We start from the raw sequence: 71,563 nt of genomic DNA on the forward strand, positions 1-71,563 counted from the left end.
AACCGAAAATTTGGAGGTTCGAGCCCACCCGGTGGTGACGAGAAGCTTTTTTTTCTTTGCGCTGATAGCTTTCAAGATATGTTCTGATGGTGGTGAGAGTGCAGCACGACTGTCTCCGTGGCGCAATTGGCTAGCGCGATCGGCTGTTAACCGAAAGATTGGAGGTTCGAGCCCACCTGGTGGTGGTGCGGCACTTTTCTTTCTTTAGGCTGATAGCTTTGAAGATATGTTCTGATGGTGGTGAGAGTGGAGCAGGACTGTCTGCGTGGCGCAATTGGCTAGTGCGATCGGCTGTTAACCGAAAGGGTGGAGGTTCGAGCCCACCCGGTGTTGGTGCGGCACTTTTTTTCTTTGGGCTGATAGCTTTGAAGATATGTTCTGATGGTGGTGAGAGTGGAGCAGGACTGTCGCCGTGGTGCAATTGGCTAGCGCGTTCGGCCGTCAACCGAAAGGTTGGGGGTTCGAGCCCTCCCGGTGGTGGTGCCGCGCTTTTTTTCTTTGGGTTGATAGCTTTGAAGATATGTTATGATGAGGGTGAGAGTGGAGCATGACTGTCTCCGTGGCGCGATTGGCTAGCGCGATCGGCTGTTAACCGAAAGGTTGGAGGTTACAGCCGATCCGGTGGTGGTGCAGCGCTTTTTTTGGGCTGATAGCTTTGAAGATATGTTCTGTTGGTGGTGAGAGTGGAGCACGACTGTCTCTGTTGCGCAATTGGCTAGCGCGATCGACTGTTAACCGAAAGGTTGGAGTTTCGAGCCCACTTGGTGGTGGTGCGGCGCTTTTTTTTCTTTGGGCTGATAGCTTTGAAGATATGTTCTGATGGTGGTGAGAGTGGAGCACGACTGTCTCCGTGGCGCAATTGGCTAGCGCGTTCGGCTGTTAACCGAAAGATTGGAGGTTCGAGCCGACCCGGTGGTAGTGCGGCGCTTTTTATTTCTTTGGGCTGATAGCTTTGAAGATATATTCTGATGGTGGTGAGAGTGGAGCAGGACTGTCTGTGTGGAGCAATTGGCAAGCGAGATCGGCTGTTAACCGAAAGGTTGGAGTTTCGAGCCCACCCGGTGGTGGTGCGGCGCTTTTTTTTCTTTGGGCTGATAGCTTTGAAGACATGTTCTGATGGTGGTGAGAGTGGAGCACGACTGTCTCCGTGGCGCAATTGGCTAGCGCGATCGGCTGTTAACCGAAAGATTGGAGGTTCGAGCCGACCCAGTGGTAGTGCGGCGCTTTTTATTTCTTTGGGCTGATAGCTTTGAAGATATATTCTGATGGTGGTGAGAGTGGAGCAGGACTGTCTGTGTGGAGCGATTGGCAAGCGAGATCGGCTGTTAACCGAAAGGTTGGAGTTTCGAGCCCACCCAGTGGTGGTGCGGCGCTTTTTTTTCTTTGGGCTGATAGCTTTGAAGATATGTTCTGATGATGGTGAGAGTGGAGCAGGACTGTCTGTGTGGCGCAATTGGCTAGCGAGATCGGCTGTTAACCGAAAGGTTGGAGTTTCGAGCCCTCCCGGGAGTGGTGTGTTGCTTTTTTCTTTGCGCTGATAGCTTTGAAGATATGTTCTGAAGGTGGTGAAAGTGGAGCACGACTGTCTCCGTGGCGCAATTGGCTAGCGCGATCGGCTGTTAACCGAAAGGTTGGAGGCTCGAGCCCACCCGGTGGTGATGCGGCGCTTCTTTTTTTTGCGCTGATAGCTTTGAAGATATGTTCTGATGGTGGTGAGAGTAGAGCACGACTGTCTCTGTGGCGCAATTGGCTGGCGCGATCTGCTGTTAACCAAAAGATTGGAGGTTCGAGCCCGCCTAGTGGTGGTGCGGTGCTTTTTTTCTTTAGGCTGATAGCTTTGAAGATATGTTCTGATGGGGATGAGAATGAAGCAGGTCTCTCCGTGGCGCAATCGGCTAGCGCGATCGGCTGTTAACCAAAAGGTTGGAGTTTCGAGCCCTCGCGGGAGTGGTGTGTTGCTTTTTTCTTTGCGCTGATAGCTTTGAAGATGTGTTCTGATGGTGGTGAGAGTGGAGCACGACTGTCTCCGTGGCGCAATTGGCTAGCGCGATCGGCTGTTAACCGAAAGGTCGAGTTTTGAGCACTCCCGGGAGTGGTGTGTTGCTTTTTTCTTTGCGCTGATAGCTTTGAAGATATGTTCTGATGGTGGTGAGAGTGGAGCACGACTGTCTCCGTGGCGCAATTGGCTAGCGCGATCGGCTGTTAACCGAAAGATTGGAGGTTCGAGCCCACCCGGTGGTGGTGGGGCGCTTCTTTTTCTTTGCGCTCATAGCTTTGGTGAAATGTTCTGACGGTGGTGAGAGAGGAGCACGACTGTCTCCGTGGCGCAATTGGCTAGCACGTTCGGCTGTTAATCATAAAATTGGAGTTTCGAGATCTCCCGAGAGTAGTGTGTTGCTTTTTTCTTTGCGCTGATAGCTTTGAAGAAATGTTCTGATGGTTGTGAGAGTGGAGCACGACCGTCTCCGTGGCGCAATTGGCTAGCACGTTCGGCTGTTAACCGAAAAATTGGAGTTTCGAGCCCTCCCGGGAGTGGTGTGCCGCTTTTTTCTTTGCGCTGATAGCTTTGAAGAAATGTTCTGACGGAGGTGAGAGTGGAGCACGATTGTCTCCGCGCCGCAATTGTCTAGCGCGATCGGCTGTTAACCGAAAAGTTGGAGGTTCGAGCCCACCCGGTGGTGACGAGGCGCTTTTTTTTCTTTGCGCTGATAGCTTTGAAAATATGTTCTGATGGTGGTGAGAGTGGAGCACGACTGTCTCCGTGGCGCAATTGGCTAGCGCGATCGGCTGTTAACCGAAAGATTGGAGGTTCGAGCCCACCTGGTGGTGGTGCGGCGCTTTTCTTTCTTTAGGCTGATAGCTTTGAAGATATGTTCTGATGGTGGTGAGAGTGGAGCAGGACTGTCTGCGTGGCGCAATTGGCTAGTGCGATCGGCTGTTAACCGAAAGGTTGGAGGTTCGAGCCCACCCGGTGGTGGTGCGGCACTTTTATTCTTTGGGCTGATAGCTTTGAAGATAAGTTCTGATGGTGGTGAGAGTGGAGCAGTACTGTCTCCGTGGTGCAATTGGCTAGCGCGTTCGGCCGTCAACCGCAAGGTTGGGGGTTCGAGCCCTCCCGGTGGTGGTGCCGCGCTTTTTTTTCTTTGGGCTGATAGCTTTGAAGATATGTTCTGATGGTGGTGAGAGTGCAGCATGACTGTCTCCGTGGCGCGATTGGCTAGCGCGATCGGCTGTTAACCGAAAGGTTGGAGGTTAAAGCCCATCCGGTGGTGGTGCGGCGCTTTTTTTTGAGCTGATAGCTTTGAAGATATGTTCTGTTGGTGGTGAGAGTGGAGCATGACTGTCTCTGTTGCGCAATTGGCTAGCGCGATCGACTGTTAACCGAAAGGTTGGAGTTTCGAGCCCACCCGGTGGTGGTGCGGCGCTTTTTTTCTTTGGGCTGATAGCCATTAAGATATGTTCTGATGGTGGTGAGAGTGGAGCAGGACTATCTCCGTGGCGCAATTGGCTAGCGCGATCGGCTGTTAACCGAAAGTTGGAGTTTCGAGCCCTCCCGGGAGCGGTGTGTTGCTTTTTTCTTTGCGCTGATAGCTTTGAAGATATGTTCTGATGGTGGTGAGAGTGGAGCACGACTGTCTCCGTGGCGCAATTGGCTAGCGCGATCGGCTGTTAACTGAAAGGTTGGAGGTTCGAGCCCACCCGGTGGTGGCGCTGCGCTTCTTTTTCTTTGCGCTGATAGCTTTGGAGAAATGTTCTGACGGTGGTTAGATTGGAGCACGACTGTCTCCGTGGCGCAATGGGATAGCACATTTGGCTGTTAACCGAACAATTGGAGTTTCGAGCCCTACCGGGAGTGGTGTGTTGCTTTCTTTTGCGCTGATATCTTTGAAGATATGTTCTGATGGTGGTGAGAGTGGAGCAGGACTGTCTCCGTGGCGCAATTGGCTAGTGCGATCGGCTGTTAACCGAAGTTTTGGAGGTTTGAGCCCACCCGGTGGTGGTGCGGCGCTTTTTTTTCTTTGGGCTGATAGCTTTGAAGATATGTTCTGATGGTGGTGAGAGTGCAGCAAGACTGTCTCCGTGGCGCAATGGACAAGTTGAATCGGCTGTTAACCGAAAGGTTGGAGTTTCGAGCCCTCCCGGGAGTGGTGTGTTGCTTTTTTCTTTGCGCTGATAGCTTTGAAGATATGTTCTGATGGTGGTGAGATTGGAGCAGGACTGTCTCCGTGGCGCAATTGGCTCGCGTGATCGGCTGTTAACCGAAAGGCTGGAGTTTCGAGCGCACCCGGTGGTGGTGCGGCGCTTTTTTTTCTTTGGGCTAATAGCTTTGAAGATATGTTCTGATGGTGATGAGAGTGGAGCACGGCTGTCTCCGTGGCGCAATTCGCTAGCGCGATCGGCTGTTAACCGAAATGTTGGAGGTTCGAGCCCACCCGGTGGTAGTGCGGCGCTTTTTTTTTGGGCTGATAGCTTTGAAGATATGTACTGATGGTGGTGAGAGAGGAGCAGGACTGTCGCCGTGGCGCAATTGGATTGCGCGATCGGCTGTTAACCGAAAGGTTGGAGTTTCGAGCCCACCCGATGGTGGTGCGGCGCTTTTTCTTCTTTGGGCTGATAGCTTTGAAGATATGTTCTGATGGTGATGAGAGTGAAGCAGACTGTCTCCGTGGCGCAATTGGCTAGCGCGTTCGGCTGTTAACCGAAAGATTGGAGGTTCGAGCCGACCCGGTGGTAGTGCGGCGCTTTTTATTTCTTTGGGCTGATAGCTTTGAAGATATATTCTGATGGTGGTGAGAGTGGAGCAGGACTGTCTGTGTGGAGCAATTGGCAAGCGAGATCGGCTGTTAACCGAAAGGTTGGAGTTTCGAGCCCACCCGGTGGTGGTGCGGCGCTTTTTTTTCTTTGGGCTGATAGCTTTGAAGATATGTTCTGATGGTGGTGAGAGTGGAGCACGACTGTCTCCGTGGCGCAATTGGCTAGCGCGATCGGCTGTTAACCGAAAGATTGGAGGTTCGAGCCGACCCGGTGGTAGTGCGGCGCTTTTTATTTCTTGGGGCTGATAGCTTTGAAGATATATTCTGATGGTGGTGAGAGTGGAGCAGGACTGTCTGTGTGGAGCAATTGGCAAGCGAGATCGACTGTTAACCGAAAGGTTGGAGTTTCGAGCCCACCCAGTGGTGGTGCGGCGCTTTTTTTTCTTTGGGCTGATAGCTTTGAAGATATGTTCTGATGATGGTGAGAGTGGAGCACGACTGTCTCCGTGGCGCAATTGGCTAGCGCGATCGGCTGTTAACCGAAAGGTTGCAGGTTCGAGCCGACCCGGTGGTAGTGCGGCGCTTCTTTTTCTTTGCGCTGATAGCTTTGGTGAAATGTTCTGACGGTGGTGAGAGTGGAGCACGACTGTCTCCGTGGCGCAATTGGCTAGCGCGATCGGCTGTTAACCAAAAGTTCGAGTTTCGAGCCCTCCCGGGAGTGGTGTGTTGCTTTTTTCTTTGCGCTGATAGCTTTGAAGATATGTTCTGATGATGGTGAGAGTGGAGCACGACTGTCTCCGTGGCGCAATTGGCTAGCGCGATCGGCTGTTAACCGAAAGTTTGGAGGTTCGAGCCCACCCGGAAGTGGTGCGGCGCTTCTTTTTCTTTGCGCTGATAGCTTTGGTGAAATGTTCTGACGGTGGTGAGAGAGGAGCACGACTGTCTCCGTGGCGCAATTGGCTAGCACGTTCGGCTGTTAATCATAAAATTGGAGTTTCGAGATCTCCCGGGAGTAGTGTGTTGCTTTTTTCTTTGCGCTGATAGCTTTGAAGATATGTTCTGATGATGGTGAGAGTGGAGCACGACTGTCTCCGTGCCGCAATTGTCTAGCGCGATCGGCTGTTAACCGAAAATTTGGAGGTTCGAGCCCACCCGGTGGTGACGAGAATCTTTTTTTTCTTTGCGCTGATAGCTTTGAAGATATGTTCTGATGGTGGTGAGAGTGCAGCACGACTGTCTCCGTGGCGCGATCGGCTAGCGCGATCGGCTGTTAACCGAAAGGTTGGAGGTTACAGCCCGTCCGGTAGTGGTGCGGCGCTTTTTTTTGGGCTGATAGCTTTGAAGTTATGTTCTGTTGGTGGTGAGAGTGGAGCACGACTGTCTCCGTGGCGCAACTGGCTAGCGCGATCGACTGTTAACCGAAAGGTTGGAGTTTCGAGCCCACCCAGTGGTGGTGCGGCGCTTTTTTTTCTTTGGGCTGATAGCTTTGAAGATATGTTCTGATGATGGTGAGAGTGGAGCACGACTGTCTCCGTGGCGCAATTGGCTAGCGCGATCGGCTGTTAACCGAAAGGTTGCAGGTTCGAGCCGACCCGGTGGTAGTGCGGCGCTTCTTTTTCTTTGCGCTGATAGCTTTGGTGAATTGTTCTGACGGTGGTGAGAGTGGAGCACGACTGTCTCCGTGGCACAATTGGCTAGCGCGATCGGCTGTTAACCGAAAGTTCGAGTTTCGAGCCCTCCCGGGAGTGGTGTGTTGCTTTTTTCTTTGCGCTGATAGCTTTGAAGATATGTTCTGATGATGGTGAGAGTGGAGCACGACTGTCTCCGTGGCGCAATTGGCTAGCGTGATCGGCTGTTAACCGAAAGTTTGGAGGTTCGAGCCCACCCGGTGGTGGTGCGGCGCTTCTTTTTCTTTGCGCTGATAGCTTTGGTGAAATGTTCTGACGGTGGTGAGAGAGGAGCACGACTGTCTCCGTGGCGCAATTGGCTAGCACGTTCGGCTGTTAATCATAAAATTGGAGTTTCGAGATCTCCCGGGAGTAGTGTGTTGCTTTTTTCTTTGCGCTGATAGCTTTGAAGATATGTTCTGATGATGGTGAGAGTGGAGCACGACTGTCTCCGTGCCGCAATTGTCTAGCGCGATCGGCTGTTAACCGAAAATTCGGAGGTTCGAGCCCACCCGGTGGTGACGAGAAGCTTTTTTTTCTTTGCGCTGATAGCTTTCAAGATATGTTCTGATGGTGGTGAGAGTGCAGCACGACTGTCTCCGTGGCGCAATTGGCTAGCGCGATCGGCTGTTAACCGAAAGATTGGAGGTTCGAGCCCACCTGGTGGTGGTGCGGCACTTTTCTTTCTTTAGGCTGATAGCTTTGAAGATATGTTCTGATGGTGGTGAGAGTGGAGCAGGACTGTCTGCGTGGCGCAATTGGCTAGTGCGATCGGCTGTTAACCGAAAGGGTGGAGGTTCGAGCCCACCCGGTGGTGGTGCGGCACTTTTTTTCTTTGGGCTGATAGCTTTGAAGATATGTTCTGATGGTGGTGAGAGTGGAGCAGGACTGTCGCCGTGGTGCAATTGGCTAGCGCGTTCGGCCGTCAACCGAAAGGTTGGGGGTTCGAGCCCTCCCGGTGGTGGTGCCGCGCTTTTTTTCTTTGGGTTGATAGCTTTGAAGATATGTTATGATGAGGGTGAGAGTGGAGCATGACTGTCTCCGTGGCGCGATTGGCTAGCGTGATCGGCTGTTAACCGAAAGGTTGGAGGTTACAGCCCATCCGGTGGTGGTGCAGCGCTTTTTTTTGGGCTGATAGCTTTGAAGATATGTTCTGTTGGTGGTGAGAGTGGAGCACGACTGTCTCTGTTGCGCAATTGGCTAGCGCGATCGACTGTTAACCGAAAGGTTGGAGTTTCGAGCCCACTTGGTGGTGGTGCGGCGCTTTTTTTTCTTTGGGCTGATAGCTTTGAAGATATGTTCTGATGGTGGTGAGAGTGGAGCACGACTGTCTCCGTGGCGCAATTGGCTAGCGCGTTCGGCTGTTAACCGAAAGATTGGAGGTTCGAGCCGACACGGTGGTAGTGCGGCGCTTTTTATTTCTTTGGGCTGATAGCTTTGAAGATATATTCTGATGGTGGTGAGAGTGGAGCAGGACTGTCTGTGTGGAGCAATTGGCAAGCGAGATCGGCTGTTAACCGAAAGGTTGGAGTTTCGAGCCCACCCGGTGGTGGTGCGGCGCTTTTTTTTCTTTGGGCTGATAGCTTTGAAGATATGTTCTGATGGTGGTGAGAGTGGAGCACGACTGTCTCCGTGGCGCAATTGGCTAGCGCGATCGGCTGTTAACCGAAAGATTGGAGGCTCGAGCCGACCCAGTGGTAGTGCGGCGCTTTTTATTTCTTTGGGCTGATAGCTTTGAAGATATATTCTGATGGTGGTGAGAGTGGAGCAGGACTGTCTGTGTGGAGCAATTGGCAAGCGAGATCGGCTGTTAACCGAAAGGTTTGGAGTTTCGAGCCCACCCAGTGGTGGTGCGGCGCTTTTTTTTCTTTGGGCTGATAGCTTTGAAGATATGTTCTGATGATGGTGAGAGTGGAGCAGGACTGTCTGTGTGGCGCAATTGGCTAGCGAGATCGGCTGTTAACCGAAAGGTTGGAGTTTCGAGCCCTCCTGGGAGTGGTGTGTTGCTTTTTTCTTTGCGCTGATAGCTTTGAAGATATGTTCTGAAGGTGGTGAAAGTGGAGCACGACTGTCTCCGTGGCGCAATTGGCTAGCGCGATCGGCTGTTAACCGAAAGGTTGGAGGCTCGAGCCCACCCGGTGGTGATGCGGCGCTTCTTTTTTTTGCGCTGATAGCTTTGAAGATATGTTCTGATGGTGGTGAGAGTAGAGCACGACTGTCTCTGTGGCGCAATTGGCTGGCGCGATCTGCTGTTAACCAAAAGATTGGAGGTTCGAGCCCACCTAGTGGTGGTGCTGTGCTTTTTTTCTTTAGGCTGATAGCTTTGAAGATATGTTCTGATGGGGATGAGAATGAAGCAGGTCTCTCCGTGGCGCAATCGGCTAGTGCGATCGGCTGTTAACCAAAAGGTTGGAGTTTCGAGCCCTCGCGGGAGTGGTGTGTTGCTTTTTTCTTTGCGCTGATAGCTTTGAAGATATGTTCTGATGGTGGTGAGAGTGGAGCACGACTGTCTCCGTGGCGCAATTGGCTAGCGCGATCGGCTGTTAACCAAAAGGTCGAGTTTTGAGCCCTCCCGGGAGTGGTGTGTTGCTTTTTTCTTTGCGCTGATAGCTTTGAAGATATGTTCTGATGGTGGTGAGAGTGGAGCACGACTGTCTCCGTGGCGCAATTGGCTAGCGCGATCGGCTGTTAACCGAAAGTTTGGAGGTTCGAGCCCACCCGGTGGTGGTGGGGCGCTTCTTTTTCTTTGCGCTCATAGCTTTGGTGAAATGTTCTGACGGTGGTGAGAGAGGAGCACGACTGTCTCCGTGGCGCAATTGGCTAGCACGTTCGGCTGTTAATCATAAAATTGGAGTTTCGAGATCTCCCGAGAGTATTGTGTTGCTTTTTTCTTTGCGCTGATAGCTTTGAAGAAATGTTCTGATGGTTGTGAGAGTGGAGCACGACCGTCTCCGTGGCGCAATTGGCTAGCACGTTCGGCTGTTAACCGAAAAATTGGAGTTTCGAGCCCTCCCGGGAGTGGTGTGCCGCTTTTTTCTTTGCGCTGATAGCTTTGAAGAAATGTTCTGACGGAGGTGAGAGTGGAGCACGATTGTCTCCGCGCCGCAATTGTCTAGCGCGATCGGCTGTTAACCGAAAAGTTGGAGGTTCGAGCCCACCCGGTGGTGACGAGGCGCTTTTTTTTTCTTTGCGCTGATAGCTTTGAAAATATGTTCTGGTGGTGGTGAGAGTGGAGCATGACTGTCTCCGTGGCGCAATTGGCTAGCGCGATCGGCTGTTAACCGAAAGATTGGAGGTTCGAGCCCACCTGGTGGTGGTGCGGCGCTTTTCTTTCTTTAGGCTGATAGCTTTGAAGATATGTTCTGATGGTGGTGAGAGTGGAGCAGGACTGTCTGCGTGGCGCAATTGGCTAGTGCGATCGGCTGTTAACCGAAAGGTTGGAGGTTCGAGCCCACCCGGTGGTGGTGCGGCACTTTTTTTCTTTGGGCTGATAGCTTTGAAGATAAGTTCTGATGGTGGTGAGAGTGGAGCAGGACTGTCTCCGTGGTGCAATTGGCTAGCGCGTTCGGCCGTCAACCGCAAGGTTGGGGGTTCGAGCCCTCCCGGTGGTGGTGCCGCGCTTTTTTTTTCTTTGGGCTGATAGCTTTGAAGATATGTTCTGATGGTGGTGAGAGTGCAGCATGACTGTCTCCGTGGCGCGATTGGCTAGCGCGATCGGCTGTTAACCGAAAGGGTGGAGGTTACAGCCCATCCGGTGGTGGTGTGGCGCTTTTTTTTGAGCTGATAGCTTTGAAGATATGTTCTGTTGGTGGTGAGAGTGGAGCACGACTGTCTCTGTTGCGCAATTGGCTAGCGCGATCGACTGATAACCGAAAGGTTGGAGTTTCGAGCCCACCCGGTGGTGGTGCGGCGCTTTTTTTCTTTGGGCTGATAGCCATTAAGATATGTTCTGATGGTGGTGAGAGTGGAGCAGGACTATCTCCGTGGCGCAATTGGCTAGCGCGATCGGCTGTTAACCGAAAGTTGGAGTTTCGAGCCCTCCCGGGAGCGGTGTGTTGCTTTTTTCTTTGCGCTGATAGCTTTGAAGATATGCTCTGATGGTGGTGAGAGTGGAGCACGACTGTCTCCGTGGCGCAATTGGCTAGCGCGATCGGCTGTTAACTGAAAGGTTGGAGGTTCGAGCCCACCCGGTGGTGGCGCTGCGCTTCTTTTTCTTTGCGCTGATAGCTTTGGAGAAATGTTCTGACGGTGGTGAGATTGGAGCACGACTGTCTCCGTGGCGCAATGGGATAGCACATTTGGCTGTTAACCGAACAATTGGAGTTTCGAGCCCTACCGGGAGTGGTGTGTTGCTTTCTTTTGCGCTGATATCTTTGAAGATATGTTCTGATGGTGGTGAGAGTGCAGCAAGACTGTCTCCGTGGCGCAATGGACAAGTTGAATCGGCTGTTAACCGAAAGGTTGGAGTTTCGAGCCCTCCCGGGAGTGGTGTGTTGCTTTTTTCTTTGCGCTGATAGCTTTGAAGATATGTTCTGATGGTGGTGAGATTGGAGCAGGACTGTCTCCGTGGCGCAATTGGCTCGCGTGATCGGCTGTTAACCGAAAGGCTGGAGTTTCGAGCGCACCCGGTGGTGGTGCGGCGCTTTTTTTTCTTTGGGCTGATAGCTTTGAAGATATGTTCTGATGGTGATGAGAGTGGAGCACGGCTGTCTCCGTGGCGCAATTCGCTAGCGCGATCGGCTGTTAACCGAAATGTTGGAGGTTCGAGCCCACCCGGTGGTAGTGCGGCGCTTTTTTTTTTGGGCTGATAGCTTTGAAGATATGTTCTGATGGTGGTGAGAGAGGAGCAGGACTGTCGCCGTGGCGCAATTGGATTGCGCGATCGGCTGTTAACCGAAAGGTTGGAGTTTCGAGCCCACCCGATGGTGGTGCGGCGCTTTTTCTTCTTTGGGCTGATAGCTTTGAAGATATGTTCTGATGGTGATGAGAGTGAAGCAGGACTGTCTCCTTGGCGCAATTGGCTAGCGCGATCGGCTGTTAACCAAAAGGTTGGAGTTTCGAGCCCTCGCGGGAGTGGTGCTGAGAGCTTTGCGCTGATAGAACCTCCAACCCTACGGTTAACAGCCGACAGCGCTAGCCAATTGCGCCACGAAGACAGTCCTGCTCCACTATCACCACCAGCAGAACATATCTTCAAAGCTATTAGCCCAAAGAAAAAAAAAGCGCGGCACCACCAACGGGTGGGCTCGAACCTCCAACCTTTCGGTTAACAGCTGATCGCGCTAGCCAAAATCGCCACGGAGACAGTCGTGCTCCACTCTCACCACCGTCAGAACATTTCTTCAGAGCTATCAGCCCAAACAAAAAAGCGCCATACCACCACCGGGTGGGCTCGAACCTCCAACCTTTCGGTTAACAGCCGATCGCGCTAGCCAATCGCGCCACGGAGACAGTCCTGCTCCACTCTCACCACTATCAGAACATTTCTTCAAAGCTATCAGCCCAAAGAAAGAAAAGCGCCGCACCACCCCACGTGGGCTCAAACCTCCAACCTTTCGGTTAACAGCCGATCGCGCTAGCCAATTGCGCTACGGAGACAGGCGTGCTCCACTCTCACCCCCGTCGCAACATTTCTTCAGAGCTATCAGTCCAAAGAAAAAAAGCACCGCACCACCACCGGGTGGGCTCGAACCTCCAAACTTTCGTTTAACAGCCCATCGCGCTAGCCAAAATTGCCACGGAGACAGTCGTGCTCCACTCTCACCACTGTCACAGCATTCCTCCGAAGCTATCAGCGCAAAGAAAAAAAAGCGACACACCGTTCCCGGGAGTGCTCGAACCTCCAACCTTTCGGGTAACAGCCGATCGCACTAGCCAATTGCGCGCCGGAGACAGTCCTGCTCCACTCTCACCTCCATCAGAACATATCTTCAAAGCTATCAGCCCAAAGAAAAAAAAGCAACACACCACTCCCGGGAGGGCTCAAACCTCCAACCCTTCGGTTAACAGCCGACCGCGCTAGCCAATTGCGCTATGGAGACAGGCGTGCTCCACTCTCACCCCCGTCGCAACATTTCTTCAGAGCTATCAGTCCAAAGAAAAAAAAGCCCCGCACCACCACCGGGTGGGCTCGAACCTCCAACCTTTCGGTTAACAGCCGACCGCGCTATCCAATTGTGCCACGGAGACAGTTGTGCTCCACAATCACCACCATCAGAACATATCTTCAAAGCTGTCAGCGCAAAGAAAAAAGCAACACACCACTCCCGGGAGGCCTCGAAACTCCAATTTTTTGGTTAACAACCGAACTTGATAGCCAATTGTGCCACGGAGACAGTCGTGCTACACTCTCACCAGCGTCCGATAATTTCTTCAGAGCTATCAGCCCAAAGAAAAAAAAAGCGCCGCACCATCACAGGGTGGGCTCGAACCTGCAACCTTTCGGTTAACAGCCGATCGCGCTAGCCATTTGCGCCACGCAGACCGTCGTGCTCCACTCTCACCACCGTCAGAACATTTCTTCAAAGCTATCAGCCCAAAAAAAAGCGCCACACCACCACCGGGTGGGCTCGAACCTCCAACCTTTCGGTTAACAGCCGATCGCGCTAGCCAATTGCGCCACGGAGACAGTTTTTTTTTATTACCTGTCTTTGGTGCATTACATACAACACAAACAACAGTGATGGTAAAACCACACTATGAACCACGTACATACGATGACATTGCTGTCAACCAGCGTTATGCTGGTATCGTCGGATTAAAATTCTGGTAACGTGACCAGTGGCTCTAGTCTTGAGAGCCAGTCGGGTGGTTCCGGTACCGCTCTGTAAATCTCAACAAACCAGTGGACGCTCTCTCTGAAGTAGGCTCGAGCAGGCCACGCATCTTTATCAAAATGATAGACTGCAATTTTTGAACGCCACAATGAGTGGAGGCCCATGAGCATAATTGCGTCGAATGGCAGCCCATCTTCATCCTGTACACTCAAGAACCGAATCCCGTGTGGGTTCAACGGGAATTCTTTCTTAAGAGCCCTTTGCAGCACATTCCAAAAATAAACTGCTTACCAGCAATGTAAAAACACATGATCTATGGTTTCTGGGAGCTTACAAATTAGGCAATGCGTGCTGTAGGGCAAATAGCATCCTTTTCCTTCCAAAAAGTTTTTCACAGGCAAAGTGCCAGTATGCAACTTAAAGAAAAAAAGTTTTTGCTCCAGGCTGTACATACATTTTCTTCACTCTCTTTAAAACGTTTGTGCCTGGGCCTTTGCCGTACAATGACCTGTACAATGGCACAGGGAAGACAATGTCGCATAAAGCGAAATACAGTTCTTTTCGTTTAACAATCGCAAGGTATTCTCTTGAAAACCGTACACCTAAAAATCTCATACTAGACACTATTTCTTTGTAATTGCTCCCTATCCCTCCTACACTCTCTTCTGTGGTTACAACATATTCCGGAAGATGTCTACCTAGTCGCAATTGACATAGGGTGCGCAGGAAGGGATCGGTAATGTCTCGAAAAAACAAAAACCGATTAAATAGCTGCCGTAGAAATAGGTGACCTAACCCAAGTCCTTCATCTTTCACTCTTCGGAACAAGTTAGTACGGCTGCAGCGTTCCCATCCTGAGGCCCACACAAAGACTGCAAATATTCTGTGGAACTTTTACGCATTCGTCCTTGAACAGTGTAGTACCTGCATGACGTACCAGAGCTTGCTTATAAAAAATAGGTTGCAAACGGTGGCTCTGGCAAAAATCGACAACGCGCCTCCTTTCCACTTCTCCCCTTTTTCCTGTGTGTCCTTAATTTGGCCTTTCCAAAACTGGTCGCTGTCGCGATATGCGCCGAGCGGTACGCCTAAGTACTTACCTGGGATCGTTGCCCAGGGCACGTTAGCGAAGTGGTCTGGCTTCGTTGGCCACGATTCATGCCAGAGACCCAAACATTTTGACCAGTTAACACCGCTCCCAGTAGCTTGACTGAAAGCACGCACAGTACCAACAGCTCGTTTAATACTGTCTTGATCCCTTGAGAAAATAGCGACATCATCTGCATACGCCAGCAGCTTGACTTCAGCTGCCTGCAACTCAAAACCGTGAATTTTTTTGTCGTTCATTACTTTCAAGCACAGTGTTTCTATGTATATACAAAATAACAAAGGGCTGAGGGGGCAACCCTGACGAACCGAGCGCTGCACGTTAGTGGGGGCCCCCAGATTCTTATTCACAATCAATCTCGTCGTGCGGTCCCTGTACGCCAGTGCCACTCCCTCACAAATAACAGAATCGACGTTAACATGGTTTAACACAGAAAACAAAATTTGGTGATCAACACAATCAAAGGCTTTTTCTAGATCAATCTGTAACATGGCGACTTTTTCATCGGAATAATCACAGAAATCTAGAACGCTGCGAGCTTTGTGAATAATTAAGGCGATGGAGCGCCCTTTGATGCCGCACGTTTGGTGCGGCCCCATGATGTCTTTTATCACTGCCTGTAATCTACGAGCCAATACCTTCATGTAGATTTTATAGTCTACGTTTGTTAAGGCTATAGGACGATACGCTGAGACAGCTTTCAGTTTACGTGAATCCTCTGTTTTCGGTATCAGAACCGTGTGGGACGTCCTATATGAAGGCAGCAAGGAATTTAATTTGTAGGCTTCGTCAAATATTCCTGTCAAAATAGGGCTAATTTCGTGCTTGAACTCTTTATAAAAGGCAGCTGTGAAACCGTCTGGACCGGGTGACTTTCCTGGGTTTAACTTGTCTATGGCAGCTTCTACTTCGGTCACAGATATTGCATGCTCCAAGCTCTCTTTTCTTTCGTCATCCGGACGGGGTAACAACCGCAGAAACTCATTCTGAGAGCTCACTGAATTTGCGTCGTGCAATGCGAACAACTCGCGATAATGGTCCGTGAAAGCTCTTGTGATGCCTTCGGTATCAGTTAATACAGTGCCACCCCGCTCTATCTCGCGCACGCAGTTTCTTTCCGCGCGGGCTTTTTCCAAGCCTAGAGCGCGTTTCGACGGTATTTCGCCTGCTGCAGTGTCCTCCGCCCTTGCCCTCACCAGCGCGCCCCGATAACGCGCTTCATCCAGCTGCTCTAACTTTCTTTTTACTTTTTTGATATCTTCGCTCCACTTTCCCGGGGCTCGGCACTCATGCATGTGTAACTTGTCGAGTAATACCTTTAACTCAGTCTCCTTCTTTTTTGCCTCGTACCGAATGCTCGTGGCCCTATTTATTGCTTTAAGTTTAAGATTTGCAAAGTTCCCACTGTTGTCAAAGGTGCATCTTTTCGCTGGGATTGATTTTGCTATTTCTTCTTTCACTTCCGGATTATAAATTTCGTCATGCAGTAGATTATCGTTAAATTTCCACAGTTCCCATGAGAATGGCTTATTTCGCTTCATATTACCGACAGAGCAGAGGACTAAGCAGTGATCGGAAAAAGACACAAGGATGACACCATAACTAGCGCATTCTGGTAGGATGTCGACGGAAACGTAAATTCGGTCAAGTCTTGCATGGCTAGAGCCTTCAAAACGCGTGTACGTGACCGCACTTGTGCCTGTAATACACTCCGCTACATCCTCGACGTCCCATTTTGCGACAATACTAGTCAAGATGTCAGTACTCTTATCTCGGTAACCCCGAGTGCTTGTTTTGTCGTGTGCGCTCAGGACGCAATTAAAATCGCCCAGCATCAGTAATTTCTTTCCCACACAGAGGTGTTGCTCAAGGCCCAGAAAAAACTGTGCCCTTTCTTCAACCCTGTTGGGCGCGTAGACGCACACGACCCGCCACTCGGTGTTATTCAGCGCGAAGTCAATAACAGCACATCGACCCGCTTCACAGAAAAAATGGGCGTGCACTTCAAGCCCCGGCAACTTTTTAACAAAAAGTACACAACCAGCCGATGTGCCCAACGCGTGGCTAACTACAAAAAAAAACCTTGACGCAAACAGTTGCACCATGCTGCCCGTCTCTGCATTGCCATCAACTTTCGTTTCTTGTACCGCTAACACGTCAATGTCGCACTCCGTTACGAGACGGTAAAGCTGTCTTTGTTTTCGTTTGCCTGCCAGTCCTTTGACGTTAAGAGTGGCGACATTCAACGGAAAAGCAGGCGCCATTTTGAAGATAAGAAAAGAAACCGGCCGCATTGTGCTCACCCTTCGCGTCTAGCCTATGGCTAGACCTTACCATCGCCGGCGGTGCCGTCCGGCGAAGCTGTTGACTGCCCGACTGGCTCGACGTCACCCCTGCGCTTATCAGCCGGAAAGTTGGGACGCGGTCGAATAGACGGTCGCCGTCCTTGCACCAGCAAGGACGGTCGCCGTCCTTGCTGGTGGTTCCTCGAGCCCAGGCGTGGCCGTTTCAGCACTGTCATTGCTGGCTGGGGGGTGGGGGCGTTTGGGAGCTGTGGCGACGTTGGTCGGTGTTTGAACGCCACTCTTCTCCATGGTAGTTCGTTGGCATCCTTGCGCTCACCGACTTTGGGTGCTGGTGAGTTTTCGGGGGCTTTCGCCGTCACAACGGATGACATGAATGTGTCGCCCGCCACGTCTGGGAGGGTTGGTGTGTCAGCCTTGCCGGTGTCGACTCTCAAAGCCGCAGGCAGAGCCTGTGCCACTGGCTGGTTGACAGACCCTGCCGAGTCGCCTCGCGCTTCTTGGTCCGCTAGGGTGCTCCTTTTCAGGGCTTCACTGCAGAAAGGCGCCAACGAGTCTCGAGGTCCGGCCTGCTTTGTGGCCTCGTCGGTGCCCCAGCCGCCTCCTCTGCCTCGGCGACATCCATCCTTTCCTCCCGGTCGTCCGCCTTCGTCTGTCCTGTCGCCGACGCGTAGGTGCGTACGCAGTCCGCGTCCGCATGCCCATAACGGCGGCTCTTGGAGCACCGGGGCACCTTGCAGTCTCGGCGGACGTGTGCCGTGCCATGACATTGTACGCACTGCATTGTACGCACTGCATGGCTCGTCCGGGCACCACAACGAGGGCTAACTTCCCTGCAACTCGGACTTGGTGGGGAAGGTCGTCCACTTTGTATCCGGGCTTCAACTTCAGCAGGACGGTTCTTGTGGTTGAGCCCTTTTCCTTCATACCTTGGACCCGCCAACGCTCCCGAGTCACCTCGGTGACGTTGCCAAAGGCCGCAAAAGCCGTGCGAATATCTTCGTCCAGGTCGCCGTGAAGCATTCAGTGGAGGTGAAGCTTCACTTGCTGGTCTTCTGGATCCAAGATGATACACCGGCAGCCTTTCACTTTCAGTTACTTAAGCGCAGCCAGTTTCTTCGTGGCTTCACTGGTGTTCAAGGTCACCGCCCACACATGGTTAACTTGGTATGCGCCTAACGCCACGACGTCAGGAAGCACACCAACTGATGCGAGGGCGTCCCGGAAATCTTCGACCCTGTTGGGTCTTTCACGCACGTCGCCGTGCAAAAACAACGTGTTGAGTACAACACGGCCGGTGGGCAACGTAGGCAGCATGATCTCGTAGTCCTTATTGTCTTCGCCATCGATCATGTTTCCACAGCTGGCACGGGCCGTTATCGCCGCTCCGTCGAGGCACATGATTCTGCGACCGTTCGCTTACGCTGCCGGAAGAAGAATGTGCCACGGAGACAGTCGTGCTCCACTCTCACCACCATCAGAATATATCTTCAAAGCTATCAGCTGATTGGAGGTGTTACCGATTGGTTGACTAATCAGCCGATAACGCTAGCCGCGGTTAACAGCCGATCGCGGTTAAGAGCCGATCGCGCTAGCCAATTGCGCCACGGAGACAGTCCTGCTCCACTCTCACCACCATCAGAACAAAGCAACACACCACTCTCGGGAGAGCTCGAACCTCCAACCTTTCGGTTAACAGCCGATCGCGCTAGCCCATTGCGCCACGGAGACAGTCCTGCTCCACTCTCACCACCATCAAAACATATCTTCAAAGCTATCAGCCCAAAGAAAAAAAAAACGCCGCACCACCGCCGGGTGGGCTCGAACCTCCAACCTTTCGGTTAACAGCCGATCGCGCTAGTAAATTGCGCCACGGAGACAGTCATGCTCCACTCTCACCACCATCAGAACATATCTTCAAAGCTATCAGCGCAAAGAAAAAAGCGACACACCACTCCCGGGAGAGCTCGAAACTCCAATTTTTCGGTTAACAGCCGAACGTGCTAGCCAATTGCACCACGGAGACAGTCGTGCTCCAATCTTACCACCGTCAGAACATTTCTCCAAAGCTATCAGCGCAAAGAAAAAAAAGCGCGGCACCACCACCGGGTGGGCTCGAACCTCCAACCTTTCATTTAACAGCCGATCGCGCTAGCTAATTGAGCCCCGGAGACAGTCGTGCTCCACTCTCACCACCATCAGAACATAACTTCAAAGCTATCAGGGCAAAAAAAGCGCCGCACCACCACCGGGTGGACTCGAACCTCCAACTTTTCGGTTAACAGCCCATCGCGCTAGCCAAAATCGCCACGGAGACAGTCGTGCTCCTCTCTCACCACTGTCAGAACATTCCTCCAAAGCTATCAGCGCAAAAAAAAAGCGACACACCGTCCCCGGGAGCGCTCGAACCTCCAACCTTTCGGTTAACGGCCAATCGCGCTAGCCAATTGCGCCACGGAGACAGTCCTGCTCCACTCTCATCACCATCAGAACATATATTCAAAGCTATAAGCCCAAAGGAAAAAAAGCGCCGGACCACCACCGGGTGGGCTCGAACCTCCAACCTTTTGGTTAACAGCCGATCGTGCAAGCCAATTGCGCCATGGAGAGAGTCGTGCTCCACTCTCAACACCAACAGAACATACTTCAAAGCTATTAGCGCAAAGAAAAAAGCAACACACCACTCCCGGGAGGGCTTGAACCTCGAACCTTTCGGTTACCAGCCGATCGCGCTAGCCAATTGCGCCACGGAGACAGTCGTGCTCCACTCTCACCACCATCAGAACATATCTTCAAAGCTATCAGCCGAAAGAAAAAAAAAGCGCCGCACCACCACCGGGTGGGCTCGAACCTCCAAACTTTCGGTTAGCAGCCGATCGCGCTAGCCAATTGCGCCACGGAGACAGTCCCGCTCCACTCTCACCACCATCAGAACATATGTTCAAAGCTATCAGCACAAAGAAAAAAGCAACACACCACTCCCTAGAGAGCTCGAACCTCCAACCTTTCGGTTAACAGCCGATCGCGCTAGCCGATTCCGCCACAGAGACAGTCCCGCTCCACTCTCAGCACCATCAGAACATATCTTCAAAGCTATCAGCCCAAAGAAAAAAAAGTGCCGCACCACCACCGGGTGGGCTCGATCCTGCAACCTTTCGGTTAACAGCCGATCGCGCTAGCCAATTGTGCAACGGAGACAGTCCTGCTCCACTCTCACCACCATCAGAACATATCTTCAAAGCTATCAGCGCAAAGAAAAAAAAGCGACACACCGTCTCCGGGTGGGCTCGAAACTCCAACCTTTCGGTTAACAGCCGATAGCGCTAACCAATTGCGCCACGGAGACAATCCTTCTCCACTCTCACCACCATCAGAACATATCTTCAAAGCTATCAGTTCAAAGAAAAAAAGCGCCGCACCACCACCTGGTGGGCTCGAACCTCCAACCTTTCGGTTAACAGCCGATCGCGCTAGCCAATTGCGCCACGGAGACAGTCCTGCTCCACTCTCACCACCATCAGAACATATCTTCAAAGCTATCAGCCCAAAGAAAAAAGCAACACACCACTCCCGCGAGGGCTCGAACCTCCAACCTTTCGGTTAACAGCCAATCACGCTAGCCAATTGCGCCATGGAGACAGTCGTGCTCCACTCTCACCACCATCAGAACATATCTTCAAAGCTATCAGCGCAAAGAAAAAAGCAACACACCACTCCCGGGAGAGCTCGATTCTCCAACCTTTCGGTTAACAGCCGATCGCGCTAGCCAATTGCGCCCCGGAGACAGTCGTGCTCCACTTTCACCACCATCAGAACATATTTTCAAAGCTATCAGCGCAAAGAAAAAAGCAACACACCACTCCCGAGAGGGCTCGAACCTCCAACTTTCCTTTAACAGCCGATCGCGCTAGCCCATTGCGCCACGGAGACATTCCTGCTCCACTCTCACCACCATCAGAACATATCTTCAAAGCTATCGGCCCAAAGAAAAAAAAAGCGCCGCACGACCACCGCGTGGGCTTGAACATCCAACCTTTCGGTTAACAGCCGATCGCACTAGCCAATTGCGCCACGGAGACAGTCCTGCTCCACTCTCACCACCATCAGAACATATCTTAAAAGCTATCAGCCCAAAGAAAAAAAAGCGCCGCACCACCGCCGGGTGGGCTCGAACCTCCAACCTTTCGGTTAACAGCCGATCGCGCTAGTAAATTACGCCACGGAGACAGTCGTGCTCCACTCTCACCACCATCAGAACATATCTTCAAAGCTATCAGCGCAAAGAAAAAAGCGACACACCACTCCTGGGAGGGCTCGAAACTCCAATTTTTCGGTTAACAGCCGAACGTGCTAGCCATTTGCACCACGGAGACAGTCGTGCTCCAATCTTACCACCGTCAGAACATTTCTCCAAAGCTATCAGCGCAAAGAAAAAAAAGCGCGGCCCCACCACCGGGTGGGCTCGAACCTCCAACCTTTCATTTAACAGCCGATCGCGCTAGCTAATTGAGCCACGAAGACAGTCGTGCTCCACTCTCACCACCATCAGAACATAACTTCAAAGCTATCAGTGCCAAAAAAGCGCCGCACCACCACCGGGTGGGCTCGAACCTCCAACTTTTCGGTTAACAGCCCATCGCGCTAGCCAAAATCGCCACGGAGACAGTCGTGCTCCACTCTCACCACTGTCAGAACATTTCTCCAAAGCTATCAGCGCAAAGAAAAAAAAAGCGACACACCGTCCCCGGGAGCGCTCGAACCTCCAGCCTTTCGGTTAACGGCCAATCGCGCTAGCCAATTGCGCCACGGAGACAGTCCTGCTCCACTCTCATCACCATCAGAACATATATTCAAAGCTATAAGCCCAACAAAAAAAAGCGCCGCACCACCACCGGGTGGGCTCGAACCTCCAAACTTTCGATTAACTGCCGAACGTGCTAGCCGATTGCGCCACGGAGACAGTCGTGCTCCACTCTCATCACCATCAGAACACACCTTCAAAGCTATCAGCGCAAGTGAAAAAGCAACACACCAATCCCGGGAGGGCTCGAACCTCGAACTTTTCGGTTAACAGCCGATCGCGCTTGCCGATTCCGCCACAGAGACAGTCCCGTTCCACTCTCACCTCCATCAGAACATATGTTCAAAGCTATCAGCACAAAGAAAAAAGCAACACACCACTACCGGGAGAGCTCGAACCTCCAACCTTTCGGTTAACAGCTGATCGCGCTAGCCGATTCCGCCACAGAGACAGTCCCGCTCCACTCTCAGCACCATCAGAACATATCTTCAAAGCTATCAGCCCAAAGAAAAAAAAAGTGCCGCACCACCACCGGGTGGGCTCGATCCTGCAACGTCTCGGTTAACAGCCGATCGCGCTAGCCAATTGTGCAACGGAGACAGTCCTGCTCCACTCTCACCACCATCAGAACATATCTTGAAAGCTATCAGCTCAAAGAAAAAAAAGCGCCGCACCACCACCGCGTGGGCTCGAGCATCCAACCTTTCGGTTAACAGCCGATCGCGCTAGCCATTTGCGCCACGGAGACAGTCCTGCTCCACTCTCACCACCATCAGAACATATCTTTAAAGCTATCAGACCAAAGAAAAAAAAGCACCGCACCACCACCGGGAGAGCTCGAACCTCCAACCTATCGGTTAACAGCCGATCGCGCCAGCCAATTGCGCCACGGAGACAGTCGTGCTCCACTCTCACCCCCGTCAGAACATTTCTTCAGAGCTATCAGCCCAAAGAAAAAAAAGCGCCGCACCACCACCGGGTGGGCTCGAAACTCTAAGCTTTCGGTTAACAGCCTTTCGCGCTAGCCAAATGCGCCACGGAGACAGTCGTGCTCCACTCTCACCACCATCAGGACATATCTTCAAAGCTATCAGCGCAAAGAAAAAAAAGAGCCGCACCACCACCGGGTGGGCTCGAAGCTCCAACCTTTCGATTAACAGCCGATCGCGCTAGCTAATTGCGCCACTGAGACAGTCGTGCTCTACTCTCACGACCATCAGAACATATCTTCAAAGCTATCAGCGAAAAGAAAAAAAAGCGACACACCGTCCGCGGGTGGACTGAAAACCTCCCACCTTTCGGTTAGCAGCCAATCGCGCTAGCCAATTGCGCCACGGAGACAGTCGTGCTCCCCTCTCACCACTGTCAGAACATATCTTCAAAGCTATCAGCGAAAAGAGAAGCGACACACCGTCCCCGGATGGACTCAAACCTCCAACCTTTCGGTTAACAGCCGAACGCGCTAGCCAATTGCGCCACGGAGACAGTCGTGCTCCACTCTCACCACCTTCAGAACATATCTTCAAAGCTATCAGCGCAAAGAAAAAAAAGCGACACACCGTCTCCGGGTGGGCTCGAAACTCCAACCTTTCGGTTAACAGCCGATAGCGCTAACCAATTGCGCCACGGAGACAGTCCTGCTCCACTCTCACCACCATCAGAACATATCTTCAAAGCTATCAGCCCAAAGAAAAAAGCAACACACCACTCCCGGGAGGGCTCGAACCTCCAACCTTTCGGTTAACAGCCAATCACGCTAGCCAATTGCACCATGGAGACAGTCGTGCTCCACTCTCACCACCATCAGAACATATCTTCAAAGCTATCAGCGCAAAGAAAAAAGCAACACACCACTCCCGGGAGAGCTCGATTCTCCAACCTTTCGGTTAACAGCCGATCGCGCTAGCCAATTGCGCCCCGGAGACAGTCGTGCTCCACTTTCACCACCATCAGAACATATTTTCAAAGCTATCAGCGCAAAGAAAAAAGCAACACACCACTCCCGAGAGGGCTCGAACCTCCAACTTTCCTTTAACAGCCGATCGCGCTAGCCCATTGCGCCACGGAGACATTCCTGCTCCACTCTCACCACCATCAGAACATATCTTCAAAGCTATCGGCCCAAAGAAAAAAAAAGCGCCGCACGACCACCGCGTGGGCTTGAACATCCAACCTTTCGGTTAACAGCCGATCGCACTAGCCAATTGCGCCACGGAGACAGTCCTGCTCCACTCTCACCACCATCAGAACATATCTTCAAAGCTATCAGCCCAAAGAAAAAAAAGCGCCGCACCACCGCCGGGTGGGCTCGAACCTCCAACCTTTCGGTTAACAGCCGATCGCGCTAGTAAATTACGCCACGGAGACAGTCGTGCTCCACTCTCACCACCATCAGAACATATCTTCAAAGCTATCAGCGCAAAGAAAAAAGCGACACACCACTCCTGGGAGGGCTCGAAACTCCAATTTTTCGGTTAACAGCCGAACGTGCTAGCCATTTGCACCACGGAGACAGTCGTGCTCCAATCTTACCACCGTCAGAACATTTCTCCAAAGCTATCAGCGCAAAGAAAAAAAAGCGCGGCCCCACCACCGGGTGGGCTCGAACCTCCAACCTTTCATTTACCAGCCGATCGCGCTAGCTAATTGAGCCACGAAGACAGTCGTGCTCCACTCTCACCACCATCAGAACATAACTTCAAAGCTATCAGTGCCAAAAAAGCGCCGCACCACCACCGGGTGGGCTCGAACCTCCAACTTTTCGGTTAACAGCCCATCGCGCTAGCCAAAATCGCCACGGAGACAGTCGTGCTCCACTCTCACCACTGTCAGAACATTTCTCCAAAGCTATCAGCGCAAAGAAAAAAAAAGCGACACACCGTCCCCGGGAGCGCTCGAACCTCCAGCCTTTCGGTTAACGGCCAATCGCGCTAGCCAATTGCGCCACGGAGACAGTCCTGCTCCACTCTCATCACCATCAGAACATATATTCAAAGCTATAAGCCCAACAAAAAAAAGCGCCGCACCACCACCGGGTGGGCTCGAACCTCCAAACTTTCGATTAACTGCCGAACGTGCTAGCCGATTGCGCCACGGAGACAGTCGTGCTCCACTCTCATCACCATCAGAACACACCTTCAAAGCTATCAGCGCAAGTGAAAAAGCAACACACCAATCCCGGGAGGGCTCGAACCTCGAACCTTTCGGTTAACAGCCGATCGCGCTTGCCGATTCCGCCACAGAGACAGTCCCGTTCCACTCTCACCTCCATCAGAACATATGTTCAAAGCTATCAGCACAAAGAAAAAAGCAACACACCACTACCGGGAGAGCTCGAACCTCCAACCTTTCGGTTAACAGCCGATCGCGCTAGCCGATTCCGCCACAGAGACAGTCCCGCTCCACTCTCAGCACCATCAGAACATATCTTCAAAGCTATCAGCCCAAAGAAAAAAAAAGTGCCGCACCACCACCGGGTGGGCTCGATCCTGCAACGTCTCGGTTAACAGCCGATCGCGCTAGCCAATTGTGCAACGGAGACAGTCCTGCTCCACTCTCACCACCATCAGAACATATCTTGAAAGCTATCAGCTCAAAGAAAAAAAAGCGCCGCACCACCACCGCGTGGGCTCGAGCATCCAACCTTTCGGTTAACAGCCGATCGCGCTAGCCATTTGCGCCACGGAGACAGTCCTGCTCCACTCTCACCACCATCAGAACATATCTTTAAAGCTATCAGACCAAAGAAAAAAAAGCACCGCACCACCACCGGGAGAGCTCGAACCTCCAACCTATCGGTTAACAGCCGATCGCGCCAGCCAATTGCGCCACGGAGACAGTCGTGCTCCACTCTCACCCCCGTCAGAACATTTCTTCAGAGCTATCAGCCCAAAGAAAAAAAAGCGCCGCACCACCACCGGGTGGGCTCGAAACTCTAAGCTTTCGGTTAACAGCCTTTCGCGCTAGCCAAATGCGCCACGGAGACAGTCGTGCTCCACTCTCACCACCATCAGGACATATCTTCAAAGCTATCAGCGCAAAGAAAAAAAAGAGCCGCACCACCACCGGGTGGGCTCGAAGCTCCAACCTTTCGATTAACAGCCGATCGCGCTAGCTAGTTGCGCCACTGAGACAGTCGTGCTCTACTCTCACGACCATCAGAACATATCTTCAAAGCTATCAGCGAAAAGAAAAAAAAGCGACACACCGTCCGCGGGTGGACTGAAAACCTCCCACCTTTCGGTTAGCAGCCAATCGCGCTAGCCAATTGCGCCACGGAGACAGTCGTGCTCCCCTCTCACCACTGTCAGAACATATCTTCAAAGCTATCAGCGAAAAGAGAAGCGACACACCGTCCCCGGATGGACTCAAACCTCCAACCTTTCGGTTAACAGCCGAACGCGCTAGCCAATTGCGCCACGGAGACAGTCGTGCTCCACTCTCACCACCTTCAGAACATATCTTCAAAGCTATCAGCGCAAAGAAAAAAAAGCGACACACCGTCCCCGGGTGGGCTCGAACCTCCAACCTTTCATTTAACAGCCGATCGCGCTAGCTAATTGAGCCACGAAGACAGTCGTGCTCCACTCTCACCACCATCAGAACATAACTTCAAAGCTATCAGTGCCAAAAAAGCGCCGCACCACCACCGGGTGGGCTCGAACCTCCAACTTTTCGGTTAACAGCCCATCGCGCTAGCCAAAATCGCCACGGAGACAGTCGTGCTCCACTCTCACCACTGTCAGAACATTTCTCCAAAGCTATCAGCGCAAAGAAAAAAAAGCGACACACCGTCCCCGGGAGCGCTCGAACCTCCAGCCTTTCGGTTAACGGCCAATCGCGCTAGCCAATTGCGCCACGGAGACAGTCCTGCTCCACTCTCATCACCATCAGAACATATATTCAAAGCTATAAGCCCAACAAAAAAAAGCGCCGCACCACCACCGGGTGGGCTCGAACCTCCAAACTTTCGATTAACTGCCGAACGTGCTAGCCGATTGCGCCACGGAGACAGTCGTGCTCCACTCTCATCACCATCAGAACACACCTTCAAAGCTATCAGCGCAAGTGAAAAAGCAACACACCAATCCCGGGAGGGCTCGAACCTCGAACCTTTCGGTTAACAGCCGATCGCGCTTGCCGATTCCGCCACAGAGACAGTCCCGTTCCACTCTCACCTCCATCAGAACATATGTTCAAAGCTATCAGCACAAAGAAAAAAGCAACACACCACTACCGGGAGAGCTCGAACCTCCAACCTTTCGGTTAACAGCCGATCGCGCTAGCCGATTCCGCCACAGAGACAGTCCCGCTCCACTCTCAGCACCATCAGAACATATCTTCAAAGCTATCAGCCCAAAGAAAAAAAAAGTGCCGCACCACCACCGGGTGGGCTCGATCCTGCAACGTCTCGGTTAACAGCCGATCGCGCTAGCCAATTGTGCAACGGAGACAGTCCTGCTCCACTCTCACCACCATCAGAACATATCTTGAAAGCTATCAGCTCAAAGAAAAAAAAGCGCCGCACCACCACCGCGTGGGCTCGAGCATCCAACCTTTCGGTTAACAGCCGATCGCGCTAGCCATTTGCGCCACGGAGACAGTCCTGCTCCACTCTCACCACCATCAGAACATATCTTTAAAGCTATCAGACCAAAGAAAAAAAAGCACCGCACCACCACCGGGAGAGCTCGAACCTCCAACCTATCGGTTAACAGCCGATCGCGCCAGCCAATTGCGCCACGGAGACAGTCGTGCTCCACTCTCACCCCCGTCAGAACATTTCTTCAGAGCTATCAGCCCAAAGAAAAAAAAGCGCCGCACCACCACCGGGTGGGCTCGAAACTCTAAGCTTTCGGTTAACAGCCTTTCGCGCTAGCCAAATGCGCCACGGAGACAGTCGTGCTCCACTCTCACCACCATCAGGACATATCTTCAAAGCTATCAGCGCAAAGAAAAAAAAGAGCCGCACCACCACCGGGTGGGCTCGAAGCTCCAACCTTTCGATTAACAGCCGATCGCGCTAGCTAGTTGCGCCACTGAGACAGTCGTGCTCTACTCTCACGACCATCAGAACATATCTTCAAAGCTATCAGCGAAAAGAAAAAAAAGCGACACACCGTCCGCGGGTGGACTGAAAACCTCCCACCTTTCGGTTAGCAGCCAATCGCGCTAGCCAATTGCGCCACGGAGACAGTCGTGCTCCCCTCTCACCACTGTCAGAACATATCTTCAAAGCTATCAGCGAAAAGAGAAGCGACACACCGTCCCCGGATGGACTCAAACCTCCAACCTTTCGGTTAACAGCCGAACGCGCTAGCCAATTGCGCCACGGAGACAGTCGTGCTCCACTCTCACCACCTTCAGAACATATCTTCAAAGCTATCAGCGCAAAGAAAAAAAAGCGACACACCGTCTCCGGGTGGGCTCGAAACTCCAACCTTTCGGTTAACAGCCGATAGCGCTAACCAATTGCGCCACGGAGACAATCCTTTTTCCACTCTCACCACCATCAGAACATATCTTCAAAGCTATCAGTTCAAAGAAAAAAAGCGCCGCACCACCACCGGGTGGGCTCGAACCTCCAACCTTTCGGTTAACAGCCGATCGCGCTAGCCAATTGCGCCACGGAGACAGTCCTGCTCCACTCTCACCACCATCAGAACATATCTTCAAAGCTATCAGCCCAAAGAAAAAAGCAACACACCACTCCCGGGAGGGCTCGAACCTCCAACCTTTCGGTTAACAGCCAATCACGCTAGCCAATTGCGCCATGGAGACAGTCGTGCTCCACTCTCACCACCATCAGAACATATCTTCAAAGCTATCAGCGCAAAGAAAAAAGCAACAGACCACTCCCGGGAGAGCTCGATTCTCCAACCTTTCGGTTAACAGCCGATCGCGCTAGCCAATTGCGCCCCGGAGACAGTCGTGCTCCACTTTCACCACCATCAAAACATATTTTCAAAGCTATCAGCGCAAAGAAAAAAGCAACACACCACTCCCGAGAGGGCTCGAACCTCCAACTTTCCTTTAACAGCCGATCGCGCTAGCCCATTGCGCCACGGAGACATTCCTGCTCCACTCTCACCACCATCAGAACATATCTTCAAAGCTATCGGCCCAAAGAAAAAAAAAGCGCCGCACGACCACCGCGTGGGCTTGAACATCCAACCTTTCTGTTAACAGCCGATCGCACTAGCCAATTGCGCCACGGAGACAGTCCTGCTCCACTCTCACCACCATCAGAACATATCTTCAAAGCTATCAGCCCAAAGAAAAAAAAGCGCCGCACCACCGCCGGGTGGGCTCGAACCTCCAACCTTTCGGTTAACAGCCGATCGCGCTAGTAAATTACGCCACGGAGACAGTCGTGCTCCACTCTCACCACCATCAGAACATATCTTCAAAGCTATCAGCGCAAAGAAAAAAGCGACACACCACTCCTGGGAGGGCTCGAAACTCCAATTTTTCGGTTAACAGCCGAACGTGCTAGCCATTTGCACCACGGAGACAGTCGTGCTCCAATCTTACCACCGTCAGAACATTTCTCCAAAGCTATCAGCGCAAAGAAAAAAAAGCGCGGCCCCACCACCGGGTGGGCTCGAACCTCCAACCTTTCATTTAACAGCCGATCGCGCTAGCTAATTGAGCCACGAAGACAGTCGTGCTCCACTCTCACCACCATCAGAACATAACTTCAAAGCTATCAGTGCCAAAAAAGCGCCGCACCACCACCGGGTGGGCTCGAACCTCCAACTTTTCGGTTAACAGCCCATCGCGCTAGCCAAAATCGCCACGGAGACAGTCGTGCTCCACTCTCACCACTGTCAGAACATTTCTCCAAAGCTATCAGCGCAAAGAAAAAAAAAAGCGACACACCGTCCCCGGGAGCGCTCGAACCTCCAGCCTTTCGGTTAACGGCCAATCGCGCTAGCCAATTGCGCCACGGAGACAGTCCTGCTCCACTCTCATCACCATCAGAACATATATTCAAAGCTATAAGCCCAACAAAAAAAAGCGCCGCACCACCACCGGGTGGGCTCGAACCTCCAAACTTTCGATTAACTGCCGAACGTGCTAGCCGATTGCGCCACGGAGACAGTCGTGCTCCACTCTCATCACCATCAGAACACACCTTCAAAGCTATCAGCACAAAGAAAAAAGCAACACACCACTACCGGGAGAGCTCGAACCTCCAACCTTTCGGTTAACAGCCGATCGCGCTAGCCGATTCCGCCACAGAGACAGTCCCGCTCCACTCTCAGCACCATCAGAACATATCTTCAAAGCTATCAGCCCAAACAAAAAAAAAGTGCCGCACCACCACCGGGTGGGCTCGATCCTGCAACCTTTCGGTTAACAGCCGATTGCGCTAGCCAATTGTGCAACGGAGACAGTCCTGCTCCACTCTCACCACCATCAGAACATATCTTGAAAGCTATCAGCTCAAAGAAAAAAAAGCGCCGCACCACCACCGCGTGGGCTCGAGCATCCAACCTTTCGGTTAACAGCCGATCGCGCTAGCCATTTGCGCCACGGAGACAGTCCTGCTCCACTCTCACCACCATCAGAACATATCTTTAAAGCTATCAGACCAAAGAAAAAAAAGCACCGCACCACCACCGGGAGAGCTCGAACCTCCAACCTATCGGTTAACAGCCGATCGCGCCAGCCAATTGCGCCACGGAGACAGTCGTGCTCCACTCTCACCCCCGTCAGAACATTTCTTCAGAGCTATCAGCCCAAAGAAAAAAAAGCGCCGCACCACCACCGGGTGGGCTCGAAACTCTAAGCTTTCGGTTAACAGCCTTTCGCGCTAGCCAAATGCGCCACGGAGACAGTCGTGCTCCACTCTCACCACCATCAGGACATATCTTCAAAGCTATCAGCGCAAAGAAAAAAAAGAGCCGCACCACCACCGGGTGGGCTCGAAGCTCCAACCTTTCGATTAACAGCCGATCGCGCTAGCTAGTTGCGCCACTGAGACAGTCGTGCTCTACTCTCACGACCATCAGAACATATCTTCAAAGCTATCAGCGAAAAGAAAAAAAAGCGACACACCGTCCGCGGGTGGACTGAAAACCTCCCACCTTTCGGTTAGCAGCCAATCGCGCTAGCCAATTGCGCCACGGAGACAGTCGTGCTCCCCTCTCACCACTGTCAGAACATATCTTCAAAGCTATCAGCGAAAAGAGAAGCGACACACCGTCCCCGGATGGACTCAAACCTCCAACCTTTCGGTTAACAGCCGAACGCGCTAGCCAATTGCGCCACGGAGACAGTCGTGCTCCACTCTCACCACCTTCAGAACATATCTTCAAAGCTATCAGCGCAAAGAAAAAAAAGCGACACACCGTCTCCGGGTGGGCTCGAAACTCCAACCTTTCGGTTAACAGCCGATAGCGCTAACCAATTGCGCCACGGAGACAATCCTTTTTCCACTCTCACCACCATCAGAACATATCTTCAAAGCTATCAGTTCAAAGAAAAAAAGCGCCGCACCACCACCGGGTGGGCTCGAACCTCCAACCTTTCGGTTAACAGCCGATCGCGCTAGCCAATTGCGCCACGGAGACAGTCCTGCTCCACTCTCACCACCATCAGAACATATCTTCAAAGCTATCAGCCCAAAGAAAAAAGCAACACACCACTCCCGGGAGGGCTCGAACCTCCAACCTTTCGGTTAACAGCCAATCACGCTAGCCAATTGCGCCATGGAGACAGTCGTGCTCCACTCTCACCACCATCAGAACATATCTTCAAAGCTATCAGCGCAAAGAAAAAAGCAACAGACCACTCCCGGGAGAGCTCGATTCTCCAACCTTTCGGTTAACAGCCGATCGCGCTAGCCAATTGCGCCCCGGAGACAGTCGTGCTCCACTTTCACCACCATCAAAACATATTTTCAAAGCTATCAGCGCAAAGAAAAAAGCAACACACCACTCCCGAGAGGGCTCGAACCTCCAACTTTCCTTTAACAGCCGATCGCGCTAGCCCATTGCGCCACGGAGACATTCCTGCTCCACTCTCACCACCATCAGAACATATCTTCAAAGCTATCGGCCCAAAGAAAAAAAAAGCGCCGCACGACCACCGCGTGGGCTTGAACATCCAACCTTTCTGTTAACAGCCGATCGCACTAGCCAATTGCGCCACGGAGACAGTCCTGCTCCACTCTCACCACCATCAGAACATATCTTCAAAGCTATCAGCCCAAAGAAAAAAAAGCGCCGCACCACCGCCGGGTGGGCTCGAACCTCCAACCTTTCGGTTAACAGCCGATCGCGCTAGTAAATTACGCCACGGAGACAGTCGTGCTCCACTCTCACCACCATCAGAACATATCTTCAAAGCTATCAGCGCAAAGAAAAAAGCGACACACCACTCCTGGGAGGGCTCGAAACTCCAATTTTTCGGTTAACAGCCGAACGTGCTAGCCATTTGCACCACGGAGACAGTCGTGCTCCAATCTTACCACCGTCAGAACATTTCTCCAAAGCTATCAGCGCAAAGAAAAAAAAGCGCGGCCCCACCACCGGGTGGGCTCGAACCTCCAACCTTTCATTTAACAGCCGATCGCGCTAGCTAATTGAGCCACGAAGACAGTCGTGCTCCACTCTCACCACCATCAGAACATAACTTCAAAGCTATCAGTGCCAAAAAAGCGCCGCACCACCACCGGGTGGGCTCGAACCTCCAACTTTTCGGTTAACAGCCCATCGCGCTAGCCAAAATCGCCACGGAGACAGTCGTGCTCCACTCTCACCACTGTCAGAACATTTCTCCAAAGCTATCAGCGCAAAGAAAAAAAAAAGCGACACACCGTCCCCGGGAGCGCTCGAACCTCCAGCCTTTCGGTTAACGGCCAATCGCGCTAGCCAATTGCGCCACGGAGACAGTCCTGCTCCACTCTCATCACCATCAGAACATATATTCAAAGCTATAAGCCCAACAAAAAAAAGCGCCGCACCACCACCGGGTGGGCTCGAACCTCCAAACTTTCGATTAACTGCCGAACGTGCTAGCCGATTGCGCCACGGAGACAGTCGTGCTCCACTCTCATCACCATCAGAACACACCTTCAAAGCTATCAGCACAAAGAAAAAAGCAACACACCACTACCGGGAGAGCTCGAACCTCCAACCTTTCGGTTAACAGCCGATCGCGCTAGCCGATTCCGCCACAGAGACAGTCCCGCTCCACTCTCAGCACCATCAGAACATATCTTCAAAGCTATCAGCCCAAACAAAAAAAAAGTGCCGCACCACCACCGGGTGGGCTCGATCCTGCAACCTTTCGGTTAACAGCCGATTGCGCTAGCCAATTGTGCAACGGAGACAGTCCTGCTCCACTCTCACCACCATCAGAACATATCTTCAAAGCTATCAGCGCAAAGAAAAAAAAGCGACACACCGTCTCCGGGTGAGCTCGAAACTCCAACCTTTCGGTTAACAGCCGATAGCGCTAACCAATTGCGCCACGGAGACAATCCTTCTCCACTCTCACCACCATCAGAACATATCTTCAAAGCTATCAGTTCAAAGAAAAAAAGCGCCGCACCACCACCGGGTGGGCTCGAACCTCCAACCTTTCGGTTAATAGCCGATCGCGCTAGCCAATTGCGCCACGGAGACAGTCCTGCTCCACTCTCACCACCATCAGAACATATCTTCAAAGCTATCAGCCCAAAGAAAAAAGCAACACACCACTCCCGCGAGGGCTCGAACCTCCAACCTTTCGGTTAACAGCCAATCACGCTAGCCAATTGCGCCATGGAGACAGTCGTGCTCCACTCTCACCACCATCAGAACATATCTTCAAAGCTATCAGCGCAAAGAAAAAAGCAACACACCACTCCCGGGAGAGCTCGATTCTCCAACCTTTCGGTTAACAGCCGATCGCGCTAGCCAATTGCGCCCCGGAGACAGTCGTGCTCCACTTTCACCACCATCAGAACATATTTTCAAAGCTATCAGCGCAAAGAAAAAAGCAACACACCACTCCCGAGAGGGCTCGAACCTCCAACTTTCCTTTAACAGCCGATCGCGCTAGCCCATTGCGCCACGGAGACATTCCTGCTCCACTCTCACCACCATCAGAACATATCTTCAAAGCTATCGGCCCAAAGAAAAAAAAAGCGCCGCACGACCACCGCGTGGGCTTGAACATCCAACCTTTCGGTTAACAGCCGATCGCACTAGCCAATTGCGCCACGGAGACAGTCCTGCTCCACTCTCACCACCATCAGAACATATCTTCAAAGCTATCAGCCCAAAGAAAAAAAAGCGCCGCACCACCGCCGGGTGGGCTCGAACCTCCAACCTTTCGGTTAACAGCCGATCGCGCTAGTAAATTACGCCACGGAGGCAGTCGTGCTCCACTCTCACCACCATCAGAACATATCTTCAAAGCTATCAGCGCAAAGAAAAAAGCGACACACCACTCCTGGGAGGGCTCGAAACTCCAATTTTTCGGTTAACAGCCGAACGTGCTAGCCATTTGCACCACGGAGACAGTCGTGCTCCAATCTTACCACCGTCAGAACATTTCTCCAAAGCTATCAGCGCAAAGAAAAAAAAGCGCGGCCCCACCACCGGGTGGGCTCGAACCTCCAACCTTTCATTTAACAGCCGATCGCGCTAGCTAATTGAGCCACGAAGACAGTCGTGCTCCACTCTCACCACCATCAGAACATAACTTCAAAGCTATCAGTGCCAAAAAAGCGCCGCACCACCACCGGGTGGGCTCGAACCTCCAACTTTTCGGTTAACAGCCCATCGCGCTAGCCAAAATCGCCACGGAGACAGTCGTGCTCCACTCTCACCACTGTCAGAACATTTCTCCAAAGCTATCAGCGCAAAGAAAAAAAAAGCGACACACCGTCCCCGGGAGCGCTCGAACCTCCAGCCTTTCGGTTAACGGCCAATCGCGCTAGCCAATTGCGCCACGGAGACAGTCCTGCTCCACTCTCATCACCATCAGAACATATATTCAAAGCTATAAGCCCAACAAAAAAAAGCGCCGCACGACCACCGGGTGGGCTCCAACCTCCAAACTTTCGATTAACTGCCGAACGTGCTAGCCGATTGCGCCACGGAGACAGTCGTGCTCCACTCTCATCACCATCAGAACACACCTTCAAAGCTATCAGCGCAAGTGAAAAAGCAACACACCAATCCCGGGAGGGCTCGAACCTCGAACTTTTCGGTTAACAGCCGATCGCGCTTGCCGATTCCGCCACAGAGACAGTCCCGTTCCACTCTCACCTCCATCAGAACATATGTTCAAAGCTATCAGCACAAAGAAAAAAGCAACACACCACTACCGGGAGAGCTCGAACCTCCAACCTTTCGGTTAACAGCCGATCGCGCTAGCCGATTCCGCCACAGAGACAGTCCCGCTCCACTCTCAGCACCATCAGAACATATCTTCAAAGCTATCAGCCCAAAGAAAAAAAAAGTGCCGCACCACCACCGGGTGGGCTCGATCCTGCAACGTCTCGGTTAACAGCCGATCGCGCTAGCCAATTGTGCAACGGAGACAGTCCTGCTCCACTCTCACCACCATCAGAACATATCTTGAAAGCTATCAGCTCAAAGAAAAAAAAGCGCCGCACCACCACCGCGTGGGCTCGAGCATCCAACCTTTCGGTTAACAGCCGATCGCGCTAGCCATTTGCGCCACGGAGACAGTCCTGCTCCACTCTCACCACCATCAGAACATATCTTTAAAGCTATCAGACCAAAGAAAAAAAAGCACCGCACCACCACCGGGAGAGCTCGAACCTCCAACCTATCGGTTAACAGCCGATCGCGCCAGCCAATTGCGCCACGGAGACAGTCGTGCTCCACTCTCACCCCCGTCAGAACATTTCTTCAGAGCTATCAGCCCAAAGAAAAAAAAGCGCCGCACCACCACCGGGTGGGCTCGAAACTCTAAGCTTTCGGTTAACAGCCTTTCGCGCTAGCCAAATGCGCCACGGAGACAGTCGTGCTCCACTCTCACCACCATCAGGACATATCTTCAAAGCTATCAGCGCAAAGAAAAAAAAGAGCCGCACCACCACCGGGTGGGCTCGAAGCTCCAACCTTTCGATTAACAGCCGATCGCGCTAGCTAATTGCGCCACTGAGACAGTCGTGCTCTACTCTCACGACCATCAGAACATATCTTCAAAGCTATCAGCGAAAAGAAAAAAAAGCGACACACCGTCCGCGGGTGGACTGAAAACCTCCCACCTTTCGGTTAGCAGCCAATCGCGCTAGCCAATTGCGCCACGGAGACAGTCGTGCTCCCCTCTCACCACTGTCAGAACATATCTTCAAAGCTATCAGCGAAAAGAGAAGCGACACACCGTCCCCGGATGGACTCAAACCTCCAACCTTTCGGTTAACAGCCGAACGCGCTAGCCAATTGCGCCACGGAGACAGTCGTGCTCCACTCTCACCACCTTCAGAACATATCTTCAAAGCTATCAGCGCAAAGAAAAAAAAGCGACACACCGTCTCCGGGTGGGCTCGAAACTCCAACCTTTAGGTTAACAGCCGATAGCGCTAACCAATTGCGCCACGGAGACAATCCTTCTCCACTCTCACCACCATCAGAACATATCTTCAAAGCTATCAGTTCAAAGAAAAAAAGCGCCGCACCACCACCGGGTGGGCTCGAACCTCCAACCTTTCGGTTAACAGCCGATCGCGCTAGCCAATTGCGCCACGGAGACAGTCCTGCTCCACTCTCACCACCATCAGAACATATCTTCAAAGCTATCAGCCCAAAGAAAAAAGCAACACACCACTCCCGGGAGGGCTCGAACCTCCAACCTTTCGGTTAACAGCCAATCACGCTAGCCAATTGCACCATGGAGACAGTCGTGCTCCACTCTCACCACCATCAGAACATATCTTCAAAGCTATCAGCGCAAAGAAAAAAGCAACACACCACTCCCGGGAGAGCTCGATTCTCCAACCTTTCGGTTAACAGCCGATCGCGCTAGCCAATTGCGCCCCGGAGACAGTCGTGCTCCACTTTCACCACCATCAGAACATATTTTCAAAGCTATCAGCGCAAAGAAAAAAGCAACACACCACTCCCGAGAGGGCTCGAACCTCCAACTTTCCTTTAACAGCCGATCGCGCTAGCCCATTGCGCCACGGAGACATTCCTGCTCCACTCTCACCACCATCAGAACATATCTTCAAAGCTATCGGCCCAAAGAAAAAAAAAGCGCCGCACGACCACCGCGTGGGCTTGAACATCCAACCTTTCGGTTAACAGCCGATCGCACTAGCCAATTGCGCCACGGAGACAGTCCTGCTCCACTCTCACCACCATCAGAACATATCTTCAAAGCTATCAGCCCAAAGAAAAAAAAGCGCCGCACCACCGCCGGGTGGGCTCGAACCTCCAACCTTTCGGTTAACAGCCGATCGCGCTAGTAAATCACGCCACGGAGACAGTCGTGCTCCACTCTCACCACCATCAGAACATATCTTCAAAGCTATCAGCGCAAAGAAAAAAGCGACACACCACTCCTGGGAGGGCTCGAAACTCCAATTTTTCGGTTAACAGCCGAACGTGCTAGCCATTTGCACCACGGAGACAGTCGTGCTCCAATCTTACCACCGTCAGAACATTTCTCCAAAGCTATCAGCGCAAAGAAAAAAAAGCGCGGCCCCACCACCGGGTGGGCTCGAACCTCCAACCTTTCATTTAACAGCCGATCGCGCTAGCTAATTGAGCCACGAAGACAGTCGTGCTCCACTCTCACCACCATCAGAACATAACTTCAAAGCTATCAGTGCCAAAAAAGCGCCGCACCACCACCGGGTGGGCTCGAACCTCCAACTTTTCGGTTAACAGCCCATCGCGCTAGCCAAAATCGCCACGGAGACAGTCGTGCTCCACTCTCACCACTTTCAGAACATTTCTCCAAAGCTATCAGCGCAAAGAAAAAAAAAAGCGACACACCGTCCCCGGGAGCGCTCGAACCTCCAGCCTTTCGGTTAACGGCCAATCGCGCTAGCCAATTGCGCCACGGAGACAGTCCTGCTCCACTCTCATCACCATCAGAACATATATTCAAAGCTATAAGCCCAACAAAAAAAAGCGCCGCACCACCACCGGGTGGGCTCGAACCTCCAAACTTTCGATTAACTGCCGAACGTGCTAGCCGATTGCGCCACGGAGACAGTCGTGCTCCACTCTCATCACCATCAGAACACACCTTCAAAGCTATCAGCGCAAGTGAAAAAGCAACACACCAATCCCGGGAGGGCTCGAACCTCGAACCTTTCGGTTAACAGCCGATCGCGCTTGCCGATTCCGCCACAGAGACAGTCCCGTTCCACTCTCACCTCCATCAGAACATATGTTCAAAGCTATCAGCACAAAGAAAAAAGCAACACACCACTACCGGGAGAGCTCGAACCTCCAACCTTTCGGTTAACAGCCGATCGCGCTAGCCGATTCCGCCACAGAGACAGTCCCGCTCCACTCTCAGCACCATCAGAACATATCTTCAAAGCTATCAGCCCAAAGAAAAAAAAAGTGCCGCACCACCACCGGGTGGGCTCGATCCTGCAACGTCTCGGTTAACAGCCGATCGCGCTAGCCAATTGTGCAACGGAGACAGTCCTGCTCCACTCTCACCACCATCAGAACATATCTTGAAAGCTATCAGCTCAAAGAAAAAAAAGCGCCGCACCACCACCGCGTGGGCTCGAGCATCCAACCTTTCGGTTAACAGCCGATCGCGCTAGCCATTTGCGCCACGGAGACAGTCCTGCTCCACTCTCACCACCATCAGAACATATCTTTAAAGCTATCAGACCAAAGAAAAAAAAGCACCGCACCACCACCGGGAGAGCTCGAACCTCCAACCTATCGGTTAACAGCCGATCGCGCCAGCCAATTGCGCCACGGAGACAGTCGTGCTCCACTCTCACCCCCGTCAGAACATTTCTTCAGAGCTATCAGCCCAAAGAAAAAAAAGCGCCGCACCACCACCGGGTGGGCTCGAAACTCTAAGCTTTCGGTTAACAGCCTTTCGCGCTAGCCAAATGCGCCACGGAGACAGTCGTGCTCCACTCTCACCACCATCAGGACATATCTTCAAAGCTATCAGCGCAAAGAAAAAAAAGAGCCGCACCACCACCGGGTGGGCTCGAAGCTCCAACCTTTCGATTAACAGCCGATCGCGCTAGCTAGTTGCGCCACTGAGACAGTCGTGCTCTACTCTCACGACCATCAGAACATATCTTCAAAGCTATCAGCGAAAAGAAAAAAAAGCGACACACCGTCCGCGGGTGGACTGAAAACCTCCCACCTTTCGGTTAGCAGCCAATCGCGCTAGCCAATTGCGCCACGGAGACAGTCGTGCTCCGCTCTCACCACTGTCAGAACATATCTTCAAAGCTATCAGCGAAAAGAGAAGCGACACACCGTCACCGGATGGACTCAAACCTCCAACTTTTCGGTTAACAGCCGAACGCGCTAGCCAATTGCGCCACGGAGACAGTCGTGCTCCACTCTCACCACCTTCAGAACATATCTTCAAAGCTATCAGCGCAAAGAAAAAAAAGCGACACACCGTCTCCGGGTGGGCTCGAAACTCCAACCTTTCGGTTAACAGCCGATAGCGCTAACCAATTGCGCCACGGAGACAATCCTTCTCCACTCTCACCACCATCAGAACATATCTTCAAAGCTATCAGTTCAAAGAAAAAAAGCGCCGCACCACCACCGGGTGGGCTCGAACCTCCAACCTTTCGGTTAACAGCCGATCGCGCTAGCCAATTGCGCCACGGAGACAGTCCTGCTCCACTCTCACCACCATCAGAACATATCTTCAAAGCTATCAGCCCAAAGAAAAAAGCAACACACCACTCCCGGGAGGGCTCGAACCTCCAACCTTTCGGTTAACAGCCAATCACGCTAGCCAATTGCGCCATGGAGACAGTCGTGCTCCACTCTCACCACCATCAGAACATATCTTCAAAGCTATCAGCGCAAAGAAAAAAGCAACACACCACTCCCGGGAGAGCTCGATTCTCCAACCTTTCGGTTAACAGCCGATCGCGCTAGCCAATTGCGCCCCGGAGACAGTCGTGCTCCACTTTCACCACCATCAGAACATATTTTCAAAGCTATCAGCGCAAAGAAAAAAGCAACACACCACTCCCGAGAGGGCTCGAACCTCCAACTTTCCCTTAACAGCCGATCGCGCTAGCCCATTGCGCCACGGAGACATTCCTGCTCCACTCTCACCACCATCAGAACATATCTTCAAAGCTATCGGCCCAAAGAAAAAAAAAGCGCCGCACGACCACCGCGTGGGCTTGAACATCCAACCTTTCGGTTAACAGCCGATCGCACTAGCCAATTGCGCCACGGAGACAGTCCTGCTCCACTCTCACCACCATCAGAACATATCTTCAAAGCTATCAGCCCAAAGAAAAAAAAGCGCCGCACCACCGCCGGGTGGGCTCGAACCTCCAACCTTTCGGTTAACAGCCGATCGCGCTAGTAAATTACGCCACGGAGACAGTCGTGCTCCACTCTCACCACCATCAGAACATATCTTCAAAGCTATCAGCGCAAAGAAAAAAGCGACACACCACTCCTGGGAGGGCTCGAAACTCCAATTTTTCGGTTAACAGCCGAACGTGCTAGCCATTTGCACCACGGAGACAGTCGTGCTCCAATCTTACCACCGTCAGAACATTTCTCCAAAGCTATCAGCGCAAAGAAAAAAAAGCGCGGCCCCACCACCGGGTGGGCTCGAACCTCCAACCTTTCATTTAACAGCCGATCGCGCTAGCTAATTGAGCCACGAAGACAGTCGTGCTCCACTCTCACCACCATCAGAACATAACTTCAAAGCTATCAGTGCCAAAAAAGCGCCGCACCACCACCGGGTGGGCTCGAACCTCCAACTTTTCGGTTAACAGCCCATCGCGCTAGCCAAAATCGCCACGGAGACAGTCGTGCTCCACTCTCACCACTGTCAGAACATTTCTCCAAAGCTATCAGCGCAAAGAAAAAAAAAGCGACACACCGTCCCCGGGAGCGCTCGAACCTCCAGCCTTTCGGTTAACGGCCAATCGCGCTAGCCAATTGCGCCACGGAGACAGTCCTGCTCCACTCTCATCACCATCAGAACATATATTCAAAGCTATAAGCCCAACAAAAAAAAGCGCCGCACCACCACCGGGTGGGCTCGAACCTCCAAACTTTCGATTAACTGCCGAACGTGCTAGCCGATTGCGCCACGGAGACAGTCGTGCTCCACTCTCATCACCATCAGAACACACCTTCAAAGCTATCAGCGCAAGTGAAAAAGCAACACACCAATCCCGGGAGGGCTCGAACCTCGAACCTTTCGGTTAACAGCCGATCGCGCTTGCCGATTCCGCCACAGAGACAGTCCCGTTCCACTCTCACCTCCATCAGAACATATGTTCAAAGCTATCAGCACAAAGAAAAAAGCAACACACCACTACCGGGAGAGCTCGAACCTCCAACCTTTCGGTTAACAGCCGATCGCGCTAGCCGATTCCGCCACAGAGACAGTCCCGCTCCACTCTCAGCACCATCAGAACATATCTTCAAAGCTATCAGCCCAAAGAAAAAAAAGCACCGCACCACCACCGGGAGAGCTCGAACCTCCAACCTATCGGTTAACAGCCGATCGCGCCAGCCAATTGCGCCACGGAGACAGTCGTGCTCCACTCTCACCCCCGTCAGAACATTTCTTCAGAGCTATCAGCCCAAAGAAAAAAAAGCGCCGCACCACCACCGGGTGGGCTCGAAACTCTAAGCTTTCGGTTAACAGCCTTTCGCGCTAGCCAAATGCGCCACGGAGACAGTCGTGCTCCACTCTCACCACCATCAGGACATATCTTCAAAGCTATCAGCGCAAAGAAAAAAAAGAGCCGCACCACCACCGGGTGGGCTCGAAGCTCCAACCTTTCGATTAACAGCCGATCGCGCTAGCTAATTGCGCCACTGAGACAGTCGTGCTCTACTCTCACGACCCTCAGAACATATCTTCAAAGCTATCAGCGAAAAGAAAAAAAAGCGACACACCGTCCGCGGGTGGACTGAAAACCTCCCACCTTTCGGTTAGCAGCCAATCGCGCTAGCCAATTGCGCCACGGAGACAGTCGTGCTCCGCTCTCACCACTGTCAGAACATATCTTCAAAGCTATCAGCGAAAAGAGAAGCGACACACCGTCACCGGATGGACTCAAACCTCCAACTTTTCGGTTAACAGCCGAACGCGCTAGCCAATTGCGCCACGGAGACAGTCGTGCTCCACTCTCACCACCTTCAGAACATATCTTCAAAGCTATCAGCGCAAAGAAAAAAAAGCGACACACCGTCTCCGGGTGGGCTCGAAACTCCAACCTTTCGGTTAACAGCCGATAGCGCTAACCAATTGCGCCACGGAGACAATCCTTCTCCACTCTCACCACCATCAGAACATATCTTCAAAGCTATCAGTTCAAAGAAAAAAAGCGCCGCACCACCACCGGGTGGGCTCGAACCTCCAACCTTTCGGTTAACAGCCGATCGCGCTAGCCAATTGCGCCACGGAGACAGTCCTGCTCCACTCTCACCACCATCAGAACATATATTCAAAGCTATCAGCCCAAAGAAAAAAGCAACACACCACTCCCGGGAGGGCTCGAACCTCCAACCTTTCGGTTAACAGCCAATCACGCTAGCCAATTGCGCCATGGAGACAGTCGTGCTCCACTCTCACCACCATCAGAACATATCTTCAAAGCTATCAGCGCAAAGAAAAAAGCAACACACCACTCCCGGGAGAGCTCGATTCTCCAACCTTTCGGTTAACAGCCGATCGCGCTAGCCAATTGCGCCCCGGAGACAGTCGTGCTCCACTTTCACCACCATCAGAACATATTTTCAAAGCTATCAGCGCAAAGAAAAAAGCAACACACCACTCCCGAGAGAGCTCGAACCTCCAACTTTCCTTTAACAGCCGATCGCGCTAGCCCATTGCGCCACGGAGACATTCCTGCTCCACTCTCACCACCATCAGAACATATCTTCAAAGCTATCGGCCCAAAGAAAAAAAAAGCGCCGCACGACCACCGCGTGGGCTTGAACATCCAACCTTTCGGTTAACAGCCGATCGCACTAGCCAATTGCGCCACGGAGACAGTCCTGCTCCACTCTCACCACCATCAGAACATATCTTCAAAGCTATCAGCCCAAAGAAAAAAAAGCGCCGCACCACCGCCGGGTGGGCTCGAACCTCCAACCTTTCGGTTAACAGCCGATCGCGCTAGTAAATTACGCCACGGAGACAGTCGTGCTCCACTCTCACCACCATCAGAACATATCTTCAAAGCTATCAGCGCAAAGAAAAAAGCGACACACCACTCCTGGGAGGGCTCGAAACTCCAATTTTTCGGTTAACAGCCGAACGTGCTAGCCATTTGCACCACGGAGACAGTCGTGCTCCAATCTTACCACCGTCAGAACATTTCTCCAAAGCTATCAGCGCAAAGAAAAAAAAGCGCGGCCCCACCACCGGGTGGGCTCGAACCTCCAACCTTTCATTTAACAGCCGATCGCGCTAGCTAATTGAGCCACGAAGACAGTCGTGCTCCACTCTCACCACCATCAGAACATAACTTCAAAGCTATCAGTGCCAAAAAAGCGCCGCACCACCACCGGGTGGGCTCGAACCTCCAACTTTTCGGTTAACAGCCCATCGCGCTAGCCAAAATCGCCACGGAGACAGTCGTGCTCCACTCTCACCACTGTCAGAACATTTCTCCAAAGCTATCAGCGCAAAGAAAAAAAAAGCGACACACCGTCCCCGGGAGCGCTCGAACCTCCAGCCTTTCGGTTAACGGCCAATCGCGCTAGCCAATTGCGCCACGGAGACAGTCCTGCTCCACTCTCATCACCATCAGAACATATATTCAAAGCTATAAGCCCAACAAAAAAAAGCGCCGCACCACCACCGGGTGGGCTCGAACCTCCAAACTTTCGATTAACTGCCGAACGTGCTAGCCGATTGCGCCACGGAGACAGTCGTGCTCCACTCTCATCACCATCAGAACACACCTTCAAAGCTATCAGCGCAAGTGAAAAAGCAACACACCAATCCCGGGAGGGCTCGAACCTCGAACCTTTCGGTTAACAGCCGATCGCGCTTGCCGATTCCGCCACAGAGACAGTCCCGTTCCACTCTCACCTCCATCAGAACATATGTTCAAAGCTATCAGCACAAAGAAAAAAGCAACACATCACTACCGGGAGAGCTCGAACCTCCAACCTTTCGGTTAACAGCCGATCGCGCTAGCCGATTCCGCCACAGAGACAGTCCCGCTCCACTCTCAGCACCATCAGAACATATCTTCAAAGCTATCAGCCCAAAGAAAAAAAAAAGTGCCGCACCACCACCGGGTGGGCTCGATCCTGCAACGTCTCGGTTAACAGCCGATCGCGCTAGCCAATTGTGCAACGGAGACAGTCCTGCTCCACTCTCACCACCATCAGAACATATCTTGAAAGCTATCAGCTCAAAGAAAAAAAAGCGCCGCACCACCACCGCGTGGGCTCGAGCATCCAACCTTTCGGTTAACAGCCGATCGCGCTAGCCATTTGCCCCACGGAGACAGTCCTGCTCCACTCTCACCACCATCAGAACATATCTTTAAAGCTATCAGACCAAAGAAAAAAAAGCACCGCACCACCACCGGGAGAGCTCGAACCTCCAACCTATCGGTTAACAGCCGATCGCGCCAGCCCATTGCGCCACGGAGACAGTCGTGCTCCACTCTCACCCCCGTCAGAACATTTCTTCAGAGCTATCAGCCCAAAGAAAAAAAAGCGCCGCACCACCACCGGGTGGGCTCGAAACTCTAAGCTTTCGGTTAACAGCCTTTCGCGCTAGCCAAATGCGCCACGGAGACAGTCGTGCTCCACTCTCACCACCATCAGAACATATCTTCAAAGCTATCAGAGCAAAGAAAAAAAAGCGCCGCACCACCACCGGGTGGGCTCGAAGCTCCAACCTTTCGATTAACAGCCGATCGCGCTAGCTGATTGCGCCACTGAGACAGTCGTGCTCCACTCTCACCACCATCAGAACATATGTTCAAAGCTATCAGCGCAAAGAAAAAAGCAACACACCACTCCCGGGAGAGCTAGATTCTCCAACCTTTCGGTTAACAGCCGATCGCGCTAGCCAATTGCGCCCCGGAGACAGTCGTGCTCCACTTTCACCACCATCAGAACATATTTTCAAAGCTATCAGCGAAAAAAAAGCGACACACCGTCCCCGGATGGACTCAAACCTCCAACTTTTCGGTTAACAGCCGAATGAGCTAGCCAATTGCGCCACGGAGACAGTCGTGCTCCACTCTCAACACCATCAGAACATATCTTCAAAGCTATCAGCGCAAAGAAAAAAAAGCGACACACCGTCCCCGGGTGGGCTCGAAACTCCAACCTTTCGGTTAACAGCCGATAGCGCTAGCCAATTGCGCCACGGAGACAATCCTTCTCCACTCTCACCATCATCAGAACATATCTTCAAAGCTATCAGTTCAAAGAAGAAAAGCGCCGCACCACCACCGGGTGGGATCGAACCTCCTACCTTTCGGTTAACAGCCGACCGCACTAGCCAATTGCGCCACGGAGACAGTCCTGCTCCACTCTCACCACCATCAGAACATATCTTCAAAGCTATCAGCCCAAAGAAAAAAAAAGCGCCGCACCACCGCCGGGTGGGCTCGAACCTCCAACCTTTCGGTTAACAGCCGATCGCGCTAGTAAATTGCGCCACGGAGACAGTCATGCTCCACTCTCACCACCATCAGAACATATCTTCAAAGCTATCAGCGCAAAGAAAAAAGCGACACACCACTCCCGGGAGGGCTCGAAACTCCAATTTTTCGGTTAACAGCCGAACGTGCTAGCCAATTGCACCACGGAGACAGTCGTGCTCCAATCTTACCACCGTCAGAACATTTCTCCAAAGCTATCAGCGCAAAGAAAAAAAAGCGCGGCACCACCACCGGGTGGGCTCGAACCTCCAACCTTTCATTTAACAGCCGATCGCGCTAGCTAATTGAGCCCCGGAGACAGTCGTGCTCCACTCTCACCACCATCAGAACATAACTTCAAAGCTATCAGTGCAAAAAAAGCGCCGCACCACCACCGGGTGGACTCGAACCTCCAACTTTTCGGTTAACAGCCCATCGCGCTAGCCAAAATCGCCACGGAGACAGTCGTGCTCCTCTCTCACCACTGTCAGAACATTCCTCCAAAGCTATCAGCGCAAAAAAAAAGCGACACACCGTCCCCGGGAGCGCTCGAACCTCCAACCTTTCGGTTAACGGCCAATCGCGTTAGCCAATTGCGCCACGGAGACAGTCCTGCTCCACTCTCATCACCATCAGAACATATAATCAAAGCTATAAGCCCAACAAAAAAAAGCGCCGCACCACCACCGGGTGGGCTCGAACCTCCAAACTTTCGATTAACAGCCGAAAGTGCTAGCCGATTGCGCCACGGAGACAGTCGTGCTCCACTCTCATCACCATTAGAACACACCTTCAATGCTATCAGCGCAAGTGAAAAAGCAACACACCAATCCCGGGAGGGCTCGAACCTCCAACTTTTCGGTTAACAGCCGATCGCGCTAGCCAATCGCGCCACGGAGACAATCGTGCTCCACTCTCACCACCATCAGAACATATCTTCAAAGCTATCAGCGCAAAGAAAAAAGCAACACACCACTCCCGGGAGAGCTCGAGGCTCCAACCTTTCGGTTAACAGCCGATCGCGCTAGCCAATTGCGCAACGGATACAGTCCTGCTCCACTCTCACCACCGTCCGAACATTTCTTCAGAGCTATCAGCCCAAAGAAAAAAAAAGCACCGGACCACCACCGGGTGGGCTCGAACCTCCAACCTTTTGGTTAACAGCCGATCGTGCAAGCCAATTGCGCCATGGAGAGAGTCGTGCTCCACTCTCAACACCAACAGAACATACTTCAAAGCTATTAGCGCAAAGAAAAAAGCAACACACCACTCCCGGGAGGGCTTGAACCTCGAACCTTTCGGTTACCAGCCGATCGCGCTAGCCAATTGCGCCACGGAGACAGTCGTGCTCCACTCTCACCACCATCAGAACATATCTTCAAAGCTATCAGCGCAAAGAAAAAAGCAACACACCACTCCCGAGAGAGCTCGAACCTCCAACCTTTCCGTTAGCAGCCAATCGCGCTAGCCAAATGCGCCACGGAGACAGTCCTGCTCCACTCTCACCACCATCAGAACATATCTTCAAAGCTATCAGCCGAAAGAAAAAAAAAGCGCCGCACCACCACCGGGTGGGCTCGAACCTCCAAACTTTCGGTTAGCAGCCGATCGCGCTAGCCAATTGCGCCACGGAGACAGTCCCGCTCCACTCTCACCACCATCAGAACATATGTTCAAAGCTATCAGCACAAAGAAAAAAGCAACACACCACTCCCTAGAGAGCTCGAACCTCCAACCTTTCGGTTAACAGCCGATCGCGCTAGCCGATTCCGCCACAGAGACAGTCCCGCTCCACTCTCAGCACCTTCAGAACATATCTTCACAGCTATCAGCCCAAAGAAAAAAAAAGTGCCGCACCACCACCGGGTGGGCTCGATCCTGCAACCTTTCGGTTAACAGCCGATCGCGCTAGCCAATTGTGCAACGGAGACAGTCCTGCTCCACTCTCACCACCATCAGAACATATCTTGAAAGCTATCAGCTCAGAGAAAAAAAAGCGCCGCACCACCACCGCGTGGGCTCGAGCATCCAACCTTTCGGTTAACAGCCGATCGCGCTAGCCATTTGCGCCACGGAGACAGTCCTGCTCCACTCTCACCACCATCAGAACATATCTTTAAAGCTATCAGACCAAAGAAAAAAAAGCACCGCACCACCACCGGGTGAGCTCGAGCCTCCAACCTGTCGGTTAACAGCCGATCGCGCCAGCCAATTGCGCCACGGAGACAGTCGTGCTCCACTCTCACCCCTGTCAGAACATTTCTTCAGAGCTATCAGCCCAAAGAAAAAAAAGCGCCGCACCACCACCGGGTGGGCTCGAAACTCTAAGCTTTCGGTTAACAGCCTTTCGCGCTAGCCAAATGCGCCACGGAGACAGTCGTGCTCCACTCTCACCACCATCAGGACATATCTTCAAAGCTATCAGCGCAAAGAAAAAAAAGAGCCGCACCACCACCGGGTGGGCTCGAAGCTCCAACCTTTCGATTAACAGCCGATCGCGCTAGCTAATTGCGCCACTGAGACAGTCGTGCTCTACTCTCACGACCATCAGAACATATCTTCAAAGCTATCAGCGAAAAGAAAAAAAAGCGACACACCATCCGCGGGTGGACTGAAAACCTCCCACCTTTCGGTTAGCAGCCAATCGCGCTAGCCAATTGCGCCACGGAGACAGTCGTGCTCCCCTCTCACCACTGTCAGAACATATCTTCAAAGCTATCAGCGAAAAGAGAAGCGACACACCGTCCCCGGATGGACTCAAACCTCCAACCTTTCGGTTAACAGCCGAACGCGCTAGCCAATTGCGCCACGGAGACAGTCGTGCTCCACTCTCACCACCTTCAGAACATATCTTCAAAGCTATCAGCGCAAAGAAAAAAAAGCGACACACCGTCTCCGGGTGGGCTCGAAACTCCAACCTTTCGGTTAACAGCCGATAGCGCTAACCAATTGCGCCACGGAGACAATCCTTCTCCACTCTCACCACCATCAGAACATATCTTCAAAGCTACAGTTCAAAGAAAAAAAGCGCCGCACCACCACCGGGTGGGCTCGAACCTCCAACCTTTCGGTTAACAGCCGATCGCGCTAGCCCATTGCGCCACGGAGACATTCCTGCTCCACTCTAGCCACCATCAGAACATATCTTCAAAGCTATCGGCCCAAAGAAAAAAAAAGCGCCGCACGACCACCGCGTGGGCTTGAACATCCAACCTTTCGGTTAACAGCCGATCGCACAAGCCAATTGCGCCACGGAGACAGTCCTGCTCCAATCTCACCACCATCAGAACATATCTTCAAAGCTATCAGCCCAAAGAAAAAAAAGAGCGCCGCACCACCGCCGGGTGGGCTCGAACCTCCAACCTTTCGGTTAACAGCCGATCGCGCTAGTAAATTGCGCCACGGAGACAGTCGTGCTCCACTCTCACCACCATCAGAACATATCTTCAAAGCTATCAGCGCAAAGAAAAAAGCGACACACCACTCCTGGGAGGGCTCGAAACTCCAATTTTTCGGTTAACAGCCGAACGTGCTAGCCAATTGCACCACGGAGACAGTCGTGCTCCAATCTTACCACCGTCAGAACATTTCTCCAAAGCTATCAGCGCAAAGAAAAAAAAAGCGCGGCACCACCACCGGGTGGGCTCGAACCTCCAACCTTTCATTTAACAGCCCATCGCGCTAGCCAAAATCGCCACGGAGACAGTCGTGCTCAGCTCTCACCACTGTCAGAACATTTCTCCAAAGCTATCAGCGCAAAGAAAAAAAAAGCGACACACCGTCCCCGGGAGCGCTCGAACCTGCAACCTTTCGGTTAACGGCCAATCGCGCTAGCTAATTGCGCCACGGAGACAGTGCTGCTCCACTCTCATCACCATCAGAACATATATTCAAAGCTATAAGCCCAACAAAAAAAAGCGCCGCACCACCACCTGGTGGGCTCGAACCTCCAAACTTTCGATTAACAGCCGAACGTGCTAGCCGATTGCGCCACGGAGACAGTCGTGCTCCACTCTCACCCCCGTCAGAACATTTGTTCAGAGCTATCAGCCCAAAGAAAAAAAAGCGCCGCACCACCACCGGGTGGGCTCGAAACTCCAAGCTTTCGGTTAACAGCCTTTCGCGCTAGCCAAATGCGCCACGGAGACAGTCGTGCTCCACTCTCACCACCATCAGAACATATCTTCAAAGCTATCAGCGCAAAGAAAAAAGCAACACACCACTCCCGGGAGAGCTCGATTCTCCAACCTTTCGGTTAACAGCCGATCGCGCTAGCCAATTGCGCCACGGAGACAGTCGTGCTCCACTTTCACCACCGTCAGAACATATTTTCAAAGCTATCAGCGCAAAGAAAAAGCAACACACCACTCCCGAGAGGGCTCAAACCTCCAAACTTTCGGTTAACAGCCGATCGCGCCAGCCAATTGCGCCACGGAGACAGTCGTGCTCCACTCTCACCCCCGTCAGAACATTTCTTCAGAGCTATCAGCCCAAAGAAAAAAAGCGCCGCACCACCACCGGGTGGGCTCGAAACTCCAAGCTTTCGGTTACTAGCCTTTCGCGCTAGCCAATTGCGGCACGGAGAGAGTCGTGCTCTACTCTCACCACCATCAGGACATATCTTCAAAGCTATCAGCGCAAAGAAAAAAGCGACACACCACTCTCGGGAGGGCTCGAAACTCCAATTTATGGGTTAACAGCGGAACGTGTTAGCCATTTGCGCCACGGAGACAGTCGTGCTCCACTCTCACCACCATCAGAACATTTCTTCAGAGCTATCAGCCCAAAAAAAGCGCCACACCACCACAGGGTGGGCTCGAACCTCCAAACTTTCGGTCAACAGCAGATCGCGCTAGCCAACTGCGCCACGGAGACAGTCGTTCTCCACTCTCACCACCATCAGAACATATCTTCAAAGCTATCAGCGAAAAAAAATGACACACCGTCCCCGGATGGACTCAAACCTCCAACTTTTCGGTTAACAGCCGAACGCGCTAGCCAATTGCGCCACGGAGACAGTCCCGCTCCACTCTCACCACCATCAGAACATATCTTCAAAGCTATCAGCCCAAAGAAAAAAAGCAACACACCATTCCCGGGAGGGCTCGAACCTCCAACCTTTCGGTTAAGAGCCAATCACGCTAGCCAATTGCGCCACGGAGACAGTCGTGCTCCACTCTCACCACCATCAGAACATATCTTCAAAGCTATCAGCGCAAATAAAAAAGCAACACACCACTCCCGGGAGAGCTCAATTCTCCAAACTTTCGGTTAACAGCCGATCGCGCTAGCCAATTGCGCCACGGAGACAGTCGTGCTCCACTTTCACCACCGTCAGAACATATTTTCAAAGCTATCAGCGCAAAGAAAAAAGCAACACACCACTCCCGAGAGGGCTGGAACCTCCAATTTTCCGTTAACAGTCGATCGCGCTAGCCAATTGCGCCACGGAGGCAGTCCTGCTCACTCTCACCACCATCAGAACATATCTTTAAAGCTATCGGTCGAAAGAAAAAAAAGCACCGCACCTCCACCGGGTGAGCTCGAACCTCCAACCTTTCGGTTAACAGCCGATCGCGCCAGCCAATTGCGCCACGGAGGCAGTCCTGCTTCACTCTCACCACCATCAGAACATATCTTCAAAGCTATCGGTCGAAAGAACAAAAAAGCGTTGCACCACCACCGGTTGGGCTCGAACCTCCAACCTTTCGGTTAACAGCCGATCGCGCTAGCCAATTGCGCCACTCAGACAGTCGTGCTCCACTCTCACCACCATGAGGACATATCTTCAAAGCTATCAGCGCAAAGAAAAAAAAGCGCCGCACCCCCACCGGGTGGGCTCGAACCTCCAACCTTTCGGTTAACAGCAGATCGCGCTAGCTAACTGCGCCATGGAGACAGTCGTGCTCCACACTCATCACCATCAGAACCTATCTTCAAAGCTATCAGCGCAAAGAAAAAAGCAACACACCACTCCCGGGAGAGCTCGATTCTCCAAACTTTCGGTTAACAGCCGATCGCGCTAGCCAACTGCGCCACGAAGACACTCCTGCTCCACTCTCACCACCGTCAGAACATTTCTTCAGAGCTGTCAGCCCAAAGGAAAAAAAGCGCCTGACCACCACCGGGTGGGCTCGAACCTCCAACCTTTTGGATAACAGCCGATCGCGCTAGCCAATTGCGCCGCGGAGAGAGTCGTGCTCCTCTCTCACCACCAACATAACATATCTTCAAAGCTATCACCGCAAAGAAAAAAGCAACACACCACTCCCGAGAGGGCTCGAACCTCCAATTTTCCGTAAACAGCCGATCGCGCTAGACAATTGCGCCACGGAGGCAGTCCTGCTTCACTCTCACCACCATCAGAACATATCTTCAAAGCTATCGGTCGAAAGAACAAAAAAGCGTTGCACCACCACCGGTTGGGCTCGAACCTCCAACCTTTCGGTTAACAGCCGATCGCGCTAGCCAATTGCGCCACTCAGACAGTCGTGCTCCAATCTCACCACCATGAGGACATATCTTCAAAGCTATCAGCGCAAAGAAAAAAAAGCGCCGCACCCCCACCGGGTGGGCTCGAACCTCCAACCTTTCGGTTAACAGCAGATCGCGCTAGCTAACTGCGCCATGGAGACAGTCGTGCTCCACTCTCATCACCATCAGAACATATCTTCAAAGCTATCAGCGCAAAGAAAAAAGCAACACACCACTCCCGGGAGAGCTCGAACCTCCAACCTTTCGGTTAACAGCCGATCGCGATAGCCAATTCCGCCACAGAGACAGTCCTGCTCCACTCTCACCACCGTCAGAACATTTCTTCAGAGCTGTCAGCCCAAAGGAAAAAAAGCGCCGGACCACCACCGGATGGGCTCGAACCTCCAATCTTTTCGTTAACAGCCGATCGCGCTAGCCAATTGCGTCACGGAGAGAGTCGTGCTCCACTCTCACCACCAACAGAACATATCTTCAAAGCTATCAGCGCAAAGAAAAAAGCAACACACCACTCCCGGGAGGGCTTGAACCTCGAACCTTTCGGTTAACAGCCGATCGCGCTAGCCAATTGCGCCACGGAGACAGTCGTGCTCCCCTCTCACCACCATCAGTACATATCTTCAAAGCTATCACTGCAAACAAAAAAAGCGACACACCGTCCCCGGGAGCGCTCGAACCTCCTACCGTTCGGTTAACAGCCGATAGCGCTAGCCAATTGCGCCACGGAGACAGTCGTGCTCCACTCTCACCGCCATCAGAAAACATCTTCAAAGCTATCAGCGCAAGTGAAAACGCAACACACCACTCCCGGGAGGGCTCGAAGCTCCAACCTTTCGGTTAACAGCCGATCGCGCTAGCAAATTGCGCCACGGAGACAGTCCTGCTATACTCTCACCACCATCAGAGCATATCTTCAAAGCTATCAGCCCAAAGAAAAAAAAGCGCCGCACCACCACCGTGAGGGCTTGAACCTCCAACTTTTCGGTTAACAGCCGATCGCGCTAGCCAATTGCGCCACTGAGACAGTCGTGCTCCACTCTCACCACCATCATAACATTTCTTCAGAGCTATCAGCCCAAAAAAAGCGCCAAACCACCACAGGGTGGGCTCGAACCTCCAAACTTTCGGTCAACAGCAGATCGCGCTAGCCAACTGCGCCACGGAGACAGTCGTTATCCACTCTCACCACCATCAGAACATATCTTCAAAGCTATCAGCGAAAAGAAAAAAAGCGACACACCGTCCCCGGGTGGACTCAAACCCCCCACCTTTCGGTTAACAGCCGATCGCGCTAGCCAATTGCGCCACGGAGACAGTCGTGCTCCACTCTCACCCCCATCAGAACAATCTTCAAAGCTATCAGCCCAAAGAAAAAAAAGCGCCGCACCACCAACGGGTGGGCTCGAACCTCCAACGCTTCGGTTAACAGCCGATCGCGCCAGCCAATTGCGCCACGGAGACAGTCGTGCTCCACTCTCACCCCCGTCAGAAAATTTCTTCAGAGCTATCAGCCCAAAGAAAAAGAAACGCCGCACCACCACCAGGTGGGTCGAACCTCCAACCCTTCTGTTAACAGCCGATCGCGCTAGCCAATTGCGCCACTCAGACAGTCGTGCTCCACTCTCACCACCATGAGGACATATCTTCAAAGCTATCAGCGCAAAGAAAAAAAAGCGCCGCACCCCCACCGGGTGGGCTCGATCCTCCAACCTTTCGGTTAACAGCAGATCACGCTAGCTAACTGCGCCATGGAGACAGTCGTGCTCTACTCTCATCACCATCAGAACATATCTTCAAAGCTATCAGCGCAAAGAAAAAAGCAACACACCACTCCCGGGAGAGCTCGAACCTCCAACCTTTCGGTTAACAGCCGATTGCTCTAGCCAATTCCGCCACAGAGACAGTCCTGCTCCGCTCTCACCACCGTCAGAACATTTCTTCAGAGCTGTCAGCCCAAAGGAAAAAAAGCGCAGGACCACCACTGGATGGGCTCGAACCTCCAAACTTTTCGTTAACAGCCGATCGCGCTAGCCAATTGCGTCACGGAGAGAGTCGTGCTCCACTCTCACCACCAACAGAACATATCTTCAAAGCTATCAGCGCAAAGAAAAAAGCAACACACCACTCCCGGGAGGGCTTGAACATCGAACCTTTCGGTTAACAGCCGATTGCGCTAGCCAATTGCGCCACGGAGACAGTCGTGCTCCACTCTCACCACCATCAGTACATATCTTCAAAGCTATCACTGCAAACAAAAAAAGCGACACACCGACCCCGGGAGAGCTCGAACCTCCAACCTTTCGGGTAACAGCCGCTCGCGCTAGCTAATTCTGCCACAGAGACAGTCCTGCTCCACTCTCACCACCATCAGAACATATCTTCAAAGCTATCAGCCCAAAGAAAAAAAAGCGCCGCTCCACCACCGCGTGGGCTTGAACCTCCAACCTTTCGGTTAACAGCCGATCGCGCCAGCCAATTGCGCCACGGAGACAGTCGTGCTCCACTCTCACCCCCGTCAGAACATTTCTTCAGAGCTATCAGCCCAAAGAAAAAGAAACGCCGCACCACCACCAGGTGGGCTCGAACCTCCAACCCTTCTGTTAACAGCCGAACGCGCTAGCCAATTGCGCCACTCAGACAATCGTGCTCCACTCTCACCACCATGAGGACATATCTTCAAAGCTATCAGCGCAAAGAAAAAAAAGCGCCGCACCCCCACCGGGTGGGCTCGAACCTCCAACCTTTCGGTTAACAGCAGATCGCGCTAGCTAACTGCGCCATGGAGACAGTCGTGCTCCACTCTCATCACCATCAGAACATATCTTCAAAGCTACCAGCGCAAAGAAAAAAGCAACACACCACTCCCGGGAGAGCTCGAACCTCCAACCTTTCGGTTAACAGCCGATCGCGCTAGCCAATTCCGCCACAGAGACAGTCCTGCTCCACTCTCACCACCGTCAGAACATTTCTTCAGAGCTGTCAGCCCAAAGGAAAAAAAGCGCCGGACCACCACCGGATGGGCTCGAACCTCCAACCTTTTCGTTAACAGCCGATCGCGCTAGCCAATTGCGTCACGGAGAGAGTCGTGCTCCACTCTCACCACCAACAGAACATATCTTCAAAGCTATCAGCGCAAAGAAAAAAGCAACACAGCACTCCCGGGAGGGCTCGAAGCTCCAACCTTTCGGTTAACAGCCGATCGCGCTAGCAAATTGCGCCACGGAGACAGTCGTGCTCCACTCTCACCACCATCAGTACATATCTTCAAAGCTATCACTGCAAACAAAAAAAGCGACACACCGTCCCCGGGAGCGCTCGAACCTCCTACCGTTCGGTTAACAGCCGATCGCGCTAGCCAATTGCGCCACGGAGACAGTGGTGCTCCACTCTCACCACCATCAGAAAACATCTTCAAAGCTATCAGCGCAAGTGAAAACGCAACACACCACTCCCGGGAGGGCTCGAAGCTCCAACCTTTCGGTTAACAGCCGATCGCGCTTGCAAATTGCGCCACGGAGACAGTCCTGCTATACTCTCACCACCATCAGAGCATATCTTCAAAGCTATCAGCCCAAAAAAAGCGCCACACCACCACAGGGTGGGCTCCAACCTCCAAACTTTCGGTCAACAGCAGATCGCGATAGCCAACTGCGCCACGGAGACAGTCGTTCTCCACTCTCACCACCATCAGAACATATCTTCAAAGCTATCAGCGAAAAGAAAAAAAGCGACACACCGTCCCCGGGTGGGCTCGAAACTCCAACACTTCGGTTAACAGCCGATAGCGCTAGCTAATTGCGCCACGGAGACAATCCTTCTCCACTCTCACCACCATCAGAACCTATCTTCAAAGCTATCAGGTCAAAAAAAAGCGCCGCACCACCACCAGGTGGGCTCATAACTCCAAGCTTTCGGTTAACAGCCGATCACGCTAGCCAATTGCGCCACGGAGACAGTCCTGCTCCACTCTCACGACCATCAGAACATATCTTCAAAGCTATCAGCCCAAATAAAAAAAGGTCCGCACCACCACTGGGTGGGCTCGAACCTCCAACCTTTCGGTTAACAGCCGATCGCGCTAGCTAATTGCGCCACGGAGACAGTCGCGCTCCACTCTCACCACCAACAGAACGTAACTTCAAAGCTATCAGCGCAACGAAAAAAGCAACACACCTCTCCCGGGAGGGCTTGAACCTCGAACCTTTCGGTTAACAGCCGATCGCGCTAACCGATTGCGCCACGCAGACAGTCGTGCACCACTCTCACCACCATCAGTACATATCTTCCAAGCTATCAGCCGAAAGAAAAAAAAGCGCCGCACCACCACCGGGTGGGCTCGAACCTCCAACCTTTCGGTTAACAGCCGATCGCGCTAGCCAATTGCGCCACGGAGACAGTCCCGCTCCACTCTCACCACCATCAGAACATATGTTCAAAGCTATCAGCGCAAAGAAAAAAGCAACACACCACTCCCGGGACAGCTCGAACCTCCAACCTTTCAGTTAACAGGCGATCGCGCTAGCCAATTCCACCCCAGAGACAGTCCTGCTCCACTCTCCGCACCATCAGAACATATCTTGAAAGCTATAAGCCCAAAGAAAAAAAAGCGCCGCCCCACCACCGGGTGGGCTCGAACCTCCAACCTTTCGGTTAACAGCCGATCGCGCTAGCCAATTGCGCCACGGAAACAGTCCTGCTCCACTCACACCGCCATTAGAACATATCTTCAAAGCTATCAGCCCAAAGAAAAAAAAGCGCCGCACCACCACCGGGTGGGCTCCAACCTCCAACCTTTCGGATAACAGCCGATCGCGCCAGCCAATTGCGCCACGGAGACAGTCCTGCTCTACTCTCACTACCATCAGAACATTTCTTCAGAACTATCAGCCCAAAGAAAAAGAAGCGCCGCACCACAACCGGGTGGGCTCGAACCTCCAACCTTTCGGTTAACAGCCGATCGCCCTAGCCGATTGCATCACAGAGACAGTCGTGCTCCACTCTCACCACCATCAGGACATATCTCCAAAGCTATCAGCGCAAAGAAAAAAGCGACACACCACTCCCGGGGGGGTCGAAACTCCAATGTTTCGGTTAACAGCCGAACGTGCTAGCCAATTGCGCCACAGAGACAGTCGTGCTTCAATCTCACCACCGTCAGAACATTTCTCCAAAGCTATCAGCGCAAAGAAAAAAATGCGCCGCACCACCACTGGGTGGGCTCGAACCTCCAACCTTTCGGTTAACAGCCGAACGCGCTAGCCAATTGCGCCACGGAGACAGTCTTGCTCCACTTTCACCACCATCAGAACATATTTTCAAAGCTATCAGCGCAAAAAAAAAGCAACACACCACTCCTGAGAGGGCTCGAACCTCCAATTTTCCGTTAACAGCCGATCGCGCTAGCCAATTGCGCCACGGAGGCAGTCCTGCTCACTCTCACCACCATCAGAACATATCTTTAAAGCTATCAGCGCAAAAAAAAGCAACACACCACTCCCGGGAGAGCTCGATTCTCCAACCTGTCGGTTAACAGCCGATCGCGCTAGCCAATTGCGCCACGGAGACAGTCGTGCTCCACTTTCATCACCATCAGAACATATATTCAAAGCAATCAGCTCAAAGAAAAAAGCGACACACCACTCCCAGGAGTGCTCGAACCTCCAACCTTTCGGTTAACAGCCGATCGCGCTAGCCAATTGCGCCACGGAGACAGTCCTGCTCCACTCTCACCACCATCAGAACATATTTTCAAAGCTATCATCGCAAAGAAAAAAGCAACGCACCACTCCCGGGAGGGCTTGAACCTCGAACCTTTCGGTTAACAGCCGATCGCACTAGCCAATTGCGCCACGCAGACAGTCGTGCTCCACTCTCACCACCATCAGTACATATCTTCAAAGCTATCACTGCAAAGAAAAAAGCAACACACCACTCCCGAGAGGGCTCGAATCTCCAACCTTTCCGTTAACAGCCGATCGCGCTAGCCAATTGCGCCACGGAGGCAGTCCTGCTCCACTCTCACCACCATCAGAACATATCTTCAAAGCTATCAGCCGAAAGAAAAAAAAGCACCGCACCACCACCGGGTGAGCTCGAACCTCCAACCTTTCGGTTAACAGCCGATCGCGCCAGCCAATTGCGCCACGGAGGCAGTCCTGCTTCACTCTCACCACCATCAGAACATATCTTCAAAGCTATCGGTCGAAAGAACAAAAAAGCGTTGCACCACCACCGGTTGGGCTCGAACCTCCAAACTTTCGGTTAACAGCCGATCGCGCTAGCCAATTGCGCCACTCAGACAGTCGTGCTCCACTCTCACCACCATGAGGACATATCTTCAAAGCTATCAGCGCAAAGAAAAAAAAGCGCCGCACCCCCACCGGGTGGGCTCGAACCTCCAACCTTTCGGTTAACAGCAGATCGCGCTAGCTAACTGCGCCATGGAGACAGTCGTGCTCCACTCTCATCACCATCAGAACATATCTTCAAAGCTATCAGCGCAAAGAAAAAAGCAACACACCACTCCCGGGAGAGCTCGATTCTCCAAACTTTCGGTTAACAGCCGATCGCGCTAGCCAACTGCGCCACGACGACACTCCTGCTCCACTCTCACCACCGTCAGAACATTTCTTCAGAGCTGTCAGCCCAAAAGAAAAAAAGCGCCTGACCACCACCGGGTGGGCTCGAACCTCCAACCTTTTGGATAACAGCCGATCGCGCTAGCCAATTGCGCCGCGGAGAGAGTCGTGCTCCTCTCTCACCACCAACATAACATATCTTCAAAGCTATCACCGCAAAGAAAAAAGCAACACACCACTTCCGGGAGGGCTTGAACCTCGAACCGCTCGGTTAACAGCCGATCGCGCTAGCCCATTGCGTCACGGAGACAGTCGTGCTCCACTCTCACCACCATCAGAACATATTTTCAAAGCTATCAGCGCAAAGAAAAAAGCAACACACCACTCCCGAGAGGGCTCGAACCTCCAATTTTCCGTTAACAGCCGATCGCGCTAGACAATTGCGCCACGGAGGCAGTCCTGCTTCACTCTCACCACCATCAGAACATATCTTCAAAGCTATCGGTCGAAAGAACAAAAAAGCGTTGCACCACCACCGGTTGGGCTCGAACCTCCAACCTTTCGGTTAACAGCCGATCGCGCTAGCCAATTGCGCCACTCAGACAGTCGTGCTCCACTCTCACCACCATGAGGACATATCTTCAAAGCTATCAGCGCAAAGAAAAAAAAGCGCCGCACCCCCACCGGGTGGGCTCGAACCTCCAACCTTTCGGTTAACAGCAGATCGCGCTAGCTAACTGCGCCATGGAGACAGTCGTGCTCCACTCTCATCACCATCAGAACATATCTTCAAAGCTATCAGCGCAAAGAAAAAAGCAACACACCACTCCCGGGAGAGCTCGAACCTCCAACCTTTCGGTTAACAGCCGATCGCGATAGCCAATTCCGCCACAGAGACAGTCCTGCTCCACTCTCACCACCGTCAGAACATTTCTTCAGAGCTGTCAGCCCAAAGGAAAAAAAGCGCCGGACCACCACCGGATGGGCTCGAACCTCCAATCTTTTCGTTAACAGCCGATCGCGCTAGCCAATTGCGTCACGGAGAGAGTCGTGCTCCACTCTCACCACCAACAGAACATATCTTCAAAGCTATCAGCGCAAAGAAAAAAGCAACACACCACTCCCGGGAGGGCTTGAACCTCGAACCTTTCGGTTAACAGCCGATCGCGCTAGCCAATTGCGCCACGGAGACAGTCGTGCTCCCCTCTCACCACCATCAGTACATATCTTCAAAGCTATCACTGCAAACAAAAAAAGCGACACACCGTCCCCGGGAGCGCTCGAACCTCCTACCGTTCGGTTAACAGCCGATAGCGCTAGCCAATTGCGCCACGGAGACAGTCGTGCTCCACTCTCACCGCCATCAGAAAACATCTTCAAAGCTATCAGCGCAAGTGAAAACGCAACACACCACTCCCGGGAGGGCTCGAAGCTCCAACCTTTCGGTTAACAGCCGATCGCGCTAGCAAATTGCGCCACGGAGACAGTCCTGCTATACTCTCACCACCATCAGAGGATATCTTCAAAGCTATCAGCCCAAAGAAAAAAAAGCGCCGCACCACCACCGTGAGGGCTTGAACCTCCAACTTTTCGGTTAACAGCCGATCGCGCTAGCCAATTGCGCCACTGAGACAGTCGTGCTCCACTCTCACCACCATCATAACATTTCTTCAGAGCTATCAGCCCAAAAAAAAGCGCCACACCACCACAGGGTGGGCTCGAACCTCCAAACTTTCGGTCAACAGCAGATCGCGCTAGCCAACTGCGCCACGGAGACAGTCGTTATCCACTCTCACCACCATCAGAACATATCTTCAAAGCTATCAGCGAAAAGAAAAAAAGCGACACACCGTCCCCGGGTGGACTCAAACCCCCCACCTTTCGGTTAACAGCCGATCGCGCTAGCCAATTGCGCCACGGAGACAGTCGTGCTCCACTCTCACCCCCATCAGAACAATCTTCAAAGCTATCAGCCCAAAGAAAAAAAAGCGCCGCACCACCAACGGGTGGGCTCGAACCTCCAACGCTTCGGTTAACAGCCGATCGCGCCAGCCAATTGTGCCACGGAGACAGTCGTGCTCCACTCTCACCCCCGTCAGAAAATTTCTTCAGAGCTATCAGCCCAAAGAAAAAGAAACGCCGCACCACCACCAGGTGGGTCGAACCTCCAACCCTTCTGTTAACAGCCGATCGCGCTAGCCAATTGCGCCACTCAGACAGTCGTGCTCCACTCTCACCACCATGAGGACATATCTTCAAAGCTATCAGCGCAAAGAAAAAAAAGCGCCGCACCCCCACCGGGTGGGCTCGAACCTCCAACCTTTCGGTTAACAGCAGATCACGCTAGCTAACTGCGCCATGGAGACAGTCGTGCTCTACTCTCATCACCATCAGAACATATCTTCAAAGCTATCAGCGCAAAGAAAAAAGCAACACACCACTCCCGGGAGAGCTCGAACCTCCAACCTTTCGGTTAACAGCCGATCGCTCTAGCCAATTCCGCCACAGAGACAGTCCTGCTCCACTCTCACCACCGTCAGAACATTTCTTCAGAGCTGTCAGCCCAAAGGAAAAAAAGCGCAGGACCACCACTGGATGGGCTCGAACCTCCAAACTTTTCGTTAACAGCCGATCGCGCTAGCCAATTGCGTCACGGAGAGAGTCGTGCTCCACTCTCACCACACCCAGAACATATCTTCAAAGCTATCAGCGCAAAGAAAAAAGCAACACACCACTCCCGGGAGGGCTTGAACATCGAACCTTGCGGTTAACAGCCGATTGCGCTAGCCAATTGCGCCACGGAGACAGTCGTGCTCCACTCTCACCACCATCAGTACATATCTTCAAAGCTATCACTGCAAACAAAAAAAGCGACACACCGACCCCGGGAGAGCTCGAACCTCCAACCTTTCGGGTAACAGCCGCTCGCGCTAGCTAATTCTGCCACAGAGACAGTCCTGCTCCACTCTCACCACCATCAGAACATATCTTCAAAGCTATCAGCCCAAAGAAAAAAAAGCGCCGCTCCACCACCGCGTGGGCTTGAACCTCCAACCTTTCGGTTAACAGCCGATCGCGCCAGCCAATTGCGCCACGGAGACAGTCGTGCTCCACTCTCACCCCCGTCAGAACATTTCTTCAGAGCTATCAGCCCAAAGAAAAAGAAACGCCGCACCACCACCAGGTGGGCTCGAACCTCCAACCCTTCTGTTAACAGCCGAACGCGCTAGCCAATTGCGCCACTCAGACAATCGTGCTCCACTCTCACCACCATGAGGACATATCTTCAAAGCTATCAGCGCAAAGAAAAAAAAGCGCCGCACCCCCACCGGGTGGGCTCGAACCTCCAACCTTTCGGTTAACAGCAGATCGCGCTAGCTAACTGCGCCATGGAGACAGTCGTGCTCCACTCTCATCACCATCAGAACATATCTTCAAAGCCACCAGCGCAAAGAAAAAAGCAACACACCACTCCCGGGAGAGCTCGAACCTCCAACCTTTCGGTTAACAGCCGATCGCGCTAGCCAATTCCGCCACAGAGACAGTCCTGCTCCACTCTCACCACCGTCAGAACATTTCTTCAGAGCTGTCAGCACAAAGGAAAAAAAGCGCCGGACCACCACCGGATGGGCTCGAACCTCCAACCTTTTCGTTAACAGCCGATCGCGCTAGCCAATTGCGTCACGGAGAGAGTCGTGCTCCACTCTCACCACCAACAGAACATATCTTCAAAGCTATCAGCGCAAAGAAAAAAGCAACACAGCACTCCCGGGAGGGCTCAAAGCTCCAACCTTTCGGTTAACAGCCGATCGCGCTAGCAAATTGCGCCACGGAGACAGTCGTGCTCCACTCTCACCACCATCAGTACATATCTTTAAAGCTATCACTGCAAACAAAAAAAGCGACACACCGTCCCCGGGAGCGCTCGAACCTCCTACCGTTCGGTTAACAGCCGATAGCGCTAGCCAATTGCGCCACGGAGACAGTCGTGCTCCACTCTCACCGCCATCAGAAAACATCTTCAAAGCTATCAGCGCAAGTGAAAACGCAACACACCACTCCCGGGAGGGCTCGAAGCTCCAACCTTTCGGTTAACAGCCGATCGCGCTAGCAAATTGCGCCACGGAGACAGTCCTGCTATACTCTCACCACCATCAGAGCATATCTTCAAAGCTATCAGCCCAAAGAAAAAAAAGCGCCGCACCACCACCGTGAGGGCTTGAACCTCCAACTTTTCGGTTAACAGCCGATCGCGCTAGCCAATTGCGCCACTGAGACAGTCGTGCTCCACTCTCACCACCATCATAACATTTCCATCAGAGCTATCAGCCCAAAAAAAGCGCCACACCACCACAGGGTGGGCTCGAACCTCCAAACTTTCGGTCAACAGCAGATCGCGCTAGCCAACTGCGCCACGGAGACAGTCGTTATCCACTCTCACCACCATCAGAATATATCTTCAAAGCTATCAGCGAAAAGAAAAAAAGCGACACACCGTCCCCGGGTGGACTCAAACCCCCCACCTTTCGGTTAACAGCCGATCGCGCTAGCCAATTGCGCCACGGAGACAGTCGTGCTCCACTCTCACCCCCATCAGAACAATCTTCAAAGCTATCAGCCCAAAGAAAAAAAAGCGCCGCACCACCAACGGGTGGGCTCGAACCTCCAACGCTTCGGTTAACAGCCGATCGCGCCAGCCAATTGCGCCACGGAGACAGTCGTGCTCCACTCTCACCCCCGTCAGAAAATTTCTTCAGAGCTATCAGCCCAAAGAAAAAGAAACGCCGCACCACCACCAGGTGGGTCGAACCTCCAACCCTTCTGTTAACAGCCGATCGCGCTAGCCAATTGCGCCACTCAGACAGTCGTGCTCCACTCTCACCACCATGAGGACATATCTTCAAAGCTATCAGCGCAAAGAAAAAAAAGCGCCGCACCCCCACCGGGTGGGCTCGAACCTCCAACCTTTCGGTTAACAGCAGATCACGCTAGCTAACTGCGCCATGGAGACAGTCGTGCTCTACTCTCATCACCATCAGAACATATCTTCAAAGCTATCAGCGCAAAGAAAAAAGCAACACACCACTCCCGGGAGAGCTCGAACCTCCAACCTTTCGGTTAACAGCCGATCGCTCTAGCCAATTCCGCCACAGAGACAGTCCTGCTCCACTCTCACCACCGTCAGAACATTTCTTCAGAGCTGTCAGCCCAAAGGAAAAAAAGCGCAGGACCACCACTGGATGGGCTCGAACCTCCAAACTTTTCGTTAACAGCCGATCGCGCTAGCCAATTGCGTCACGGAGAGAGTCGTGCTCCACTCTCACCACACCCAGAACATATCTTCAAAGCTATCAGCGCAAAGAAAAAAGCAACACACCACTCCCGGGAGGGCTTGAACATCGAACCTTGCGGTTAACAGCCGATTGCGCTAGCCAATTGCGCCACGGAGACAGTCGTGCTCCACTCTCACCACCATCAGTACATATCTTCAAAGCTATCACTGCAAACAAAAAAAGCGACACACCGACCCCGGGAGAGCTCGAACCTCCAACCTTTCGGGTAACAGCCGCTCGCGCTAGCTAATTCTGCCACAGAGACAGTCCTGCTCCACTCTCACCACCATCAGAACATATCTTCAAAGCTATCAGCCCAAAGAAAAAAAAGCGCCGCTCCACCACCGCGTGGGCTTGAACCTCCAACCTTTCGGTTAACAGCCGATCGCGCCAGCCAATTGCGCCACGGAGACAGTCGTGCTCCACTCTCACCCCCGTCAGAACATTTCTTCAGAGCTATCAGCCCAAAGAAAAAGAAACGCCGCACCACCACCAGGTGGGCTCGAACCTCCAACCCTTCTGTTAACAGCCGAACGCGCTAGCCAATTGCGCCACTCAGACAATCGTGCTCCACTCTCACCACCATGAGGACATATCTTCAAAGCTATCAGCGCAAAGAAAAAAAAGCGCCGCACCCCCACCGGGTGGGCTCGAACCTCCAACCTTTCGGTTAACAGCAGATCGCGCTAGCTAACTGCGCCATGGAGACAGTCGTGCTCCACTCTCATCACCATCAGAACATATCTTCAAAGCTACCAGCGCAAAGAAAAAAGCAACACACCACTCCCGGGAGAGCTCGAACCTCCAACCTTTCGGTTAACAGCCGATCGCGCTAGCCAATTCCGCCACAGAGACAGTCCTGCTCCACTCTCACCACCGTCAGAACATTTCTTCAGAGCTGTCAGCCCAAAGGAAAAAAAGCGCCGGACCACCACCGGATGGGCTCGAACCTCCAACCTTTTCGTTAACAGCCGATCGCGCTAGCCAATTGCGTCACGGAGAGAGTCGTGCTCCACTCTCACCACCATCAGTACATATCTTCAAAGCTATCACTGCAAACAAAAAAAGCGACACACCGTCCCCGGGAGCGCTCGAACCTCCTACCGTTCGGTTAACAGCCGATCGCGCTAGCCAATTGCGCCACGGAGACAGTGGTGCTCCACTCTCACCACCATCAGAAAACATCTTCAAAGCTATCAGCGCAAGTGAAAACGCAACACACCACTCCCGGGAGGGCTCGAAGCTCCAACCTTTCGGTTAACAGCCGATCGCGCTAGCAAATTGCGCCACGGAGACAGTCCTGCTATACTCTCACCACCATCAGAGCATATCTTCAAAGCTATCAGCCCAAAAAAAGCGCCACACCACCACAGGGTGGGCTCCAACCTCCAAACTTTCGGTCAACAGCAGATCGCGATAGCCAACTGCGCCACGGAGACAGTCGTTCTCCACTCTCACCACCATCAGAACATATCTTCAAAGCTATCAGCGAAAAGAAAAAAAGCGACACACCGTCCCCGGGTGGGCTCGAAACTCCAACACTTCGGTTAACAGCCGATAGCGCTAGCTAATTGCGCCACGGAGACAATCCTTCTCCACTCTCACCACCATCAGAACCTATCTTCAAAGCTATCAGGTCAAAAAAAAGCGCCGCACCACCACCAGGTGGGCTCATAACTCCAAGCTTTCGGTTAACAGCCGATCACGCTAGCCAATTGCGCCACGGAGACAGTCCTGCTCCACTCTCACGACCATCAGAACATATCTTCAAAGCTATCAGCCCAAAGAAAAAAAGGTCCGCACCACCACTGGGTGGGCTCGAACCTCCAACCTTTCGGTTAACTGCCGATCGCGCTAGCTAATTGCGCCACGGAGACAGTCGCGCTCCACTCTCACCACCAACAGAACATATCTTCAAAGCTATCAGCGCAACGAAAAAAGCAACACACCTCTCCCGGGAGGGCTTGAACCTCGAACCTTTCGGTTAACAGCCGATCGCGCTAACCGATTGCGCCACGCAGACAGTCGTGCACCACTCTCACCACCATCAGTACATATCTTCCAAGCTATCAGCCGAAAGAAAAAAAAGCGCCGCACCACCACCGGGTGGGCTCGAACCTCCAACCTTTCGGTTAACAGCCGATCGCGCTAGCCAATTGCGCCACGGAGACAGTCCCGCTCCACTCTCACCACCATCAGAACATATGTTCAAAGCTATCAGCGCAAAGAAAAAAGCAACACACCACTCCCGGGAGAGCTCGAACCTCCAACCTTTCAGTTAACAGGCGATCGCGCTAGCCAATTCCACCCCAGAGACAGTCCTGCTCCACTCTCCGCACCATCAGAACATATCTTGAAAGCTATAAGCCCAAAGAAAAAAAAGCGCCGCCCCACCACCGGGTGGGCTCGAACCTCCAACCTTTCGGTTAACAGCCGATCGCGCTAGCCAATTGCGCCACGGAAACAGTCCTGCTCCACTCACACCGCCATTAGAACATATCTTCAAAGCTATCAGCCCAAAGAAAAAAAAGCGCCGCACCACCACCGGGTGGGCTCCAACCTCCAACCTTTCGGATAACAGCCGATCGCGCCAGCCAATTGCGCCACGGAGACAGTCCTGCTCTACTCTCACTACCATCAGAACATTTCTTCAAAGCTATCACTGCAAAGAAAAAAGCAACACACCACTCCCGAGAGGGCTCGAATCTCCAACCTTTCCGTTAACAGCCGATCGCGCTAGCCAATTGCGCCACGGAGGCAGTCCTGCTCCACTCTCACCACCATCAGAACATATCTTCCAAGCTATCAGCCGAAAGAAAAAAAAGCGCCGCACCACCACCGGGTGGGCTCCAACCTCCAACCTTTCGGATAACAGCCGATCGCGCTAGCCAATTGCGCCACTCAGACAGTCGTGCTCCACTCTCACCACCATGAGGACATATCTTCAAAGCTATCAGCGCAAAGAAAAAAAAGCGCCGCACCCCCACCGGGTGGGCTCGAACCTCCAACCTTTCGGTTAACAGCAGATCACGCTAGCTAACTGCGCCATGGAGACAGTCGTGCTCTACTCTCATCACCATCAGAACATATCTTCAAAGCTATCAGCGCAAAGAAAAAAGCAACACACCACTCCCGGGAGAGCTCGAACCTCCAACCTTTCGGTTAACAGCCGATCGCTCTAGCCAATTCCGCCACAGAGACAGTCCTGCTCCACTCTCACCACCGTCAGAACATTTCTTCAGAGCTGTCAGCCCAAAGGAAAAAAAGCGCAGGACCACCACTGGATGGGCTCGAACCTCCAAACTTTTCGTTAACAGCCGATCGCGCTAGCCAATTGCGTCACGGAGAGAGTCGTGCTCCACTCTCACCACACCCAGAACATATCTTCAAAGCTATCAGCGCAAAGAAAAAAGCAACACACCACTCCCGGGAGGGCTTGAACATCGAACCTTGCGGTTAACAGCCGATTGCGCTAGCCAATTGCGCCACGGAGACAGTCGTGCTCCACTCTCACCACCATCAGTACATATCTTCAAAGCTATCACTGCAAACAAAAAAGCGACACACCGACCCCGGGAGAGCTCGAACCTCCAACCTTTCGGGTAACAGCCGCTCGCGCTAGCTAATTCTGCCACAGAGACAGTCCTGCTCCACTCTCACCACCATCAGAACATATCTTCAAAGCTATCAGCCCAAAGAAAAAAAAGCGCCGCTCCACCACCGCGTGGGCTTGAACCTCCAACCTTTCGGTTAACAGCCGATCGCGCCAGCCAATTGCGCCACGGAGACAGTCGTGCTCCACTCTCACCCCCGTCAGAACATTTCTTCAGAGCTATCAGCCCAAAGAAAAAGAAACGCCGCACCACCACCAGGTGGGCTCGAACCTCCAACCCTTCTGTTAACAGCCGAACGCGCTAGCCAATTGCGCCACTCAGACAATCGTGCTCCACTCTCACCACCATGAGGACATATCTTCAAAGCTATCAGCGCAAAGAAAAAAAAGCGCCGCACCCCCAACGGGTGGGCTCGAACCTCCAACCTTTCGGTTAACAGCAGATCGCGCTAGCTAACTGCGCCATGGAGACAGTCGTGCTCCACTCTCATCACCATCAGAACATATCTTCAAAGCTACCAGCGCAAAGAAAAAAGCAACACACCACTCCCGGGAGAGCTCGAACCTCCAACCTTTCGGTTAACAGCCGATCGCGCTAGCCAATTCCGCCACAGAGACAGTCCTGCTCCACTCTCACCACCGTCAGAACATTTCTTCAGAGCTGTCAGCCCAAAGGAAAAAAAGCGCCGGACCACCACCGGATGGGCTCGAACCTCCAACCTTTTCGTTAACAGCCGATCGCGCTAGCCAATTGCGTCACGGAGACAGTCCTGCTATACTCTCACCACCATCAGAGCATATCTTCAAAGCTATCAGCCCAAAAAAAGCGCCACACCACCACAGGGTGGGCTCCAACCTCCAAACTTTCGGTCAACAGCAGATCGCGATAGCCAACTGCGCCACGGAGACAGTCGTTCTCCACTCTCACCACTATCAGAACATATCTTCAAAGCTATCAGCGAAAAGAAAAAAAGCGACACACCGTCCCCGGGTGGGCTCGAAACTCCAACACTTCGGTTAACAGCCGATAGCGCTAGCTAATTGCGCCACGGAGACAATCCTTCTCCACTCTCACCAGCATCAGAACCTATCTTCAAAGCTATCAGGTCAAAAAAAAGCGCCGCACCACCACCAGGTGGGCTCATAACTCCAAGCTTTCGGTTAACAGCCGATCACGCTAGCCAATTGCGCCACGGAGACAGTCCTGCTCCACTCTCACGACCATCAGAACATATCTTCAAAGCTATCAGCCCAAAGAAAAAAAGGTCCGCACCACCACTGGGTGGGCTCGAACCTCCAACCTTTCGGTTAACAGCCGATCGCGCTAGCTAATTGCGCCACGGAGACAGTCGCGCTCCACTCTCACCACCAACAGAACATATCTTCAAAGCTATCAGCGCAACGAAAAAAGCAACACACCTCTCCCGGGAGGGCTTGAACCTCGAACCTTTCGGTTAACAGCCGATCGCGCTAACCGATTGCGCCACGCAGACAGTCGTGCACCACTCTCACCACCATCAGTACATATCTTCCAAGCTATCAGCCGAAAGAAAAAGAAGCGCCGCACCACCACCGGGTGGGCTCGAACCTCCAACCTTTCGGTTAACAGCCGATCGCGCTAGCCAATTGCGCCACGGAGACAGTCCCGCTCCACTCTCACCACCATCAGAACATATGTTCAAAGCTATCAGCGCAAAGAAAAAAGCAACACACCACTCCCGGGAGAGCTCGAACCTCCAACCTTTCAGTTAACAGGCGATCGCGCTAGCCAATTCCACCCCAGAGACAGTCCTGCTCCACTCTCCGCACCATCAGAACATATCTTGAAAGCTATAAGCCCAAAGAAAAAAAAGCGCCGCCCCACCACCGGGTGGGCTCGAACCTCCAACCTTTCGGTTAACAGCCGATCGCGCTAGCCAATTGCGCCACGGAAACAGTCCTGCTCCACTCACACCGCCATTAGAACATATCTTCAAAGCTATCAGCCCAAAGAAAAAAAAGCGCCGCACCACCACCGGGTGGGCTCCAACCTCCAACCTTTCGGATAACAGCCGATCGCGCCAGCCAATTGCGCCACGGAGACAGTCCTGCTCTACTCTCACTACCATCAGAACATTTCTTCAGAACTATCAGCCCAAAGAAAAAGAAGCGCCGCACCACAACCGGGTGGGCTCGAACCTCCAACCTTTCGGTTAACAGCCGATCGCCCTAGCCGATTGCATCACAGAGACAGTCGTGCTCCACTCTCACCACCATCAGGACATATCTCCAAAGCTATCAGCGCAAAGAAAAAAGCGACACACCACTCCCGGGAGGGCTCGAAACTCAAATGTTTCGGTTAACAGCCGAACGTGCTAGCCAATTGCGCCACAGAGACAGTCGTGCTTCAATCTCACCACCGTCAGAACATTTCTCCAAAGCTATCAGCGCAAAGAAAAAAAAGCGCCGCACCACCACTGGGTGGGCTCGAACCTCCAACCTTTCGGTTAACAGCAGATCGCGCTAGCTAACTGCGCCATGGAGACAGTCGTGCTCCACTCTCATCACCATCAGAACATATCTTCAAAGCTACCAGCGCAAAGAAAAAAGCAACACACCACTCCCGGGAGAGCTCGAACCTCCAACCTTTCGGTTAACAGCCGATCGCGCTAGCCAATTCCGCCACAGAGACAGTCCTGCTCCACTCTCACCACCGTCAGAACATTTCTTCAGAGCTGTCAGCCCAAAGGAAAAAAAGCGCCGGACCACCACCGGATGGGCTCGAACCTCCAACCTTTTCGTTAACAGCCGATCGCGCTAGCCAATTGCGTCACGGAGAGAGTCGTGCTCCACTCTCACCACCAACAGAACATATCTTCAAAGCTATCAGCGCAAAGAAAAAAGCAACACAGCACTCCCGGGAGGGCTCGAAGCTCCAACCTTTCGGTTAACAGCCGATCGCGCTAGCAAATTGCGCCACGGAGACAGTCGTGCTCCACTCTCACCACCATCAGTACATATCTTCAAAGCTATCACTGCAAACAAAAAAAGCGACACACCGTCCCCGGGAGCGCTCGAACCTCCTACCGTTCGGTTAACAGCCGATCGCGCTAGCCAATTGCGCCACGGAGACAGTGGTGCTCCACTCTCACCACCATCAGAAAACATCTTCAAAGCTATCAGCGCAAGTGAAAACGCAACACACCACTCCCGGGAGGGCTCGAAGCTGCAACCTTTCGGTTAACAGCCGATCGCGCTAGCAAATTGCGCCACGGAGACAGTCCTGCTATACTCTCACCACCATCAGAGCATATCTTCAAAGCTATCAGCCCAAAAAAAGCGCCACACCACCACAGGGTGGGCTCCAACCTCCAAACTTTCGGTCAACAGCAGATCGCGATAGCCAACTGCGCCACGGAGACAGTCGTTCTCCACTCTCACCACCATCAGAACATATCTTCAAAGCTATCAGCGAAAAGAAAAAAAGCGACACACCGTCCCCGGGTGGGCTCGAAACTCCAACACTTCGGTTAACAGCCGATAGCGCTAGCTAATTGCGCCACGGAGACAATCCTTCTCCACTCTCACCACCATCAGAACCTATCTTCAAAGCTATCAGGTCAAAAAAAAGCGCCGCACCACCACCAGGTGGGCTCATAACTCCAAGCTTTCGGTTAACAGCCGATCACGCTAGCCAATTGCGCTACGGAGACAGTCCTGCTCCACTCTCACGACCATCAGAACATATCTTCAAAGCTATCAGCCCAAAGAAAAAAAGGTCCGCACCACCACTGGGTGGGCTCGAACCTCCAACCTTTCGGTTAACAGCCGATCGCGCTAGCTAATTGCGCCACGGAGACAGTCGCGCTCCACTCTCACCACCAACAGAACATATCTTCAAAGCTATCAGCGCAACGAAAAAAGCAACACACCTCTCCCGGGAGGGCTTGAACCTCGAACCTTTCGGTTAACAGCCGATCGCGCTAACCGATTGCGCCACGCAGACAGTCGTGCACCACTCTCACCACCATCAGTACATATCTTCCAAGCTATCAGCCGAAAGAAAAAAAAGCGCCGCACCACCACCGGGTGGGCTCGAACCTCCAACCTTTCGGTTAACAGCCGATCGCGCTAGCCAATTGCGCCACGGAGACAGTCCCGCTCCACTCTCACCACCATCAGAACATATGTTCAAAGCTATCAGCGCAAAGAAAAAAGCAACACACCACTCCCGGGAGAGCTCGAACCTCCAACCTTTCAGTTAACAGGCGATCGCGCTAGCCAATTCCACCCCAGAGACAGTCCTGCTCCACTCTCCGCACCATCAGAACATATCTTGAAAGCTAT

General features: G+C 52.6%; 8 non-coding genes across 8 annotated transcripts; 2 read left to right on the forward strand and 6 right to left on the reverse strand.

Annotated features, from left to right (window-relative positions):
* Positions 1–406: 406 nt before the first annotated feature.
* Positions 407–480, forward strand: TRNAD-GUC (transfer RNA aspartic acid (anticodon GUC)). Its single transcript has one exon. It is a non-coding gene; the product is annotated as a tRNA-Asp (tRNA).
* Positions 481–7,311: 6,831 nt separating this feature from the next.
* TRNAD-GUC (transfer RNA aspartic acid (anticodon GUC)) lies at positions 7,312–7,385 on the forward strand. Its single transcript has one exon. It is a non-coding gene; the product is annotated as a tRNA-Asp (tRNA).
* Positions 7,386–22,820: 15,435 nt separating this feature from the next.
* Positions 22,821–22,894, reverse strand: TRNAN-GUU (transfer RNA asparagine (anticodon GUU)). The gene has a single exon. It is a non-coding gene; the product is annotated as a tRNA-Asn (tRNA).
* A 2,867-nt stretch (positions 22,895–25,761) lies between these two features.
* Positions 25,762–25,835, reverse strand: TRNAN-GUU (transfer RNA asparagine (anticodon GUU)). Its single transcript has one exon. It is a non-coding gene; the product is annotated as a tRNA-Asn (tRNA).
* A 1,838-nt stretch (positions 25,836–27,673) lies between these two features.
* On the reverse strand, positions 27,674–27,747 carry TRNAN-GUU (transfer RNA asparagine (anticodon GUU)). The gene has a single exon. It is a non-coding gene; the product is annotated as a tRNA-Asn (tRNA).
* A 2,870-nt stretch (positions 27,748–30,617) lies between these two features.
* TRNAN-GUU (transfer RNA asparagine (anticodon GUU)) lies at positions 30,618–30,691 on the reverse strand. The gene has a single exon. It is a non-coding gene; the product is annotated as a tRNA-Asn (tRNA).
* A 5,073-nt stretch (positions 30,692–35,764) lies between these two features.
* Positions 35,765–35,838, reverse strand: TRNAN-GUU (transfer RNA asparagine (anticodon GUU)). Its single transcript has one exon. It is a non-coding gene; the product is annotated as a tRNA-Asn (tRNA).
* A 12,125-nt stretch (positions 35,839–47,963) lies between these two features.
* Positions 47,964–48,037, reverse strand: TRNAN-GUU (transfer RNA asparagine (anticodon GUU)). Its single transcript has one exon. It is a non-coding gene; the product is annotated as a tRNA-Asn (tRNA).
* Positions 48,038–71,563: the final 23,526 nt, after the last annotated feature.

Source organism: Rhipicephalus microplus, unplaced genomic scaffold, assembly GCF_043290135.1.
Source record: "Rhipicephalus microplus isolate Deutch F79 unplaced genomic scaffold, USDA_Rmic scaffold_12, whole genome shotgun sequence".
Classification (NCBI taxonomy): domain Eukaryota; kingdom Metazoa; phylum Arthropoda; class Arachnida; order Ixodida; family Ixodidae; genus Rhipicephalus; species Rhipicephalus microplus.